The following is a 72,089-nucleotide window of genomic DNA, read 5'->3' on the forward strand; positions in this document are numbered from 1 at the left end:
AATGGAAGGAAGGCTGCTGTGATGCACCAGTGAGACAGGCTGACTGTGAAATCCAGTTCTCACTTACGGCAAATGGTTCAAGATGGTATGATGACTTTACTTTTAATCAAAATTGTTAGTTGGACAGAGACTGCTTGGCCTTCTAACAGCTGGAAATATGTCTGTCAGTTTCTTTTATGAAGCTATGCTAAACTGACATAACAAGTCATCCGAGTCATCGTGTCTCAAGTCAAGTCACGAGTCTTTAACTTCCAAGTTCAAGTCGAGTCTCAAGTAATTTATTTTTTGTCAAGTCAAGATGTGCAAGTCATGAAAACAGACTTGAGTCCAAGTCACCAAGTCTCAAGTCCACATGTCTGGTGTTACTGTTTATAGACTGTAAAGGCAAATTAGACACACAATAATGTGCTGTGTGTCATTCAGTCGAATGCTCCTCCAAGCCAAAAAATCAAGTAATGGGTTAAAGAAATTAGTAAGTAGGCTAATTTTCAGAATGTGTTTAAGGTGACATAGTTGGTATTTAATTGAGAAAGTTCAGAATTCAGATAGAGTAAGCACTCTTCAATTTGGCATTATTATTAACCTTTATTTATACAGGGGGAGTCTCACTGACAGCAATGCTCTCTTTTTCACGAGTGCCATGTTCACATTCACAACTGAAAGCTGACCAGTACAACCCCAGTCTGATCTGCTGGCCACAGCTCCCCTGGAGCAGTTGGGGTTAAGGGCCTTGCTCAAGGGCACCTCATTTCAATAACAGATTAGGTAGGGTTGGTTCACCTGTTCCTCACTGTGCAGGTCGGTAGCAAGCAATGCAACAATTAAACTAAATCCAGACTACTAAATGGAACATGTGCCGAAATTACCAGACGGCCCACATGATGCAGAAAACGCCGGCGTCAACTCATGCTGCACCAGGTATGTAACTTGGCTTGGCAATGAGCAAGGCATCATTAAATCGTTATATTCTTCAACTGAGTTTTGTTAATGGGGGTTCTCCATACAAGGAAGAACGACGCGTGGGGCTATGCGTAACGTTAGCATTTGGTTGACAGGGTCACGGAATTTGACAGTAAAATCACCAAATATTTAAAACGTCAATGAAGAGAGCATATAAATACAGCTTGTACTCTAACGTTATCATGTTTCATAAGCATGCTACAAGGTCGTTTTATAACGTCTGTTTTTGACAGATAGCAACCGAAATGCTAAGCCAAACTGCTAACGTAATAATATGTAAACTGCTAACAACGGGCCTACTTACAGGATTAAATCGTCCTTGTTCATGGTGGAGGGGCTTCAGAGATGCTGCTGTCTCTCTGTTGGGAGATGTCGGTTCACTCGGTTGCACCCTGCAGCACCTAAACTGTCATTTGAACTCCCACCGGCTGCTACACCCATAGAGGCTACACCCCTTTGCTCCAGGGCGCGGCCATCTTCTTCTTCTTCTTCTTCTTCTTTCTATTTCCGGCAGTTTAAACGCAACATGGCGTATTACTGCCCTCCTCAGTTCTATACTTCAACTACTCCCACAATTGGAAAAAAATAAATAAACAAAAATAAATAAATAAATAAACACTATATCCTCTGATACAACTCTGATTCATGCAGAAATGTCAGCACTGCCTCTGTGATCAGCTGGTGGTTCTTATTCTTCAGGCCAAAGAAAGATTTGAGAGAGAAAGAAGAAACTCCTACTACTGTTAACCTCTTATAAAAGATTTCCCTTTCTTTCCTATACCTTCTACATTCTAGGAAAACATGCTTCACAGTTTCAGGCTCTCCACACTCACACCGCCCATCTGGATGTTTTCCCACAATGAACAAGGTACTATTTAATCCACAATGACCAAGCCTCAGTCTACATATCTTGACCCTATCGCTCCTAGACCCATATCCAGCCAAGTTGATTTTGACCTGAGGCTGCAGAGAGAAATAATGCCTCCCCTTTGTCCCCTTTTCCCACTCAGCCTGCCACTCAGCTTCAACTCCTTTCTTGATCTTCTCTCTGAGCTCAACTCTTCCCATTGAAATACTTATTACTTCTTCCTTTTTCAGGCTCTCCTTTGCAAGGGAATCAGCTATCTCATTTCCCTGAATCCCAGCATGCCCTGGAACCCAGCAAAACTCCACTGCACAGCCTGCCTTCTCAATCCTATATAAAACTAATATTATTTCATGAATGAGATCAGGCCGAGCTTTAGACCTACCTGCACTCACAGCCATCAGTGCAGCAGCCGAGTCAGAACATATAATCACCTGGCTTGATCCCACTTCCTCCACCCACCACAATGCCCAGAGAATGGCAAGTAATTCTGTTACAAATACAGAGCTGCCATCAGAGATTCTCTGTCCCTTACCGATCCCTAACTGAGGCACACACCACCCAAATCCTGCCTTCCCACTCTCTGGATCCACAGAGCCATCAGTATAAACCTCCAGAGACCCTGAGGCTAAAATGAATTTCTCAATTTTTCCTACAATCTCGCCCTTGTCTTTCTCCATCAGAAAACTAAATTCAATATCCCGGTCTGGAACTAGCCAAAATGGCACTGACAGCCAGCGAGTGTGCTCCGCAACCCTTACCTGATGTAACCTCAACTTCCTGGCCCACTGATCAACACTTGACAAAAAAGGCTTATACTTATCACTGTCTCCTGCCCCTGAAAGTAAACACCTAGCTGGGAAGGTCAGACTGGTCCCACTTAATTTTGCCCAGTACTGTAGCCCTAACTTTATTCTCCTCAGGCTTAAGGGCATTTCCCCCATTTCCACTAATAATGCTGGAATTGGGGTGGTCTTAAAAGCTCCGCAACAGATTCTCAGAGCCTTGCACTGTAGCACATCCAGCTTTCCTAGATTTGACTTGGCAGCGGAACCGTACACAAAACAGCCATAATCAATTGCTGACCTGATCATCGCCTGATATATCAAGCACATGGTCTCCCTATCCGCCCCCCACCCACTCCCAGCCAAGCTTCTCAGCACATTCACTATTCTTTCACACTTTGCCAGGGTTTTCTCTATGTGAACAGCCCAAGTCATTCTTGCATCGAACCACACTCCCAAAAATTTGAACACCTTCACTTTCTCTAGAGGAGACCCATACATGATCAGCCCACCTCTAGGCAACTTCCTTTTAAACCCAAAAATCATATAGTTAGACTTAGAGGCTGAGATTTTAAAGCCCCACTTGTCTCCCCATTCCTCTACATACTCCAGAGCTCTTTGAACCTGCTTTAAACAGTACTCAACATTCCTCCCTCTTTTCCAAATGGCCCCATCATCTGCAAATAAAGATAACCCAAACCCTCTTCCAATTTGACTGAAAATATCATTAATCATAACATCGAAGAGGACCGGACTAATCACACTTCCTTGTGGGGTGCCATTTTCTATTTTAACAGTTTTTGAGGTTTGCCCCCCCACACGTACTTGAATCGTCCTGTCCAATAAGAAATCCCTTATCCAATTAAACATTCTCCCTCTAACTCCTAAATCATACAATTTCAAAAGCAACCCCTCCTTCCACAAAGAATCATATGCCTTCTCAATATCCAAAAATACACTTACCACTACTTCCTTATTCTCAAATGCCTTTCTAATGTCCTGATCTAGAACTGCTACTGACTCCATTGTAGACCTGCCATTTCTAAACCCATTCTGAAATCCAACATAAAGATCCTTACTTTCTAAAAAGTAAACTAACCTGTTAGTAATCATCCTTTCCATAATTTTACAGAGTACAGATGTCAAAGCTATGGGACGATATGACCCTGGGTCAGACGCTACTTTACCTGGCTTCAAAATAGGAATGATAACGGCATGCTTCCACTCCTCTGGCAAGCAGCCTTCTGACCACACATTATTAAACAGACACAGTATTTCTAAATTTACAAAATCATCAAAATTCTTAAATAATTCATAAGATAACCCATCTCTTCCAGGCGTCGTGTTTGCACCAGCCTGGATAGCATCCCTTAACTCCTTCATTGTAAAGAACAAATTAATTGGATTTTCATTCTCTGAGCTCCTACTCAACTTCCACTCATTTTGAGACAACAGTTCAACCCTCTTTCTCCCTCCCTCCTCCCCCAAACTCCCAGAACTATGCACTGCTTGAAAGGCCTCCACCAGCATGTCTGCTTTCTCTTTATTGGTAACTGCTTCTACCCCACCCTTCTGAATCACTGGAATCGATCTTTTCTTATATACTCCTGACATTCTATGAACAACTGCCCACAAATGCCTTACAGAAGTCTCAGGGCCTAGTGTTTCACAGAACTTCCTCCAACTACTCTTTTTAGCATCTTTAATAACTCTTCTTGCTACTCCCCTTAACCTCTTATATTCTACTGCATGACACAGCCCTGGATATTGTCTCACCTTCCTATATGCTTTATTCCTATTCCTTACAGCTACATCACACTCTTTACTCCACCATGGAACCAACATTCTGGCTCTGGGCTCCTTCTTCATAGGAATTGTGTCCTGCGCTGCCTTATGAATCATCTCACTAAGAGAAGCATTCCACCTGTCTACAGTCCCCTCAGAGTCAATCTCACATACCAACTTTTGGGCCTCCTCCAAGAATTCGCGCGGCCATCTTGACAAAGCCACGTGACCTGGCTAGGAGGAAACTAGCTGGAACTTCAAAATAAAACACTAAAAATAATAAAATTAACTACCGGTAACCTGAGCCGTGTAATCTTGTCATGTCCTCACACGCTCAACCGGAGTCACCCGAGAGGAGGAGCACCAGTGCATCTTGCAACCAGACAGACAGACACACGCACACACACACACACACACACACACACACACACACACACACACACACACACACACACACACACACACACACACACACACACACACACGCACACACACACACACACACACACACACACACACACACACACACACACGCACACACACACACACACACGCACACACACACACACACACACAGAGACTCAGACACAGAGTAGAAATGTATAAAAGAAGACTATGATTAATAATGTGTGTGATATGTTTTTTTTACACAAAAAAGGTGGACATAATGTGCAAAAGCTGGGAGAGCACGATATGAGAGAGACAGACGGTACATCATCAGGTAATTTGTACCCTGTTTCGAAAATGTAAGCAGTACAAAGTACAGATTTGTGTTAAAAATGCAGCAAATAAAAGTAAAAAGTTGACCAAAAAATACTCAGTAAAGTAGGCCTACAGATACAGTAAAATCCTGCTTACGTACATTTAACATTCATACATTGTAACATCATCACCAAAAAGAAGGCTACAAATATTTAATAATCATCAAAAGGCAAACAAAATCATAAATATACAACTTGAATAGATTTTTCATTGCTTATTATCGTTATTTTCCATATTGTGGACTATGTATATTGTGCAGCAGAAATTAGTGGGGACTCCCCACAAATAAGCACTGTTGAGTTACCTAAGAGTTATGCTAAACCTAATGTAGCTTTAACTTATTCAGTGCATAATATACATTTAATTAAAAATGACATTGTTGTATTTGAGATGACAAACCTTTACTGAAAGCGAATTAATAAGAAAAAATGCACAAGCAAGGTTATAGCTACAGCACTTCAATATGAAGTTGACTTTACAGGCAATCAGCCTTTCACTTGTCGATGAAACAAGCAATAGAAACACAAATATTAAATTAATTACAAAGGGAGTGCCATTGGTAGAGCAGCTTATGAAATGTATCTTAATATTGAAATAAAACATGTAGCCTATAGCCACAACCCTCTCCAAAACAAAAGAAATACCATTATGAGACATTGCAAAAATGTAAATAGAGCAATGCTGCTTTCACTTCACATGGGGAAAGATAGTCGAAGTTTCCTATACTTGAAAATAGTACCATCATGGAAATAGCTGTATTCAAGTGCATTTCAAATCAAACCACCAAAATGTATCTTTTTAACACATCGGTCATGTTGTGATTACAGCTCTTAAAATGCGATGTCAGGACACAGCTACTTCCTGGATTTTTGGTTTATGGATGACATTTCATAGTTTGGTTTGGTATAAAACATGAACTCAAATGTATCACCACTAACTGACTGTGTTCATTGTGAAAAAGCTGATCAGGAGTGGCCAAAGTCACAGAAAATCTCATTCTCACAGTTCTTTCCATTATGTGAATGCAGCATCAGTCTTTTCTCCACTTTCCCACATTGCTTCACACATATAAACGCAGTTTCTCCAGACAGAAACCAATCAAGTAGACACCAAGGTTCCTATAGGCTGTCCTTCCATTCCCAATGAACCAATAGATACACAGTATATAGAGTCTGACTCAACGGAAGCAGGCTGCAGGTATAAACTCTGCCATTGCCGCCGACCATTTCAGTCGGAGCGAAGGAAAATCCCTCCGCCGCTGTTAAACACAACAATGCTAGCTAGCAAGCTAGCAACCTACACGCTGAAAATGGCAAGTTTTGACAAAGATGTGGATTGTGCAGGGCTGCTTGGTGCTTTCAGTGGATGGTTGTAAAGACAACAGAGCTATTTCCAGAGCGAGAGTAAGGGGAGCCAGACTCTCTTCTGCCCTGCAGTGTGAAACCAAGTGTGGAGATAGTTTGGCAAACGAGACTAATAGATACAGTATAGAAGGGGCGGCAGTAGCTCAGGATGTATAGCTGTTGCCTAGGGATGGGAAGGTTCCCGGTTCGAGGCCCGCTCCTCCCAGCAGCTGCTCCTGACAAGCTGGTTGGCACCTTGCATGGCTGCTACCGCCGTCTGTGTGTGAGTGTGTGTGTGAATGTGGGGTTTTCATTGTAAAGCACTTTGAGTCGTCGATAGACTAGAAAAGCTCTCTATAAATACAGTCCATCCTGATTGATTGATTATCGGTGTGTCTTTAGTCCAGTATGATCAAAATAAAAAAGATGAATTGAGTCTTTCCCACAATTCAAACCCATTTCTTATAAGTTTCTGTATTACTACTGCTGATGCAATCTTTGAATTTCTTCCTCTTTGCTCTCTCTCTCTCTCTGTCTCTTGCCCTCTTTCTCTCTGTCTTGCTCACTCTCTCTCTCTCTCGCCCTCTCTCTCCCTCTCTCTCTCTTGCCCTCTCTCTCCCTCTCTCCCTCTCTTAAGTCTCTCTCGCTTGCCCTCTCTCTCTCTCTCCCTCTCTCTCTCTCTCTCTAAGGCTGTCGCTGGTACTGTCCCTCTGTGGCGGTGTAGAAGTCGTCCAGGACGCTCTGGATGTAGTCGAAGGTGGGCCGGTCATCGGGTTTGTTCTTCCAGCAGGTCATCATGATGTCGTAGAGCTCGGTGGGGCAACTGTCGGGCTGCGGCATCCGGTAGCCGCGCTGCACCGACGACATCACCTCGCCTTTGGTCATTCCTGGGGTAAACACACACACACCACACACACACACACACACACACACACACACGCACACACACACACACACACACACACCGATGGAGGCGTGAATATGGAAATATATGATACAGAGGGGGAGAAACAGCAACACAAATACACAGATGTAAGGGCATGTTCATAGGGACATGAAAGTCCAGTGTAGCAGTAGTGACATTGCCAAAGTAGGATTTATGCAATGAAAGAACGGTTTCCATGCAGTAGAACATTTAATTGGCCAGTAGATGGCGATAAATGTCTGAGGAATGATTTACAGAATACTATGATCCCAATAAAATAGCTTATTTTGCTTATTGTAAATGTCAAATACCATTAAGCAAATAATCAAAGTGTGGTCAAATACCATTAAGCAAATAATCAAAGTGTGAAGAAAGTCAGAGAGTAGGGAAGCATTTATGGACATACTACTACTACTACTACTAGCCTGCTGCTGCTACTACTACTACTAGTACTTTTACTAAACCTAATCCTAACCCGCTCACAGGTATACCTCCAATTGACTCAAATTATGTTATTATCGGAAGCTTCTAAAGCCATGACATCATTTTCTGGAATTTTCCAAGCCACAGTCACAGCCACAAAGTGCAGTGGCCCTTTGCTTCTCCATACTGGGAACGTGCCGACCACAATCTAACACACTGACTATCCATAAGTACCTCATACAACCATCTACTGTAGGTAATACACTGACTATCCATAAGTACCTCGTACAACCATCTACTGTAGGTAATACACTGACTATCCATAAGTACCTCATACAACCATCTACTGTAGGTAATACACTGACTATCCATAAGTACCTCGTACAACCATCTACTGTAGGTAATACACTGACTATCCATAAGTACCTCATACAACATCTAGTGTAGGTAATACACTGACTATCCATAAGAACCTCATACAACCATCTACTGTAGGTAATACACTGACTATCCATAAGAACCTCATACAACCAACTACTGTAGGTAATACACTGACTATCCATAAGTACCTCGTACAACCATCTACTGTAGGTAACACACTGACTATCCATAAGTACCTCGTACAACCATCTACTGTAGGTAATACACTGACTATCCATAAGTACCTCATACAACCATCTACTGTAGGTAATACACTGACTATCCATAAGTACCTCATACAACCATCTACTGTAGGTAATACACTGACTATCCATAAGAACCTCATACAACCATCTACTGTAGGTAATACACTGACTATCCATAAGAACCTCATACAACCATCTACTGTAGGTAATACACTGACTATCCATAAGTACCTCAAGGTACTTATGGATTAGCCTAGGTAAACCCAGCCCCCACGTGACCTGCTCTCTCAGTTCCCAGTCACTAGCACATAGTGACTGAGAACAGGTCTGAGAGCAGGTCACGTGGGGGATGGGTTTACCCAGGCTACTTATGGATAGTCAGTGTAATACCTACAGTAGATGGTTGTATGATCATACAACATACTGTAGGTAATACACTGACTATCCATAAGTACCTCATACAACCCGCGTCAAATACTGTAAGCAAATAAGATCCCTTAATGTTGACCTGGGTAAGGGATTTTGCCGTAGGTGATAATCTCGTAGAGCAGAACTCCAAAGGACCACATGTCTGACTTGATGGTGAAGGAGCCGTAGTTAATGGCCTCTGGGGCAGTCCACTTAATGGGAAACTTGGCTCCTGGGCACAGGAGGAAACACACACACACACACACACACACACACACACACACACACACACACACACACACACACACACACACATCACATATAATGTGGTCAGTGGTCACAATTAAAGTACACAAATGTTAGTTCAATTAACTAAAGGATACTATTATTGCAAGTAAGTCCATCTACGTAAGTAGCCTACTCCATACTCCCCTGTTCCTACTAATCTATAATCTACTTAACATGTGTTGAAATGTTTGTTTTCTATTTTTGTGCTTTTTTAAATCATTATTACCTCTGCTGCTGCTTCCCCATAAAGATGAATAAAGTTCCATCTTATCTTATCACACACATGGATTCCATACATTGCCAAAGCAGATGATAATTAGTTACATGAATTACATTTACAATAGAGCAATAAGAACCAATTTTCTTTCTTCCTCACCAGTGAGGTTGCTCACTGTGAAATGAATGGGTGCGTGGATCTATGAAGGCCAACCCAAATGATCTGGGTCACTTGAAAAAATGATCTTCCACAATAAGTATTCTGCTCTACAGTGCAAAAAGGGGATTTCTATGTGTCACAAATACCCATGAGGTCAGGCAGAAAGACGGGATCGCGTCAGTTGGAATGGGAAAAACTCTTTAGGAAACAGTTTATATAAGACAAGAATGGGAGGGATTAAAAATACACATGCGTGCGCTCCCACGCACGCACATGCGCGTGTGTGTGTGCACGCGCGCACACACACACACACACACACACACACACACACACACACACACACACACACACACACACACACACACACACACACACACACACACACACACACACACACACACACACACACACACACACACACACACACACACACACCCTTACCCTCTCTGGCAGTGTACTCGTCGTCCTCTATGACCCTCGCCAGGCCAAAATCAGCTATTTTACAGAGCAGGCTCTCTGACACCAGGACATTGGCTGCTCTCAGGTCTCTGTGGATGTAGTTCTTCTTCTCGATGTAGGCCATGCCCTCCGCTATCTGCAGCAGCACAACATGATACAGTACAGTGTATAGTAGCCTACAGAGTAAGCCCAGCACAACATGATACAGTACAGTTTAAAGTAGCCTACAGAGTAACCACAGGCTTCAACATGATACAGTACAGTGTATAGTAGCCTACAGAGTAAGCCCAGCACAACATGATACAGTAGTACAGTTTAAAGTAGCCCACAGAGTAAGCCCAGCACAACATGATACAGTACAGTTTAAAGTAGCCTACAGAGGAAGCCCTTGTGCCATCAAAACATACTAGCGAAGGGAAGGAAAAAGTAATTAAAAAAAACCTGGTGTACAGGAAAAATTATTCACAGCACATTCCTTTTTTGAAAAACCAAACATGATACCGTAGCCTACCTGAATGATATCAATATTGATTAATGCATCTACAGTCTACTATCTGAAACAACACTCATAACACAGTGGATATGTAACATCTATTTTGATGTTTTTACTTATTTTACGTTCTCTTATACAATAGTAATATTGTAGCATTTTTTTTCTCTAATATGTAGCGCTGTGTGGCTAAGTGTCCTTCTTGGACTGCCTTGCATTTGCACTTATCGGCCATGGCCTCTAATGCACTTTAAACTACACTGGCACTTTGAACTGCTACTTTGTACTACCTTGTGGTCTATTCGTATCTCCATTTTTGTTTTTATGGTCTATTTGTGTCTGCACTTTGTTTTCATGTTTTTATCTCGAGCTGTGTGTGAATTTATGACTGTTTTATGTTTTTTTGCTTTGCTGCAACCCAAAGTGCCCTTCTGGGACATATGAATAAACTTGAACTTGAACTTGGAAAAGCTGTAGAGATCTTTTTAAACAAATCTAAGACTTGTAAATATATGTCAAAGACTTGTGTATTACAAGCACCTCTTGAGGATTATTAAACGAGGAGAGGTATAGACGGGGTGTCATTATTTTTTAGGGGGGTTAGGGGGGAACACACAAAGCATGTCATGAAATTAAAGTAAACAAAACGAAAATAAAATATTTTAGTAGCCAAAGTAAATCCTTTTTTGCCTGTATTTTTTCATCATAGCATTGTCACCTGACATGGGAATGAACTGGGGGGAGGCAATGATTTCATTTTCAATTGAACTAGCGAAATACACGTGCAGTGTATCAGGCTGTGCAGCCATTGTTAGCTCACTCACTCATTCACTCACTCACTCACTCACTCACTCACCACTCATCACCACTCACTCACCACTCACTGATTCCAACTCCACTCAGCCATGCTCCTCCACTCAGGTGAGCTCCATCAGTAGCTAAGGAATGGCGCTCTCCGCGGTGCTGAAATCATTTTGGCCACTAATTAGCCATTGTTAATTTAGTTGACGCTAATTACCTTTTTAGGGCACCCGCAGGGGTGCTCTTTACACTTCCTGAAAGATTCAGCGCGATCGCACGTAAAATGGCATAGCTGTGGCCAAACACAATTTGCTCACTCACTCACTCACTCACTCACTCACTCACTCACTCACTCACTCGCTCACTCACTCACTCACTCACTCGCTCACTCACTCACTCAGTCAGTCACTCGCTCGCTCACTCACTCACTCAGTCACTCACTCACTCACTCACACGTTCTGGTGCAAACTGGCTGCCATGCATCACTCACGCTACACAGCGCTGGTGGATGAGTTGAGCTCCACAGGACTTTATGCTGCGAACTAAACAATGATGCGCACAGAAGTTTGCTTTTGGTTTCTGTTCCTCCTTTCACTTCACCAATGGAAAAAGTGACATCGTCTATTTCACAACAGTATGGTCAGCGTGGAAATCACCTGCGCTGAGAAATCGATGAGCTTGGGTAGCTGCAGTTTGCATCCCGCCTCACTCTTCAAGAAGTCTAGTAGGCTCCCTAAATACAAGACGAGACAAAATGGGAAGAAATGTGAATATCTTTGTGGTTGGATGTATGCGAAACCACTGACATTTGCACTCTTTGTCATTGTATGCTTGTTCTGGTGAGCTAGATGGCTTAACGTAGCCTAAAAGTTCTTCACCATTTGCCATAAACTCGGTGATGATGTAGATGGGCTCTGACTTGGTGACGACAGCGTACAGCCGCACCAGCCGGTCATGCTGCAACGTCTTCATGAGATTGGCCTCCTCCATGAAGGCCTCAACTGACATGGTGCCCTGCTTCAGCGTCTTCACCGCAACCTTGGTTGCGTTATTGTAGTAGGCTGAATGAGGGGAGAGAGAGGTCTTGGTTGAGTTATTGTAGTAGGCTGAATGAGGGGACATCAAAGGACAGAGATGGGGAGACAACGAATATTACAGAGAGGTAACTGTCACAGATAGAAGTGAATTAGCATCCAAATTGAATGGAAGTATATGAATAGAGTCCCACCAAAAGGTTCTTCTTATGGCCAAACCATCATAGGCTATAGAAGCTCTTTGAATCTAACTTTTGTGTTTTCTCCAGTCCGTCTTAACTCCATTAACTTAGCCTGGATTTTTTTTTTTTTTTTTTGTCTTCATTTATTTATTGAGTGCCTGTTCATCAACATATTACAGGGAGACATTTTAATGTATTCCAACTCATTTTTGTTTACACCAATACCCCCTTTCCCCCACCCTTTCCAAAACTGAAAAATTGCACACAGTTGTATCTTTTTTCTTTTGTTTCTATAACATAAAATGTCTTAGAGTAGAAATCCTAATATTGTACTCAAGATTAACAATTTAGATTTATTGACAATGATAACATTACCTGTTTATGACAGACTATTTAGCTTCCCTCCAAAATGTATTTTTAATGTTAGTAAGTCACAATGTTGTGCAGGTATTTTCCTCCATATTACAACAGCATTGTGACATACACAGACAGTATGTAACGTGGACATTTTTATTAAGCTATAACTTTTTGAACAAATTCAAAATGTACCTTGGAAAATGGAAACACATGATGGCCGTACTATAGTGAGTAAACGGAAAATAGCAGTCGATTGAGGGAAGCACTATATAAATGTATATTGGTGGGTTTTTTCCACCCCATTCTTCCACAGAGATTGTTGCAACAAAGAACCCAAAGTAAATTTGTTGGCAACATGTGAGAAATACTTTGACAGGTGTACAAGCAGATAGCAGGAAGTTAACAGTGCAGTTGCTGTATAAGCTTCAGTGCCCACTGAGCATCCACCAACTGTCATACACTTCTCTGGGGAACAAGACAGTCTGCTTACTGGTGCAGTGAAAACACGGTGTTCTGTTCACTGCTGAGGCATTTCATTAACAGCAACCCAGAATAATTAGTGTTTTTTGTGATTACGACTAATAATCTAAATAATAATAATAATATAAATCATAAAGTGACAGAGTAGTGTGTTATGTCACATCCCCTGTCATTTTCTTTCTAAAATTCTTGTATCAAATATGTGCAACCACACCCTTCACCCACAGTAAATGACGAATCAAAACTTAACATGAAATAATTCCTAAACAGCATTGAGCAGCGCGCCGCCCAAAGAAAGCTGGACTCATCAGCGTTAGATTTCTTTTTGTCTCTCATCCCTTTCTTATTATTTTCTCTGTATTAAGTTCCAATTTTTCAAACTGTTATCCCTCGCTGTCATGCAGCTTTATAGTGTGGAGACGCAGGAACGAAGAGACAAGTCCACTTCTCTGTTAGACCCAGCACAGTGCGTCGGTCATTTTATTTCTCAACCACAGTGCAATACTACAGCAGGACATGTAGGTACATGTAGGCTACAGCTGCTAACATAGCTAGCTCTAGCCCCACTCATATCCCTCAGAGATCCCTGCAGCTAACCCCAATCTCTGACCTTAAAGGAGCCACCGCGTAACCCATAATGGTGAATGAGTAAATGTCTTTATGTAGTCCACTACAATAGGCAATTATTAGATTTGATTATTGCAGATCTGCAGTGACATCCTCCTATCAATGTATAAATACTGTATGGCAATCAGCATTAAGCACTTAAAACAAATGACAAACAAGGATATGTTATAATTTCCCATAAGGAAAAGAGAAAGAGGGAGGGAGGGAGGAGGACAGAATGGCCATAGGCTAACTGGTGCCACCATCTAAAGCTAATATAGGCTATACTGTAGCTATAGCTAGGAGGAGAGTACAGAACTGCAGGTGTGAGCAGTCCATGCATTTAGATTTTTTTAATATGTTTCATGCGTGCTGATAAAGGACCATGTAAAACACAATCAAACATACACATTAATATGAGTAAGATAGAGTTATAAGGTTTTCACAAGATGGCAAGAAGGAAGAGGGAGCACAGAGAGTACATGTTTTTCCACTCTCTAATGAGAGGATCCAATCATGTCAATCTACAAGACCGTCAACTAGCATTTTCCTCAAATGTCTCCAGGAACGCACCTGCAACAAACAATCAAAACAGCTACAGCTATAGTGAAATGAAAGCATTACTTAATTCCCCGGGGGACCCTCCTCGATCCCCCTCAAGGACTCCTTGGAATCCATGGACCCTACTTTGGGAGCCCGAGCCACTGTTCTAGAGTTCTAACATGTCCCAGCTGAGTTTGTTTACAAATGCAACACGTGACTATCGCCTTTAATCCCTGCTACGTATGTGAACAGCAGGAAAGCGGCTATCTCTGCAAATATTCAAATTGTGCCGTGAAGTGCAATGGATCTTTAGTTTCTCTGTTATCCTTCTCCTCCTATATCCCCCCACACCCTGTGTGGGTGTGTGATTGCCACCTCCAGCTTCCAATGCAAATCTCCCATCAGACACACTCGTATTTCCTCTATAGATGTATCACTGATACCACTGAGAGACAAGTGATCCTACTCGACGAGGAGGACCTCACGTTTGACACACTTTCAGAGGGAAGCAGTCTACTCGGATTAAAAAGAACAACAAAAAGAAGAAGAAAAACCAAATGAAGCTATTTTCTACTTCACATGAGAAGGAAGTCATATCCATTGTGATTTGTGGGGAAACACGAACAGAACTTCTCTCCACCTGCTCAAATCTGGAACGTTTTCAAAATGTAATACAAAATATCAGTGGGGGAAATTGGACAAGATGTGCTCTCCCCACTCAACCATCAGCAGTAACTTAAAATTGCTACATGTCTGTTAACATCAAAGCATCATGGCCAAATGAATTGTGAGACCATGGTCGAGACGATTGGTAGCCTGTCACACCAGTGGTTTTGTTAGTGCTAGTGGTGCTCAAAGTTAAAACCATAATTGTCCTGTTGCAACAAGAAAGCTAGGCCTATGTAGCCTACTTGGCTAGAGGGTGTCTGCATTTTGTTGAAGTGATACCTACTCTGCTTTGCTCATTGTTGGCTGTAGCTAACAACAATAGCAAGCAGCATCCACAATTTCTAAAGTTCATCAGTTTTTATTATTATTATGTTGTTGTTGTTGTTGTTGTTGTTGTTTTTTACTGCAATAAATAAGATGATCAAACCAAACTCCACCAAGTGCTGGAGTGTATGGTCAGTAATTATTAATGGTTAGCACATTATCAGCAGATTGCCAATATTCAGATAAACATTGTCCGCTTCTCTGTGGTGAGACTGAGTCATTTATGTTGACTAACAAGTGATTTATATGATTGATCATCCTAAGAAAACAGCCAAGGCAACTCTCTCAGTCATCCAGGCATCCATCCACTGCGTTAAATATTATTATTTGCACTAGATCATTGATTGCTATATGTAAATATTGCGGTGTTTAGCTCTAACTGTTTTATGCCGTAAAGCAATCCAGCAGATTTGCCTCCAAATCTGACCCGGTGGTACACAATGTAAATATAGTGTAGATGCCAGTAGAGACTGAGATATTCTCAGTGATGGTGCAGTGAAGCTGCTCAGTGGCCAAAAGTAGAAGACAAATCAACCTCCCTGATAAAAAAAAAAGAGTTCAAATATATATATATAATATATTTTTCTCATCTCTGTACTCACCCATCCAGACTTCTCCGAACTGCCCTGCTCCTAGTTTCTTGACCATCTTAATAGAATCTTTGGAAATCTCCCAGGCATCTTTATCCCAAGGTTTCTGAGCTTTGGGCTTGGCACATGGACGCTCCAGTTTGCGGCACAGGCCGTCCGGTTGATCTGGAAAGCATACAGGAACACACATTCTGAGTTTTACATTGATACCAGCAATCATTCCATTGGCGCTAGATGTCAGGAAGGATATTTCATTTTGGATTTGTGTTCCATTACAGTGCCATACTCACGGTGGTAGTGTTTGATCATGCTGCCGATGTCGAGGAAGGTGATTTTAGGGGAGATGTAGTAGCCACCGTTATCCAGAGTCCGGATCTTATAGTGTTTGACTGCATCTGTCCCCTGGGCGTCCATATCTCTGATGGACATGGAGTAACTCCCTGGCGAACAACCATAGACGGAATATCGCATGTGAAAAGTGGAAAAGTGTCCAGAGCCCTGAGCCAATGAGGGCCCATGGCCTTTGGCTGATTGATTGATTGATTGATTTCTAAGTTGTGTGTTTTGACTCCTAGAGGATATCCTGTGCTGTACATGACATTTATAGAATGAAACAGACCTAAAATGTTAGTAATTTAGGCTACATGTCAAAATAACTAATATAATTTCAAAGGACATGCTATGTGATTGTGGGTTGCTGTTGTGCGACCAAACTACTATTTGCGTGTGTATAGGGATCCGTGGTGAGTTCATAAGGAACAGAACAACCCGGTCTCACGGCAGTTCTTGTTGGCAGTCACGTTGTTTTTTGATCTATGGAATGGTGTACATGGACATGAGTTTGTCCATTTTTTGTGACAGTCAGCACGATTATGTATTTCATGTTTTTTCGTGGCACAGCATGACTAGTATTTCAACTGGCATTTAAATGGGCCGGGCGTCGCCTAGAGTGCAGTGGTTGGGGTGGACGGAGGAACAAAACGCGATCATCTCTCCAAAACGGAGAGCCGTGTTTGATCCCAGCGTGTCCAAAGTCTACTTTTGAACCATAAGTCACATTTACTGTTTTTGTTATTTAAGCCATACAGTAACATAACCAAGATGTTTTAGCTGCTTAAAGACAACTGTGACACAAGTGAACATTTTTTAGCTTGTTCATTTCACATTTTCACATTTGTGGTGGAGGCCCATTTAGGTCATGTTCATTAGACGGGGGAAAAAAGGCTAAATCGTATCCATGTACCCGAATATACTAGATTTTCGAGACTGCCAAGACAAATTACCATTGCACAGAAACACTTCAAATGGACGAGGAACACATTTTGGACTCCATCTTGAAAGGAACTGTGCGTGAATGTCTCTCTCTCTCTCTCTCTCTCTCTCTCTGAGATGCTAGTATACTGTATCTCATTTCCATACCTTTTGATGTCTCACTCTCTCTGATAAGATAAGCCCCTGGTTTGTTTGCTGGTGCCAGCAGCTGCCTCTCTGCATCCTTTCTGGTGATGTCCTTGAAAAACCACCTGCAGCACCCAGAATCAGGAAATAATTAGCTCCTTCATAACACTACTTAATCATTAGCTGTAAGGTCATTTGTTGCGACATTTTCATATTGGTAAAATAAAAAAATCATCAAGTTAAAAAGTCATTTGTTCAGATGCAGTCACTCACTCCTCTGTTTCAATGGTGTCGGCCTGGGCGACGTAATTGGACGGGATGAATCCCTCTTTTTTGCTCGTCAGCGACTTGGCCTTCCACCACTCGCCGTGTCTGGGGAACATCACTTTATTTGTTAACACAATTATTTTGTTTTTTCTTTGATTTAATTTGCTTTGATTTACTCTACTTGCACATCTGGGGGACTCAGATCGAAGAGGCTCAGACACTCACTCCTCTAAAATCTTCAGTTTTTCTCCCTTCTTGAATCCCAAGTCGTCGGGATGCATGGCTTCATAGGGGTAAATGCCGACCACAATCTTACCAGCCCCACTTTCTGCAGGAGACAGAAAAAAAAGATTATTGACATGTCAGTAAGAACAATGTGAATACATTTACCAATACACAGGATGTGATGCTGAGTGATGCTGACTGTGGGTATCAATAGCTCAACATCTGGAATAACTCCTCTATACCCATAACAAACTCACTACTGACCACATACTGTAGGCTACCTCATTCATTACCAATGGTGGAAGTAACCAATTACATTGAGTAGCACTTTTGTGTACTTATATGCCTACTCAAGAGTTTTTAAGGTCATTTTACTTTTTGAAAGAAAGAAAGAAAGAAAGAAAGAAAGAAAGAAAGAAAGAAAGAAAGAAAGAAAGAAAGAAAGAAAGAAAGAAAGAAAGATCCCATACCTTCCATCCTTTGAAACACCTGACCAGGCAACAGGTTACTCTACACAGGCAAATCAATAGTTTTATATCAGAAACAGCAAATCGTGTGCAAAAATAATTACATAGAAATGTGGCTTCATCTTTAGTTTAGGTACAGTATTTAATCAAATGTCAATTTATCTGAAAGTATATTCATTTAGCCTAACTGACATCATCATTATCATTACATATCCACCCAACAGAATTTCCATCAGACTTTCATCATTCATTTCCCAGGCTATTGAAATCATCTGTGTGAGAGACATGGGGAAGTGCTGTTTATTAGGAAATGTCTGTATTTCCAGGAATCAAGTGGAGAGGCGTCCTCACACGAGAGGCGTCATGTCACTTTCATTGTTGTCCTTGCCTTTGTGCAGGTTCAGGCTGAAACACTCTTTTGAATGCATGTGAATTAAGCAAAAACTCTAAAAATGCATTTCCCTATTCTGATTCACTTTTTTCCTGATTGGTTCATTTTGTGTGATGTTGGACGACAGTAAGATCAGCAGCATGCCACTTTGTTGAAAGAGCAAAAAGATCCATCTTGGATCATCTGACAGCCCGGGCGTCTGACTACTTACTATGTTGTTTTTTGTATTGGAGGTGGGGTCTCTGACATAGAGGGTTTGCTCGGTACGTACAGGCTGCTGGCTGGTCTTCCCTTCCACACCTCCTCCGCTCAGACCTTCGCTCAGCTTGGACTTCATGCAGCCCATCCTGCCTGTCTGCCTGCCTGGGGAAGTGAGAAGGAAGCACAGTGAGTCGTAGTGTTGCACATTTGGCTGATGTACAGCTTTGAAAATACTGCAAAACCAAAGTGTGCCATTAGGTTGTGCACTTTAGTTTTTCAGGAGAGGAAATACATCCTATCCTACTCAAATTTGAACTAACCTTAAAGCGCATGGTGCAGGTTGAAATGTTTAATGCATATACATTTTGGGCTCATGGTTCATATGGGGAAAGAAATACACACACACAAACAAACAAAATATTTTTTTACGGGGCCCCAGGGCAGAAATATGTCATAAAGATGACATTCTAAATAGGCGTTCTCCACCTGGCTGTGACATCATTTGTTGCGGGTTCTGCTGCTTGGCCCAGCTGGCCTGACATCACAGGTAGCAGTTCCATTTCAGGCACGCATGGCCAGCTGCTTTATAAAAACAAATTGTAGTCTCCGCTCCCAGACAATTGGAGAAGCAGATAGAGACTGAGAACTGAGTCTAGTTTAACTATGTGGGATATTATTATTATTATTAATATTATTATTATTATTATTATTATTATTATTATTATTATTATTATTATTATTATCATTATCATTATCTTTATTATTATTATTATTATTATTATTATTAGAATTGTGAGAGCAAAATTATTTACCATTACAGAATCCCAATGCTTAGGCTACCCCTCCCACATATTACTGCAATGTGGCCCAGCCTGCACCATTTAAGGCATACATGGGCAAACTACGGCCCGCGGGCCGGATGCGGCCCGCGGGCGCCACCTGTGCGGCCCGCGATGGAATTGCAATTTTTTTTTTTTTTTTTTTTTTACACAGTGCACCTGAACGCAACATGCAAGATACCCGCTGAATAAGTGTCCAAATGTTCATGTCATTCTGGCCAATACTCGACTTCTGTTATAGTATTTCAGTCTGGAATATGGAATATCTTTCAATAATCTTTATGACTAAAAGGCTACATTGAATTAGAAATTAAAATTATTAACTCATTGGTTTTGGATTTATTTAGCTTCAAGACTGCATTTTTGTTCGTGTGACCCTCAACACAGGCTTTGATCATCCCGGGCCACTTACTGATACTTATGCTTAAATTAACCCACTCATATTCTGATTTATTTCAAGAAAAACATTTTGGCTAGTGGAAATTCTAATTGGCTGGTAACTTTAAAATCTAGCAGCCATATTGGCAGGTGGTCAAAAAAGTTAATTTCAAGCCCTGAGAGCAGGTGGTGACATAGGAGTGAGTGAGAAAAGGATGAAATATTGGTGGTTAAGACTGAATAATGACATCACAACTGTTAATTTAAAATGAGTTATTCCTCTAAACGTGGCTTCAAATGCACCAAATTTTTCACGCTGGCGCCGTTCGGCCCTCAGCAAAACCTGGTAGCAAGGACATTTTTTGTGGCCCTCTCTATCATCAAAGTTACCCATCCATGGGTTACGGCATGACAATATTTGTTCGGCCCCCGGCAACAATCTGGGTTTCTCATGTGGCCCCCCATGAAAAATAATTGCCCACCCCTGATTTAAGGTGTAGATGCTGACAATTCGAGAGATGTTGGCAGTGGTGTACATGTTATTTTCTAAACCCAAGCACCCATATTAGGGTTAAACATATACACAAGCCTACCAGTCAAAGGTTTGGACACACACATTTTGTCTTTATTTTTACATCCAGGCTGAAAGCTGTGCTGTCTAGAACAGGGTCTGCCTGTCTGCCTGTCTGTCTGTCTGTCTGTCTGTCTGTCTGTCTGTCTGTCTGTCTGCCTGTCTGTCTGCCTGTCTGTCTGCCTGCCTGTCTGCCTGCCTGCCTGTCTGCCTGCCTGTCTGTCTGTCTGTCTGTCTGTCTGTGTGCCTGCCTGTCTGTCTGTCTGCCTGCCTGCCTGTCTGTCTCTCTGTGTGCCTGCCTGTCTGTCTGCCTGTCTGTCTGCCTGTCTGTCTGTCTGTCTGTCTGTCTGCCTGTCTGTCCCCACAAAAGTAGGCCAATCACAGCTCACGGCGCTACGAGCAAGACGTCATGAAACAGATCACTGGGCATCAAAAAGCACTGAAGTTAAAGGAGCAACATGCTATTTTCAGCCCACTAGAAATGTTAATATCTGTGCACATAACCATGCAAAAATGATTAAAAAAGCTCAATATCTTAGTTTAATGCAAGGGGACGCGCTGTCCCCAGTGAGAGAGCCTGACATCGTGAATAGCGCTCCCCCTGACATGCGTAAACAACGAGCCAACTATACATAACCCCGCATCCACATTGCATCCAACAATGCCGTGGTAGGCATGCCGTTATTAGACTCTGTGCCTTATTATTTTTCCACATTTTCAAATAAGAAAAGCATCAAAACTATGAAATAACACAAATGAATTATGCAGTGACCAAAACAGGTGTTAAACACATCAAAACTATATAACGACCTTATATTTTAGTTTCTTTAAAGTATAGCCACCCTTGATGGAAAGCCGAAGGCTTTGTAGAGAAATTCACACATTTTAACTTCACTATTTATTTTGTCTATTCATTCCCCCACCATTCCGCCTTTATACGTCATACTGTAGCTGTTATCTACCAACCAGCAGGAAGCTGACACACACTGAATGACACTTACACACGTGCACCTACACACACACACACACACACACACACACACACACACACACACACACACACACACACACACACGCTTGATAGACTCACACACACACACACACACACACACAGATTGTCTCACACTTTTATCTCGATCTCTCTCGGTCTCACAGACACACTGGCCAGTGACCGCTCACTATGTTAGACACGTCATAGACACTTCCTGTGTTACAACAGGTCAGAGGTCACATTGCACTGGCATAGTCAGGGGGCAATACTGTATAAAGTAGGAAAGCACAACCACGTCATGTTAGCTCACATCTCCCTGTCACTTATATAGTAGGATTTCAGGACGATGAGGGACAAAACTATTTACCACACATGCACATGTGCACACTTGTAGAATGAGTATAGTCATACATGCATCATTTTCAGCACATCTATGACTTCTCAAATGTGTGAACAGTAAAGCACTGACACATTTTATGGTGAAAAGTAATAAGGGATGTCTATATGTGAGTTGTATAATAATAATATATACAGTAGACTAAGTTTGTATTCCTGGTCATTCTCAACGCTGGCCACCAAAGATTCATATTATTATTCTCATGAATAACACTGACAGAAGGAAGAAGGACCCACAACCAATTATTTTGTTATTGTTCTGATTTGTTCCAGTGAGAGATAGAATAGTCAAAATAGATTTTTATCAGAAGTCACCTCCGGCAGAAGCTATTGTGTTGGCTTCCTCGAGGAAACTTGACACATTTACAGTTTCCTCAAACTTTGGACCCACTAGAGAATTTTTAACCACTTTGCCTTCTGGGAAAAAGTCAACTTTATTGACCAATTGCAGACAGTTGAGTATCTACTTCCTCCTTGTATTGTCTATTTTTGTTCTCTTAGTGTTGTGCCACTGCCCAGAATCCAGTGTGTTCCCTGCTGCTTCCTGGATCAGTGCACATTGCCATCAACTGTAAAGATTATGGTAAGAGACCAGCTGTAAACTTGGCTGTGATATTTAATTTAATTTTATTCAGTGCTCGTGGTGGGTGATCATGAAAATGCATTGGACCATTTATTCAAATCCATAGAGAATGGCTTCAGTGATAAGAGATGTGCGGAGTCATCATATACAAGTGGGTTTCTACCCAAACAGAGCAGTGTTGCCCTCTTCCTACTATTTGTTGGAAGTCATCGTCGTTGGTCATGCGGCCATCTTCTTGCATGTTTTTAGTGGGGGGTTCATATTGGAGGAAACCCCAGGTGAGCACAGGGAGAATTATGCAAACTCGACACAGAAAGGCCCTTTTCACGAGATAGCCCACCTGGGCACCAGGCACCGAAGACATGGGGGGAACCTCTGCGCCATAGCATCCCAGGTGGGAATCGAACCCAGGACCTTCTTGCTGTGAGGCGACAGCCCTACCACTGCCCCACCGTGCTCCATGGTCACATTGCTTAGCTATGTTTAAACATCGGTTATGTTTAGGCAACTAGCTAAAACAATGTTGGTTATGTTTACGCAACTAAAACAACTTGGTTAAGGTTAGGCAACTAAAGAAACAACTTGGTTAACGTTAGCCGGTTGGGTTACAGAACCGTTTACGAACCGCAAAATAAAAATAAAAATAAAAATGAGATGACCTAAATTGGCTGTTTGGAGTGATTTTCACAATAATAAATGCTGAAGAATAAGCGCACAGTATCTTTTCTATAATTTAATCTAGTGATAAACTGCATGTCTTTTTTTTGGGGCCCCGGCAACAATCTGGATTTCTCATTTGGCCCTGCAGATAAAAGAATTGCCCACCACTCTTATAGTCGCTGATGGCAAAGCATACAGTCAGAGAGCAGCTGAAGAAGAGAACTTGCTCTCAGCGTGCATTGCCCACTCTCTAATTAAAGAGGTTTCTGAATTGAACTGAAAGTAGCATGTTCCAGGCTGCGTGTGTGTGATGTTTGGTGATAAAGTGACTGGACAAAGTGAAAGAGTGAGGGAATGAAAGAGGAAAAAGTCAAGGATGATGCGACGTGAGCAGCAGTTGTCGTTTTTGTTTCTGGGACAGTTGTGCGGCTCGTTCTGAGGTCATATATTTAACTTGACAGTCAGGAAACTGCTGACCGAGGGTCTGGAAGATATGCAACCACACGCACACACACACTTCCTCCTCTCTCGCCAAAGAGAGGAGCTTCGAGCATGTTTCCCCAATGCTCATATTAATACAGACACTCATCTAATTAGCAGTCAAACTCTCTGCACAATACGAATCCAACTCGGTCACAAAATCTAACTACATTCACCGTTATTGAACTTTATTGTAGGAGAAACCCTTTAGATGAATCATTTTCAAGGGGTTTCTTGAAATACAAATACATCTACAATAAACAAACGAAACCAAAAGGAAATTACTGGTCCAGATATACATGTACAAATACAGCACCCACATACTCACAACCCTAACACCCGCAACCCACAAACAGCTGGTGTCGTGCTAAATACACAAGGTTGTACACCTTGTTTCCACTCACTGATTGATACAGTTGATTTGAAAATAGGTGAGTAAAGTCTCTGCCTCATTTCAAAGAGGTGGGTAAACGCAGTTTACTGTACACCCCTGCCCACAAACCATTTATAAAGAATGAAACACAATTAGAAACAAGAACAAGGTGTTTTCAGATGAGCAAATAGTGATGTCCTGAAAATGTGGAGGGAAGAGATAGATCAGAGAGAGGCATGGTTGTTCCATCAGTTGGGGTTTTGAATTTAAAGGCCCAACACCCAATTTTCTTAGAAACTTTGGGAACAAAGAAAGGGGATATTGAGCATGTAAGTGTGTATATGGAACTGGGTATTAGATAAGAAGGATCCCCAGCAATAAACGCCATAGTACATTTAAAAATGGCATGTTTCACATGAAACTGGTGATTTATTCCAATAAGCAAAATGTCATCTCAATGACCACATCGTAGGCCTACTTAACATTTCATAAAATCACCAACAGTATCTTACCATGAAACTGTCTTTAAGTTTTAAAGAGAAATCGTAAGACATCTACATGCATCTGTAATACAGTTAACTCTTTGATCAGATTACTTTTCCCACCCGTTCCAATGGATATTCAGTTACCTATTTTCCCCAGATTATTACTGTAATTCTACTATAACTGTTACAATCGTTTCAAATCCCAATCCGGATCAATGGCTGCATGGTCTAGGCTTGCAGACTCCATGGAATGTCAACAAATTCTCACCACACACACACACACAACACAACAAACACACCCAATTCCCATTGCGCTGATATTTCACAAGGAACTATTGCACATCAGTGCAACTCACATTTCTCATGCATTTTTGTTTACCTGTCTTATATCCTCAGTTTGGACAACAGTTGATCCACTGTAGCGAAGGCTTGTAGTCCTCAGCTTTCCACTGTGTTTTTCATCAGAGTGACTGACAGGCTGACTGACTGACTGACTGACTGGAGGGACTGACTTACTTTCGTGGCCAACTGGTCGACATGGACTGTTACACTCAGCCCGAATGAGGAACTTCGGGCGGGGATTTTTCTTTCTTTCTGAAACTTCCTGGTACTGTACAATTGTCCAATGATTATTTGCATAGCATCACACACAGACACACACACACTGTATACATACACACGCTAGCCAGGGATATGCATGGCACGGCAGCCAGTAGAAGTGGGAGTTTTAGAGCTTTTAGTAGTCATATGTCATGGGTCGGATTTGACAGAGAACAAAAGAAAGAAAGAAATCAAGAAGGAAAGAAAGATTGAGGAAGTCTCTCCATACATTTTGGTGCCACATTGTCTTACATTTTTCATCAAATAATTCATTTTTGATATTGAAATCTTGATCTTGAGACCTATAAGTCCCATTCAAGATATTCCATTAAATATCAGCGACACATTTTCATGTGTTAATCACATAGACTGTATACTGTATATAGGTCAATCATAGTCAAGTAATCAAGTACTACACTTTCATAGTTACCACCAGTACCAGTTTCAATACGTGCTACAGTTGTCAAGTGAAATATATTCTCCCACAGTGCCACCTCTTGGATGAGTTGCAGAACTACAATAAAAACAAAACTGTATTTGTCATTTAGCTGTCATCAATTATTTATTCTACATTAATCAGCACGAGGAATAGAAAAATGGTCATAGAGGATCAGACAAACACCGACACATTTTGCAAAGTCATGCACCTGTCATATTTCTACATGCTGAATTATGAACAGTTGGGGTTTAAACAGTGTGTTGTTGAAGCAGACGTTGAAATTCACTACAGTCACACACGGAAGCGGACTTTTTGAAAACCGAATATTATAAAAATTAGCTATATTCCCCTCATTGCAATTCCCCTTATAGGAAGACATTTCAATTAGAAGACACGAAGAATGAGACACAGAAAAAGCGGCAATATCCAATGATTATACTCGGTGAAAACAATGAGACACATATTATCGTATTAAAAGTGTGTTTTGGCATGCATGGTGTTCGACGGGAAGTTCAGTCCAGTTCAGTCTCGATGGCAGAAAGACAGAGAGAAACCTCACATAAACATGGTACAGTTAGTGGAAGAAATCCATCTTTAGCTCCACTCAGTATTGCGTTTCTACTTACAATCCGTGATTACGATTCATTAGAAAGGTTAAAAAAGAAAAAGAAAAAAAAGTATAGAAATTTTAAAAGAAAATGCAGCTTTATCCTTATTTTTTCCTCTTTTTTTTATACCATGTTAGAGAACTGACAAAACTCTCCACATTTGTCACTCATACATGCTGGAAAATAGATTTCCCGGGGAAGCTGTGCCGTGGGATATTTTCAGTGGTCCAAAACAAAACTGTAAAACAGACAATATCAAACCATCAGCAGTGCTTCTTTACCTAGCCTTCTACTGTATGGGCCGGTTTCAAATATACAAACTATAGTGGAGCATTTCTCTCGCCAAACACGTCAACAGCCTCAACACACCACTTTATAGATACAGAACAAATGTATGTTTTGATTTTTTTTTTGCCCAGTATTTAAATATTCTAACTGCTTTTCCGCCAAGGTTCACTAAGGTTCCGTAGTCCTATACTCTCTCTACATTATTGTCAATCTAAAGGAAAAACAAGATTGACTGGCAATATAATCTCGCAAAATCTAGATTGCTCCGTCTCTACCAGCATCACTACCTCTACAAACATGCTACTCCCAATGTGGCCCGTTAAAACATTGGTACATTGCATTGCAGTGGTCTTATGACTGTCTCAGACTAGCACAAAACTGAATACCTGACACAAGCTCTCTGGTAGGTGTTATTCTCAACCATTTTTACAGTTGTCCCCGTTTGGCCGGCCTGTGTGGTTATTAGTAAATAAGACTACAAGTAAAAACTTCACTTCCCTTTCAAAGGGCAACAGAAATGTGTCTTTTTTTTTTCTTCCCCCGACTCTGAAGTACACACCAGTCTGTTTATTCTAGTGCATAGCAGAGCCACGGACAGACGTCAGAGCGCCGGGTGTTTGGCAGCACAACAGGGCACGGTGCCCCTACAGTGGATCCGGGGTTCGGTGCCTTGTTCATGGGCACCTTGGTGGCGGGCTGCGGATCAAACTGGCAACCGCCCGCCCGCTCGCAGGAGCGTGGGGCGGGTTAGCTGTTCCTCTGCTCCGCCTCCCTCTGGGCCGTGGTTGAGCTCTGGCTGTCCTCAGCGTCGTCGCCATCTGCGGACAACAGAAGAAGATATGGGAAGTGTGACTTATGCACTAAATATTAAAGCATCATTAAGCGCAAATTATGCTCGAGCGCTGACTGCGCCGAGGGGGTCGCCGCAGCTGGGCGTCCTATCGGCGCAGCTCGGCGTAGGGGGCGTGCAGCTCCTCGAAAATGTGACTCTGCGGCGTCAACTCCTTGTTGTGAGGAACAAGTGCTTGTCCCTCATCTAGCAAAGCCTTCTGCAGGCTCACCGGAATGAGTTTTGAAATGGAGGGACAATAAAATGTCCCCCCACCGACATGATTGCAAGTTCTTGGTAAACGACACAATAACATTTTGGACGTGTACCGCAGCCAACGCGCCGAGTTAACGTTAGAGTATGCACAGTCTCGCTGTCGCCGCTAGTCGGCGGCAAGGCTCCAAGTCGAGGGTGTGCAGAACCATGCCGGGCGCTTTACGCCGTTTTTCTATTTGGGGAAACTGCGCCCCCACAGCTACAGATGCTAACGTTAATAAATGCTACACTTCCCTGTTTGTACGTTCAGATATCAGCCTTATTTGACACTTTCTGCTAGTGCTTGTTTCTACTTTGCTTAGCTTTCTGCAGTGTTTATAACCGATTCGCTGGGGGAAAATGCTCCAAATATCCCCAAATGTTATCTTGACTTGTTTTAGAGTGAGAAAGGTCGCTAATCATGCCGCTAATCAAGTCAGCAAGCGAAACACATTTCACTTATACATACTTCACAATAAAAGTGTCCCGTTAGTTTGTCAGTGGAAAACTTTTAATTTGAAGAAGCTGTGCAGGAAATGGAGTTGACACTGTCAAGCCGCTCTGAGACGCAGCCACCAAAAATACATAGTGCAGGAACAGGCCTTTGGAGGGCGGTGTGGGAATGACAGAGCCCCGATTCTCCCTATTAGAAGTCACTGTACCATCAAAATGATAAAAAAAAAGCGGTTATATTAAGGTTAAAAAAAAAGTTACATGATGGGGCTTTAAGATGGAAAAACTAAGTCCTGGTCCTCCTAGCCAGGCTCTTGCAGGTGTAGTTGAGGTGGTTGGTTTAGTTATGAGAGGAGCACTGCCTTTTTGAACCAAATATTCAAGACCTCAGTCAACTCTGTAACTCCCTCTGGAAAGCAAACTACTGTACACACCAACAGCCACTGTTTGAATTGGTGGATAACACATCTTTCTGTGGTGTGACAAACTCAAAACACAATTATTTTTGGTTTCATGGGACTTTAACTTCTCGCCTCCTGATCTAGCTTGGGACCAGTCAGTACTTTACCTCCCCCTCCAGCGTTGATGTGTAGCTGGGACAGGGACAGGGTGAGGGGCAGCTCGCGCCCCTCGGGGTCGCTGGGGCTCTGCAGGATGTCGTGCATGGCGTTCCTTCGTCCTGTTCTGCCAGAGGCGATGAAGTCTGCGTACGTGGCCTCGACGTCAGCCATCGCTCGCGCATCGTTCACACAGCAGCGCCTACCAGGAGAGGAGAGAGTCTGTCAGCCGCTTCGAATAAATACACACCGTTCTACAGGTTCTCCTAAGCCAGTTGTTAGCTTGTGTCTAAATATGTTTGATAGTTATGATTCTCAAGATTGCATTTCTACTATTGAAGCCAGCAGTGCAGTGGCAACTAAAAATAAGGGAAAAGTGTCAGCCATCACTACAGTATAGGTCAAACAACCACCATTATGTTTTGAGAAAAAGCATTAATTCATGAAGCATTCATTAAATTACCCTATCGTCATATAACTCCATATGGTTTATTATGATATTAATAAAATGATGGTAAACTGTGGCTAAACTGGACAACATCCCTAGTTACAAGAAGATTTGATTGTTAAATGTGGATTGAATCTGCTAGAGAACTCCAAAAGTCTTCTGGTCCTTGTCCAGTTTTAACATTTCCAGACAACAGTAACAGCAGCTAAAGTGAGGAGGAACTGAATTGATGGTCAATAGTGGTTTGGGTCCGTTGAACCATTTGAATCAGTTGAATCCCACCGATACAGTGGAGCTGCTCAGTGGCCAAGTGGAGAAGACTGCTGCTGAACAGTAACACCAACAACTTCAAAGCTTTGGAACAAAACTGCGTTGTCTCAAAGCTCTGAATTGTATTATGTTGAGTCAAAACAGTTTGTTTTGAGGAGTCCAGAGACTGTATGATGAGTTTTTAATTCCTATAAGCTAAAGATGACCAACAGAGTTTCCGGGCACTCGGTTAAAATATTTGTGCTACCGAGCAAATGACACCATATGACTGGAGAAGCTTTGGATCGTTTGATTAAAGTTAGAGAATACATTTCACACCGATGCTGACATATGCATTCGTATTACTCGACCTCCTAGCTAGTCTAGCTATCTTACTCGTAGCGGCTATCTTATCAGCTCTAGTACTAATAGAGAGCCAAAGTCACGCCCACTTCCGGTTTAGGCATATGCACCAAAGCCATTCGTCTGCCATTCTTTTTTTCCATCATCTACATTTTGTAAAATGCTTATGATTTTTTTTGTATTGGTCATACCAAGCAATTCAGCTATATTTTGAGTCACAAGAGACCATAGAACATTTCACTCGGACCAAAATTTAAAAACAAAAAAAATTCTAATATATATGTATATATATATATATATATTTTTTTTTTAATCTGCTTTTTTTGTTTGTGATTCTAAATATAGCTGAATCGTTTGGTTTGACCAAGTAAATTTTTTTTATAAGCCTTTTATGAAATAGATGGAAAAAAAGAATCTTGGATGAATGGCTCTGGTGCATATGCCCCAAACCAGAAGTGGGTGTGACTTTTGCTCTCTATTGTGGTGTGCTTATGGATGAATGGATAGCTATTGTTACCTGAAATCCATGCAATTTAGGCTGTCAATCAAATGAAGGGATGGAGCTTCCTCTCTAAGCTCTCTCTCTCCCCCTCGCTGCACTGAGATTGGGATGTAAATATTGTAGCCTTGTAGACATAATAAAATAATGCCTTAGCAGCTAATGTATTTAAAATTCAGCATAGTCATTGTAGTCGAACAACATACCCACTAGTCATCTTTAAATGTATCTTACAGCATTTTCACAATGTAGGATCAAGCTTGTTTTGAAGTAACCTGTGCAAATTTGACATAGACTGCTAGTCCACACACACACACACACACACACACACACACACACACACACACACACACACACACACACACACACACACAAAATGGATCCTAGTTTAGAGGACACAGGAATAACCAATTACTCCATGACATTTGACCCATAAGATTTCCCTAATGAGGTCAACTATTGTATAAGCACAGAGCAGCCCAGGGCTGGGGTGGGACCCATGGGTGGGACACCTGGGTAGTCCAATATTAGAATATTTGTTTCAGTGTGAAAAGAGCTTGAATCCTCAATTTTGTTCTACTCAAACATGCATTTATAATTGATCATACTGTCACACTTTTTTTTAATGAATAGTCATTGGCTGAATTTTAGGAGTGAGGGGAAAAATGCCCACTTGTAATTATCAGTCTTGAAGGCCACATGGCGTTCAGTTTAATTGTCATTTTAATTATGATGATAAAAAATGTAATTATAAATTATTTGTCTAATTTTTACCCCCACAAATGTTATGACCAATGGATTACTGAACCATCCCGTCCTTGTATAATTCCGAATACATTCTCCTCAAAAGTCAAAGGTAGCCTCCCCCTGATGTAGGCCCATACAAGCCAAGCATCATAGCCTAGCCTACAGACCATTATAGCTTAATTCATGGTGCGGTATGTTTTTATGTTGGCCACGTCCCGTTCCAGCATCATTATGTCATCGCCTTACCTTTAGTGACAGCTCTTCCAGTAGGCTAGTGCAACCCGAAGCTATGCTAAGCTACATTTCCAAGGGAGTGACTTCACCTACAAAGCGGCTCGACGGGCCCAGCATCACGGCAAGCGATCCAAACAGCCAAACCGAACAGATCCCTACACGGACCCAGATTACATCAACACCCGCGGACAAGCCTCAGCGTTTGGGCATAATTTAAAGAATATCACCGCGGACACACGTCGATAGATAGATAGGAAGGATGCTTTTAAAAGCCCCAGTCTCTTTTCCATTAACGTCGCATCTTCCTCCTCCGCGACCAATGAGCGGCCAGCGAGCCCGCATCTGAGCGTTGATTGGAAAGGAGACACAAAAGGATGCGAGGAGAGCGCTCTGAGCAGCACCAGCGCTAGAGGGATGCTGCCTTGAAGGACACCTCGGAAACCATAAAATATGAGCTGTTGGAGCGTTGAAGTGTCTGTTTTTGATAGAGAGAAATAACTATAACAAATAAATAAAATAGAAAAATTTAACCCACATTTTATTTTAATTACTTTATTAGAAAGGAAGCCTTTACTTAAATAACATTTAGCACATTTCAGGTGGAAGCACGAGCTACCATGAAGTTACAGCCACACAATGATGTAGGTAGTGAACATAGTACAACATAAAGCACAAGTAAACAGAATTGAAATAACACAAATAATACACGAGTTAAAAACCATGCAAATAAAACATAAATAAAATAATTAAAACCAGCAATTGAGCATGACTATTAGCCCAAATTTGTATATGATTTAAAAAGTAAAAGCTAAATGTGCAATAAGATTGAACCTACTGCCCCATACCAACATACATACAATTCTAAATATTTTTTTAATTCCCTACTTATCTCTACCCTGCTCGAGCTACCATCCCCTCAGAAGTCCATAACACAACACAGCATAATAATATAATAATATTGAAATGCATTTGAACATAATTTAAATCTGCAAGCAGCATTGAACGGTCCATTTTGCCACACCCATGTGCAAGACTCACAAAATATTACGATTTTCACCACTTCGGAGGCATCTGCAAAGTTCCGCAACTTTCCGAGCACGTTTAGCCCCTCAAAAATGCATTTGAATGGATAGAATAAAAAAATAATAATAATAAATAATCCTTTGGAAAACAAGGCCTTCGCACCACTTGTGCGCTCTGGCCCTAATAATGAGTCACATTCTCCATCTCAGCAACTTTGGTAATAGAAAATTCCCACTTACCACTTTGTTGGGCTGTTAGGGTTAGGGTCATGTGTGCTCAATTCTTAATTTAGATTTTTACCTACAGCACTTGAAGGCAGCAATAATAATAAAGTGCATCCTTCTTCATGTGAATATATACTGTATATATTGTATTTCTTATACCATCCATCCACAGCAGAGCATTCTGTTTCCCATATAAGTGTTTCTTTGCAGACTTGAATGGCCTCTGAAATATCAGTTTTAAATGATCATAACTTCTTACAACTTTTCTTAGTTTGATACTATACTTACTGTACTATGATGGATGCTATGAATTTACTTCTTCTTCTGAAATGCTCTATTCTCAGAGTAAGAAGTAAACTGCGTTATGGTGGGTTCAGTCACCACTATATCCCTGTTAAATTGCAATATGGTAGATTTTAAGGGAAGAAAAGCAGAATTTATTTTCTGAAAATATATAGTGAGTTTTGTCTGTATTAGTGGTTATCTATCTGCCATAATGATCATGGACTGGAGGCCATAGTTCATTTACCACTACATCACTGTCTGACTATATATAGCCTCCCTACTGTATCTATGAAAACCTATGTAAATTAGATTATAGCATGAACCAAGATGCTCTGTGAAACATATATGTTAGAGTGGTCTTCTATCATGTGAAATTACTGTTTATCATTGGGAATGACTCTGATAATGATGTATGGTTGGCCTACTGCCAATTTACTGTGCAGTATTCTTTCAAACCATAAGATGGTGCTGCTGTGACCAAGAATGAATGCAGCTGCCTGGGCCAAATAATCATTATGGTTAATCATTAAAGTCTATGGGCCGGCAAATTTGAAAGTCTACTCTTACACTTACTATTAACACAGCTTCAATAAACAAATATCGTACTCCTGGGTATAAGATTAGACTATAAAAAGTATACAAGTACAACAACTCACACTTAATTTCATCTTAATCTCATGTGCTCCATATTTCAATTAGCAGAAGATCAAATATAAGCAAGAATCACAATGCCGCTCACTCTCTGCACAGTATAGGTACTTCAAATAAATCCCTATTTTAATGTAAAATCTTGAAACTTTTTACATTTTACACAAGCATGAATCAGTACCTGAATCCATCCCTTAATTATTGATGAAGATGAATAACTGCATATTACCCTATGTTTTTAAGACTTTCCAGCATGGGATAAAAAAAATGTGAGGGGACCTCAGTGGACTAAAAACTTTTCTTCTGAGACATTAGAAGGTTCACTCCACTGATTTTCAATCAGCTTTGTATCAAATTCAGTAGTACAGTATATCCGAAAGCTGCACAGTTTTGCAGGCATTCATTTAGTTTGACAGTTATTGAGAGTTGATTTGAGTTACAGTAAGTTGTGGACCAGTGCATGAATGACATGACTTGTCCACAACAACTTAGTTAATAACAACAACAGCAGAGCAACAACAACAACAACAACAACAAACGTTAAATGAGACTTACAGTTGAAATGTATACTTTGAACCTGCTGGGACGCAAACATGGCTCTCCATTGTGAAAGGCAAGTGTTTACACCCTCCATCCACCCCGTCCACAAGACCCTTAATGGCCACCACGATAATTCTCTATAACTCTATAACTCTATAGCTTTGATATACACGTATGTAAAAACAGAAGTAAAGATATACTGGTTCGTGGAAAAGCAGAAGTTAACTGACAATGACGTCAGTTCCACTTTTCCGCAAAGAAAAAAAATGATTGTGAAAGGCAAGTGTTTACACCCTCCATCCACCCCGTCCACAAGACCCTTAATGGCCACCACGATAATTCTCTATAACTCTATAACTCTATAGCTTTGATATACATGTATGTAAAAACAGAAGTAAAGATATACTGCTTCGTGGAAAAGCAGAAGTTAACTGACAATGACGTCAGTTCCACTTTTCCGCAAAGAAAAAAAATGCGGAGAGCCGGAAAGCGGAAGTTAACTGACGTCATTGTGAAAAGGCCCTTTACCCGATGACGTCACTTAACTTCTGCTTTCCTGCCTTTTTTCTTATGTGTGTGTGTGTGTGTGTGTGTGTGTGTGTGTGTGGGGGTTACCAAGAACACTCTCAATCCATTTTTACACATTCCTTTTCCAGCATCTCTCTGAGCCAATAACAGGCTGTTTCTGTTTCTGTGCCAAGCTCATTAGACCCCTCTGTTCTGATTGGCTAACCATTTCAAGAGTAAAACGTGAGACTCTGCAGCCCAGCAGCGAAGCAATTAGGTCCGGGATGAGTCGCCCTACTCTGCCTCTGATTGGGTTGGGTTTAGGCATGAGGAGTGATGATTTGGGCATGAGGATGATGATTGGTTAAGATTAGGGTAGAGTCTGCGCAGATGGGCGGGATGACAGCCCGCGGGACATGCCCCCTCAGCCGTCCCGCCATCTGACAGAGCGGTGGTCACATAGGATAACAAAATGTATACAACCGTAAACTATTAGTCATCAATATCATATAATTGAGACTGAATATGAATTACTCATCTTTTGAAGTAGCAACTGGACAACTGGATGGATGGTTCGTGGCAGTTTCGAGTGGATCGGTAGAACTTGCAGTCTACAGTATCTTCAATAAACATTACAGTCATCACTTTCCAGCTGACAAAGAATCTCTGTGCCCGGAGCCATCTTCCTTTCTCTTTGATTGTTCAGTGAAGGTCAGCCTTCAGAGCTATAGGAATATCTTAGAAGCTGCTTCTATACAGGGAAGGACATGCGGCATAAACCTCAGTGGAGGCAATGCCATGCCTTATCCATTATAGCAAATGTTGTTAGCTCTATCCTGAAGCTGTAGGCGATGCTTTTAAGCAGATAGGAGTTTTAGTTATGCAAACATTTCTTGAAGGCGGAGCTGCTCTGGAGACAGAAATTATCTCATCGGCTGAGTTAAACCTTGATGGATGGGCCAAAGAACCACAGTTTCCCATCCTCATACTACTAATACTAACTACTACTACAGGTAGCCCACTAATAATAACATATCTTTCACTGAATTGAGACACGTTCAATAATTGTATTCATGCTAAATTTGTTGAACGCATCCTATATAGCTCAAAACAAATCAAAAAGTGATCAGGTGCTAGAGAGAGACATGGTGGAAGGAAAAGCATAAGGCAGTGATACATCAGATCAGAGACCATAGATCAGCTATAAGGAATTAAATCAAATCTATTTACTACCTTGATTCCAACCTCCTCAACAGTTTAATGGACAGATAGATAAATGGATGGCTGGAGGATGGGGACAATTGTGGCGTCGCTAGGCTTTTTCTTTCGGGGCTTAAGACCAGAATATGAATATATTTCCAATTAGCCTAGAATATTTTTGATCAGTAGTCGTAAGTGAAGTTTTACATTGTTCAAGATTTCTGTCGCCTCTCCCCATCCATTGTGAGCACACAGAGATCTGCCCGCACAGAGTTAGTAGCCAGAGCAGGCCTGTTATTTCACGTGAGCCAGCTTTGGAGCCCGGCTTTGGGTGTGTGAGTCGAGCTGAGGGTATCGCAGGACCCACTTGGCCAGCATGGTGGCGTGACACCACTTCCTGGTTGAAAACGGCGCTGTGTTTTCTGGTTATGTTTAGGGCAAGTAAAACAGCTTGGTTAAGGTTAGGGTTACGGTTTGGCTTATAGGCTTAAAAAACTGACCATGTTGGACACGACGTGGCCCCATGCAGGACATGAACCCGGCCCTTCTGAAAGGTAAATAATCTACACGTCCACCCATCCAACCCGTTCACCCTACCACTTATTTGAAGGTTGCACTCCCGTGGTGTCGATTTCTGATGTTGAGAACGGGTTGACATTACATGGGTTGTATTTTTGATTTGAGTATAGAAATGATAGCACATTACTTTTCGTAGGTTCAGCCTGTTCATCTACACCTGTGCATGTTCATGTTTTACACCAGATTGATGCATTTTGCTGACCCTATATATGCTTCTGTGACTTCCTGTGGGCTGAGTCCCAGATGTTCTGAAATCCTAACAACGGCCCTGTATTGCATGAGGTGGTCTAATCCTTAGCCTTTCACTCTCTAATCTCTTCTTCAAGGTCACTAATGAATGAGCAGAGGCAGAAAGAAAAGAGAGAGAGAGCTATGCAGACAGTGAGAGAGAAGGTGGCAGCAGGCAAGCAGGCAGGCAGATATAGTAGAATCTACTGAGTAGAGATAGATAGATAGATAGATAGATAGATAGATAGATAGATAGAAATGGCAAATGCATTGATAAACTAGCATCTAATTACTGATTTAATCTGCCACCTCCCCTCTCTGTCTCTCCCTCTCTCTCTCTCTGGGAAAACCTCAATGTCTGCGAGGTTGGCAGATCAGCTGAGGATTACCTGTGTGTGTGTGTGTGTGTGTGTGTGTGTGTGTGTGTGTGTGTGTGTGTGTGCATGTGTGTGCGGGCGTGCGTGCGCACGTGTGTGTGTGTGTGTGTGTGTTTGTGTGTGTGTGTGGGGGTGTGGGGGGGTGTATGGGTGTGTGTTGGACGTTGGAGCATCCGGCTCGCATGATGTCACCCAGTGCCCGTGGGTGTGTGTGTGTGTGTGTGTGTGTGAGAGAGTGAGTGAGTGAGTGAGTGAGTGTGTGTGTGTGTGTGTGTGTGTGTGTGTGTGTGTGTGCGTATGCGTGCGTGTGCGTGTGTGTGTGTGTGTGTGTGGGGGGGGGGGGTGTATGGGTGTGTGTTGGACGTTGGAGGATCCAGCTCACATGATGTCATCCAGTGCCCGTGGGTGGGTGTGTTCTGTTTTCGTCGTCAGTCTCAAACCCAGACAAAGCACTACATGTATGCAGAGAACAACTTAGCCTTTACTCACTGCACTGCTCCATACCACCCACTTCTGTACTTGTGGGTTGATTGATTTTTATTATTTTATGCTTTTGTGTTAACATAGATTTAAATAAGCATTGTGCCCCCCCCTTCCTTCCCCAGCCTCCTGCAGCATCACATATACACATCTGCTCAGTATAGCCGCAGTCTCCTGTTGATGGTCTCTGAGCTGCTCCACTGGAGCAGTCAAGTGCCTTGCTTAAGGGGACTCCAGTTTTTAGATTAGATCAGATGAAACTTTAATGTTCCCGGTGGAGATGTCAAGTCATTGCAACAGCAGAGGATAGGCAATGGATAAGAATAGCACAAATGGAGAGCACTGGAGATAATGCAAGGAATAGTTTCACTCACTAACCATGTTGAGGATAATATGTCAAATGTGTGAATATACACTGACAGATTCACAGGGTAACATGCCGTGTGAGCTACACATAACAGCAACTCATGGGTGTGCAAAATGTGTGTTGGTGGCTCTCCACAAATATTAACTTTACAGAATGGATGCGTGTCACCAGCTGTTCACATTATCACATATCCAGAAGGAAGAGCACGCTGTATGCAAATGTGTCCAGGTGTGCAACTGCACATTGTTAGTGATTTTCCATGATTCAATTTATATTTAGAAGCAGCATAAGAACAGAGATGAGTCTGCGTCTATACAGCGATATTTAAGATGTGGTATCATCAAAGTGCCACTGCTTCTCCTGTTAAAGTACGCCATTTTGGATGTGATCTGTAGATAATCTGAACGTTTCTGAAAGACATTTCATTTGTGCAGTGAAGCAAGCAGTGCATGCAAGAACAATGTGTGCAGGATTTAGTTTGCCATTGACTGTGGCATTTGGAAATAGCTTACAGTTGACTGAACAAAGGAATGTTATAAAGAGACACAGGGGAACAGGGAGAGAGAATGGAGAGAAATAGAGAGAGAGAGAATAGAGAGGGTAGAGATAGAGAGAGAGAGATAGAGAGAGAGAGAGAGAGAGAGAGAGCTAAACCAGTTCAGCTGGGCTTATTAATCGTTTTTTATATCCCTCGAGTCTGCATAATATGTGTGTGTGGTGTACATATACACACATGCATGAGCACATACAGGTACATACACGTGTGTGTTTGTGTTTTAGTTTATGCATGCAAATTAAATTCTATAATGGAGAGATGGATCCCAAACAGCCCAGGAAGAGATGGTGGAACTTTGTGGCGACATGATGGATGCTTGATTATGTCTAAATAAATATATAAGTTAAACATCATTTATACATTAAGCCAATCGCCAGAATAAAATGTTGGCATGTTCTGCAATCCACGGATACAGTATGGACAATTTCAACGTACATTTGAAACAAAACATCGACCAAAATGTGGCACTTAACATTTCTGCAAACCTACAATGATCTCATCGTAAATTTTAAACACAACAACAGTTCATTTGAAAACCTCGCTGCTGTTCCAATGTTTAACGCAAATAAAATAACTTTAACAACTTGGTTATGTTTAGTAATTTAGGTGCCTCTCCCGTGTCCCTTTCAGCATTACTGTTTGCTCCTCTGCCCCTTAGTAAGCATAGACACACGAATAACCCGATGGTGACTGGCTCACTGAAGATTTGGTCACAGTTTAGGATTCATTTTAAACAGAAACAGGCCCTGCCCTCTATACCCATCACAGCCAACCCTCTCTTCCCTGCCTCCCTTTGGGATACAACTTATAAGACTTGGTCGAGGAAAGGGCTGACTTGTGTTAAAGATTTATTTAAAGATGGCATCTTTGCTTCCTTCCAGAGGTTAAAGAGGGATTATGACATTCCAGAAACACATTTTTTTAAATATCTTCAGGTCCGTAGCTTTGTCAAAAAACACTTTCCCTGCTTCCCATCTTCTCCACCTGATAGCTGGATAGAAGAGTGTATATGTTTCAATCCACTAGGCAGAGGCCTTATATCCAGATTATACAGTATGATTCAAATGGTAGCTTCGCCCACCCTTGATCATCTGAAAGAGTTATGGGAGCAAGATTTCACAAATGAGATCTCAGACTTTACTTGGCAGTCAGCGATAGGGATGATTCACTCAACATCCATTTGCATCCGACATGGATTATTGCAATTCAAAGTGTTACACAGACTTCATTTATCGAAAAGTAGGCTTGCCAGGATGTACCCCGGCTTTGACCCGACATGTTCTAGGTGTAAACGGGCCCCAGCGACTCTATATCACATGTTCTGGTCGTGCTCGTCTCTGGTTCCTTTTTGGTCCTCCATCTTTGAAACATTTTCTTACATCTGCGGGAAGGTCATTCATCCAGACCCTGCCATTGGCATTTTTGGAGTAGCACCTGATGGAGTTACAGTCTCTGGTGCTCAAGCCGAGGCTTTAGCTTTTTCATCGCTTCTGGCCCGACGACTAATTTTAATGAGCTGGAAATCAGCTGCCCCTCCATCTCATGCATGTTGGGTCAGAGATGTTATGGCACACCTTAAATTGGAGAAACTGAAATACACTATACGTGGTTCGACTCAGAAATATCTTAGAGTGTGGGGTCCGTTTCTAGATTACTTTGATAAAAATTACCTCTCTCCTCCCAATACTGCCTAACTGACTTTCAGAGATTCAAGTGTTGGCTTTTGCCACGAGTGATTGCCAGAACATATATCCTCAGCACTTAGCGTATCCCCTGCAAAGTGTATTGTAATTGTTTGTAGCATTTATTTATTTTCATTATTATTAATTTTGAGTCTTGGGTGTCTGTGTCTCTTTTATTATTATTATGTTCTGTCCTATTTTGGTGCTACATGTCTTGCTTTTTCTTATGTCTCTGTTTATATGTAGTATGTTTGAAATGAAAAACTCAATAAACAAATTTGAATAATGTTTAGTAATTTAGGCTTAAATAACAAAAACATAACATTTGACTTACGATTGAAACGCTGTGACCATGACTGGGAATTGAGCACGGCCCTCGGGTGTGAAAGGTGTGAAAGTCAAGTGTTTACGCCCTCCATCCACAACGGCCTTACTGGCCACCGCGCTATTTCCAATAGCAGACTCTATGATGTGTATAACGGTGATATATACATCTAGAAACAGGATACTGTATGCACTGTATTTTTGGTTCAGAAACGTGATGTTCTACATAGGCTATCCGCGGATTGCAGGAACGTACAACGTACGTTGTAGTGACCAGGCAGGCGGTTTATATCATCAGTATAAAGCCGATGGACAGCACGGAGGTGCAGTGAGTAAGGAGGCCCACCTTCAACCAGAGGAGCTGAGTTGGAGACTGTTGGCAAGTGTCACCCTGCTGAAGTGTCCTTGAGGAAGGCATTAAATCCCTAGCAGCTCCAGGGCTATTGGCTGACCTCTGACCTCTCGGGAACATACCTGTGACAGCTTTTTTCAGCATTCCTATGTGCGCACATTTGAGGCATTGCTCTTTTTTAATGACATTATGAAAATGCAATGGTCGTAGCTGTACCAAAGGAGATTACAGAAAAGGTTGCCTCTCTATCAGTTGGAATGCTGCCTTCAAGTGCAGTCGGAAATATCATAATTTTGAGTTGAATGCGAATGACTCAACAAAGGATGGTGGGTCTGAATTTTTGATAACACCTCATTTTGCCAATTTCTGTGTAAATAATTAGTTTTTTTGCATGTTTCTAGTCATTCTTTGGTTCATTTTTGTTTTTTAATAAATGAATAAAAGTATGAATTACACACTTGATGCACATCTCTTTAATTCTGCTGCTGCAATACAAAGTAGCTCTGCGCTATTTAAGTAAGCAGTAAAACAATCACCACCAAAATAACTTCTCAGTGCAGTTTGTTCTGAGAAAAAAAAAACATTTGGTGCCTATTTCTGTATGAGGGGTCATTAATGCCACATACAAAGATTAACAGGAGGAGCATCAGGACAATTGTCATTCGACAATGTTGCCATTGTTTTGAATGGATTTAATGCTTATGCTGCAGCAACATAGCAGCAGCTGGTTATTATGTAGTAATACAGGATTTTCCTTATGTCTGAGATTACGTTGAGGCGCATAACAACCACCATCAGAAAAACATGAACCCTAACAAGTAACAATGCTGTCACTATTAACTCATTGAGTGCCAGCCACTTTTGGAGAACGGATGCTCCCAGTGCCAGAGTTTCAGAGCGTTTTCAGTGATTTCTCGAGGCCCACAGAATATTGTGTGATATTACTATGTAAACACTGAACACGCACAAAGAACGATGAGACTCTATTCTATCATCTGCAAAAAAAAGTTTATTGATCCCATTTTCCGTTCTTTAGTTATGAGCCGGAGAAGATAGCTTGATTCATCCAAAAACAGCAATTTTTTTCTAGAAGCTGAGATAATTGGCCTTTTGTGAAATTAAACATTTCAAGCACATCACTGACTCTGAAGCTAATCTTTTCTAATGTAGTCACACCTCAAAAATAATTTCCTTCAATAAAACAGTGAAGGCCAGGGAATTCTGTTTGGCAGAATAATATTTTTTAGCTACAACCAGCAGCGCTGGCCCCTGCGTGCGCTGCTGGTTGCAGCTTCTTGCTGGTCTTGATTTGCTGCTGGTGGGCATCGGATATTCTGGCTTGCGTTTGTCAATCCTGTCCTGCTGCCTGGGTCTGTCTGGGTGTTGCGCGCTGCTCTGCGTGCCCCCCCCCCCCCCCCCGCCCCGCCCCGCCCCGCCCCGCCCCGCCTCGCCTCAACTGCACACTCCTCCTCCTGTCTGTGGTGGCTCTCTGCTGAGTTTGCTGTGCGCACAGTGAAGGGACATCGACATCCTGCTTTTTTACAGCGTTCCGCGTGTGTTTGTCACCGGCAACGATGCTTCCAGTTGAGAATAATAACAACTCCACGGTGTGGATGTGCGGATGTGCTGTCCGGCTCAATTGTGGGAGCAGATTGGCTGCTGCAGGCACAGCTGCAGTAACGTGCTTCAGCATATCGATGCATACGGATGCGATGCGATTTCCGTTTCCATAACGACTTCTTCTTTGTTTTTTCCTTGCCTTTCTGTTATGTGGAGAGCACTGTCGCCACCTAAGGGTTCTGTAAAATAGGTTAGACACATCCAATAGCTATAATATTTGTACATCAGAGGCAGAAGGCTTTGATCGACGCCCCACCGTCAAAAAACGCAATTGACGAACATGTCCGTCCTTGGCACTCTACGTTACTATTTGAAATGACGAACATGTCCGTCCTTGGCACTCAATGAGTTAAGAAGTAAATTTTCTTAATTTCCCGCTTTTTAACAATAAACACAACTCGGTCACCTGAATTAATCATATATTCCACAATCATGTGCACATGATGGCACATTTGCATGCTTTAAGTTTGATGATTTAGGACTTATTTATAACTACCAGAAGAGTTGGCATGCAGCATCCCCTCTCTTTCCCCAGACTTCACTGGCTGATTAACAAAATACCTTTGTGCTGCACTCTGGAGCACCCGTGGGTCCCTCCACTCTGGAGCTCTCCATGGTGCTGAACATGTCATGAGTCATTTTGGCCACTAACTAGCCATTTTTACCAATTTATTCGGCCCTAATTACCGAATTCAAAAATCCGGCTCCGTTAGGTCACTCGCAGGGGTGCTTTTACACTTGCTGAAAGATTCTGAGCGATCGCAAATAAAATGGCATAGGTGGCCGAACACAATTCTGCTCACACACACGCACGGGCACTCGCGCATGCACACACACACACACACACACACACACACACACACACACACACACACACACACACACACACACACACACACACACACACTTTGCATTCTTATTGTAGGATGTATTTCTTTACCTTTAGTAGTCTACTTGGAGCCGCAGAGAATGTCGGCTCCAGAGTCGGAGTCAGTTAAAAAGACAAACCCCTGTTGCTACTCTCTTGTTGCTAACAAACGAGGTATGCCAAAATATCTCCAACAAAGCCATGTGCGTTACGGGCGACGTGATTTAGTTTTGTGAAGGTGAGGTCAGATTATTAAAAAATACACATGGAGCCAGGTAGAGTTTGGGAGAAGACTATCCACTGGAAGTGGAAATGGTGTGGTGTTGCTGCTTTCCAGGCTGTGGATATAAATACAGCGGTTGGTCACCATATCGCTTTTGGGGGATATTTTGGCAATCCACATTTGGACTTGTTAGCAGCAGCAAGAGGCAACGGCAGTTATCTGTTTCTACCGACAGTTGAAGGCTAAGGGCTAAGAACCTATCGTCTCATAAAAGACAGTTACTGTGTAGAGCCCTATGTGAAGTTTGACTTGGACAGACAAAAAAGGTCTCTGTGTGCACAGCTGCGCTCTGGAACTCTTCCTCTAGCGCTAGAGACTGGCAGGTTTAATGTTACCCCTGAGGACAGACTCTCCGTTTGCTATAGCCCCTTTTACACAGCTTGTGAAAGCCACGATCGTTGCGGCATCATTACGCCTCGCCTTCTGTTTAAAAGTCACAAGGACGGAACGGTGAATCATTTTGTTATGCCTTTCGTTCCGGCAATGGAGGTAATATCAGCCCTGGCTGAATGAATGTCTAAAAGTCAATTGTGCCACGCAGCAGCCGAGCTGCGGGCGAGGTCGCACAGTGGCCGAGCTGCGTATGCAAGCTGCAGGGCCAGCTCGGCGAGCTGCAGGGCGGGCGAGGCCGCAGCAAGCCCAATCGAGCGCGCCTAGTATCTCAAAACTACTGTAGTCTGTGGTGATGATTTATTGATGTTAAAATGACACAATGTAGGGTAACACTTAAAAAGATACATGATTCAGATAATTTGGCCACAGCAAAAATGCTCCTCCTCTTCCAGCTGCTGTTTCTCTGTGGCATGAATCACCCCCCATACAGCAAACCCTCTCATCACCAGTGGGTGTCGCTGCTGACACTGGTACCCACGTTGTCTGTCTGTCTGTCTGTCTGTCTGTCTGTCTGTCTGTCAGTCCGTCTGGCAGGGATGGGGGTATGTTGTATTGTGAACTAGAGGAGGGAGAGACGAGAGAGAGAGAGAGAGAGAGAGAGAGAGAGAGAGAGGGGGGGAAAGGAGATGTGTGTGTAGAGGGTGAGTGAGAGAGAGAGAGAGAGTGTGTGCACCTCTGCCGCTTCCTCTGCCTTCTCCTGTGCGCAGTGCTCCGGCCGGGCCGCTCCTTCCTAGCTCGTTCCCACCCTACAGCTGTCTGTCTCCTCTGGATGCTGCTGGCTCCCGCACCTGTTTTTTCCTTCTTTTTTACCCCCCCACCATGCAGGAGGACACAATATTCTGGAGGTGGAGTGACTGACTTCCTGTTTTACATGGTCTGATTCGGGAAATTCGCACGGTCGGAAAGGAGGGGAGTCCAGAGGAAGAAGCTCTCCATCCCCCGGGGGAATTGATTTTACAGTAAGCAGGCGCAATGTCATTCCATTTGGCTCTGTTATGCTTGCATTACTCTGTCCTCTCTCCCTCTCTGTCTCTCTCTGTCTGTGCAAATGTAGCCGCTATAAAAACTGACAGCATTTTGACAGCCCTATCGCGAATTTGGCTGTCTGTCAGCCGCTGCCAGATGTTTTATTTGGTTTATTTCGCTTTATTCAAAGGAGCTGGCTGTGGGTTGTGATTGTGATGTGTATTATGATGCGCTAAAAGGGCTGTGGTGCGCTTGCCTTGATTGTGGGACGGAAAATGGACCCCCCCCCTTCCCCCTAATTTCAGCTTGATTCGCCATCCATCCGAAGGCCGGGCGGGACGGATGTATGGACTATGGAGATGAGGTTGGATGGGGGAAGGGGCGGGGGGGAGGGGGGGGGGGTGGAGTGGGTTGATGCGAAAACCCTATTACTTTTACAGATTGACCTACATCTCAGCGATATTTATAAGATTATGGTGGCCGACAGCGGCTCGTCGCGAGGGGCTGCACCGTCTTTGTGCTCTCTTTGCCGGGCGACGCGCGGTCAGACGAGTGGACGCTGTCGGTGCGATCAAAATAGTAGCTAAAAGCCAGCTCTCTCAGCTCCAGCAATGAATGAAGAGCACCTTGGTGTCTGTCTGCCAGTGCACTGAACTGGTCCATGTGTTGATCATACTCTGTTTTGATCAGCTTGAGGCTATATTCTCCCCGTGCAGACTGATTAACCTCGTTCTGATTGCTATATACGATTGCTGTGTGTTTTGTGTTGCAGGAGAGTGTGCATCAATGTTGCTGTTTGCTCATGTTAATTGTCTTTGGATTTTTCTGCTCTGTGACCTGGCAGAAATTGGGGCCTGCTCACGCCTGCTGCCCTATCTCCAGTCACTGTGGGGGTTGCATGGTAGTTAATGACTGACACCTCATATAAAGTCAATTCTCAGCTTTTTTCTTCAGGGCCACAGATCGCTCACAATATGGAGTAGCTACCCGGCCTACTGTAATAATGTGATGGACATGGGGCGAGGCCTCTGATAGGTTTAGTTCTGACAGCAAAGACTAGACCTATATCAGGCCACATTATTGTCTATCTTCTCCGCTGTGTTTCCTCCTCAGAGCAGCTTCTGCTAGTCCTTGGAGGAAAAACACTACAAAGGGCTTGGATGACATGGCAGGGTCAGCGTGAGTGGCTCATCCTTGTTAGTGGTGGTGATGTGTTGTGTTCACATTGAACAAGGCGGATATAGTGGAGATAGTCGAGGCATTATTTTCTCTCTGTCTTTTGACCTTTGTCTCCTGTGGGCGAGCCCGTACAATCTGCCTTTAGGCCACAGGAGAATCCCATAGCTCCCAATTAACACCAGACCCAATAGAAATGAAGACAGGGCAGTCGTCAAATGGTAGAAATTGATCACTGGCATGATTCAGAGCTGTTGTTATGGAGGCCCGACAGAGGAACATCACATCAGCACGCAAGGACTGAATTAGTCTCCTATAGTAATTGTGTCAGAGTGCTGCTGGTCCTGGGTCAGACAATTCACTTTTTACATGTGAAAAACTACCAGCACCACTGATCCAAAGGAGATATCAAAGCTTTTTATGTTTTTTGGCATATAAGCCTTTGTTTGGGTAGCAGCAGGTTCAACTCTTTAGTCTTCTACTACACAGTGCATACTAACACTTTGGTGGCACACGCGTCAAGTGTTTAGCGGCTACTAGTACGAGCTGGATTCACAACATCTCCGAGGCGATGTGGAGCGCTAAGCAGCGAACACGCAGGTGAAGGCGCTGCCACTGTTCTGGTCACACAACATTTAGTTGATCAAAGAGCTTATCTTTCCCGAACGTCGGCGCCGCGCCCCTGTAGCACGCTGTACGCCATAGCGCTCACTGCAAGCCGGAGGTATAGGCCTACAGAGGATGTTCACTCGCCTCACTCTGGGGTATAACAGAGTATCCCCATCTCTCAGGCTAATTACTACTGATCCATGCTGGATGGTGGGGGGGATGGGTGGGGGGTGGGGGGACCCTATAGCCGCGTCCCAGGTGTGAAGGCTGGAAAGCGATGCGCTCCCTCCACACAGCTCGGCGGTAAAAAGAGTGCGTTATCATCCTCCCTCCGACAGCTCGCCTCTTCTTCTGCTGTGGCCTCACCAGGCTTCATTAAGTTTTGATATTAGGAAGACGATGCATGTGATGTGGACAAACTTTTAATAACCTCTCACGGGAGACAGATGCCAGGCATAAATTGCCGCTTTTGGCAGAACTCAAAATGAAAGGGTTTTCTTTTCTTTTGATTCGCCACAACAACAAATATGGCAGTCATGTTTTTTGAGGGTATCTTTCAGCCTGAGCTAGTCTAACATTGTCCTCACTTTGAATGGGAAAGTAATGACATGTCAATCAGAGTCACCTGGCTATAATATGGAGTTCACATTAGGGCACATAATAGATGTAGTAGTTTATTGAGAAATCTTGATGATAATCATAATATTACTAGTATTAATAATACATTTTCTTAACAAAGTTAAAATATTGTCATTATCAGTGTACACAATTTATAAATGAGAACCAACCACATGTAAAACAGGGTAGGAAGCCATCAAAAAAAAAAAGTGAATTAGATTTTTTACTTCTCATTCATATTCTTATCGTATTTTTACAATACAGCCACTGTGAGGCAAAAGCTGTGGAAGCTGAGAAGCTGAGAAGCTGTGGCTCTTTTGAGAGCAGGAAACCACGTGGTTCTGTGGTTCTTGACCGGTCCGTCTGACGCTTTAAACGCTTTGTGTCGAAACCATTTCACTACCTCTTTGAATCGGCCATCTGTTGTCCTAACCTGATCATCTGTGTTGATAAGCTTGTTCAGATAGAGAAAGAGTGAGAGAGGGAGGGAGAGAGACAAAGAGAGAGAGAGAGAGAGATTCTGTGTTGCCAGGTCGTTATATTCCAATCATGGCAGCGTCTGATTCATATCACAGCCTGCCTGGGCCCTCCTCTCTCCTCTCAGCGAGGAGTAGATGGGGGGAGATAGGCCTGGTCAACAACCTATTTTATTCCTTGAACCGCTCGGAGCAGACAACACGGTAGGGGAGGAGAGGAGAAGGCCAAGCCGCTGACATCACCGGACATGTTTGTATGCATGGCAATACTGTCGTGTCGGCCACACTCAGGTTAAGGTCTTCTTCAGGTGAAACTGTTTACACCTTTGATAACCTGTGATTGAGTCTCCCTGTTGTCACGAATGCACCCGTTAACGTAATATTCCAGTACACCACCTGGGCCCTACAGTACACATTCAACACAGCGTGAAAATGTTCATCCGCCATGTTTTTTTTGTGTTGACATGCGAATGTCCCCATAACTGAGTCAGTTTTACTCAAGTCAAGTCAGTCTCAAGTCTCGAGGCACAAGTCCTCAAGTCAAGTCCCGAGTCTAAATGTCCATGTCAATAAGTCCATGTCATTCATCTCAAGTCTAAATGTAGAACAGCAAGTCAAGTCAGAACAAATCAAGAGTCCATTATCAGATATATAGGGTTTGATTTCTGTAATCAGTTCATGAATTCAATCATCTTTTGTCAAGACTTTAGAAACCTTTTCAAGGCAAAGTACAAGTCAAAGGAAGTCCGAAATCACCAGAACTCAAGTCAAGTCCCAAGTCTTCTCTTCATGGATCAATCAAGTCTCCAGCAATTAAAACTGTGACTTGAGTCTGACTTGACTCAAGTGACTCGAGTCCCCACCTCTGGTATATCTAGTCTAGTATGTATAGCACATCTATTTTTATTTATTTACCTACAACATTGTAGATGCCGACTGTGCAGGCCCAAAATGGAGGTGACAAAATGACCAACAAGCATTCTGCCTCCCTGAAACCAGCACTCTTGCATCTCACCTGTTCAATAATGGATGACGGTAAATAACAGACGCACTTTGCGCCCCTTTCTTAGGCACTGGAGTGGGTTCTCTCTCCTCCACCCTAAGAGGACAGAGGAGGAGAGTGGTAGTTGTGGAGAGGGTAATGGTTGTTTGCCGCCATGTCATTTTGTCACTTGAGTTTTGTTCATTCCGCACGCCGTGTCGAGTGCGCACTTTGCGGCCGAAAAATGCCCCTCGCTAAACATCATCCCGCAGCCATATTTACCACGACTTCCATTCGCTCGTCCATTAAATGGCCACTCGACTGAAAATGCAACCAAATATGTCCCGCGGCACCTCTGAGTGCCCAATTGCATTATTTTAGTCACCATAAAATGGATGTTTTCTTTTGGTCATATTCACGAGTTTCATGATGAGACAGTGGGTGCTTCCATGACACCCTCCCTCCCTGTTTCCAGCTGCCGGTTGCCTGTTTCCGCCCAGGACCGTTCATAGTGAAAGAGACTGAAAATAATCATAATAATTGTTGTGACGTTGTACCTACCTATGTCTTGTAATGGAGCCCCCCAGCATAATTATTTCACTTTTATTTTATTTTTTTGCAATTTTGGCTAAAATAAGCCCATATAGTACCAGTGAATTGACATTCACCTCGTTTTTGTAAAATATCACCGCTATGCAACCACACAATGCTACTATTTTTAGCCATTTTGGATAAAATAAGCCATATGTTCTAGGGCTGTCAATCTCCCTCTATAATCAAATTCGAATTTCAGTGCTTTATACATTTTAATATTCGAATTATATTCGAATATTTTAATTAATTTTTAATTTAATTAAAAAAAAAAAAAAAAAAAAAATTTGGTCTGAGTGAATTGTTGTCTTCTCATGTTATGTTCTGATTCTAAATATAGCTGAATCTTTGGGTTTGACCAAGTAAAACTTTTTCTAAGCATTTTACCAAATGTAGATGGAAAAGTGAATGGTGGATGTTCCTTGTACAATGTACATATACATTCATTGCATTAGAAAATAGGTCAGATAACCAGAGCTTAGTTAATATTAATCAGTGATGTATTGGTGCTGTCTGAAATGCTAAAATAAAATAATTGATAATAAAAAAAGACACAGCCTTTGTTTGAGCTCCTTATCAATAAACAAATAAGTAAACTTTGCCAAAACAACAATGAGCCATGAACAAAAAAAAATCAGTCACGTATTGCACTTAAGAGCTACAGGTTTACATTCAATATAGCAGCTTCAACAGTCAACTTCAGTTAACAATGAATGAACATACATTTTAAGAGCTACAGGTAGGTTTACATCAGTATAGCAGCTTCAACAGTCAACTTCGGTTAACACTCTTTTCTTCAAGTATGTTGTCAGAACTTGTCACTGTTCTAGTGTTCTAAAAAAAAAAAAAAAAAAAAAAATTGTTTTTAAAAAATAATAATAATCGAATTTCGTTCATAATTATTAAATTCGAATAATATTCGAATATCAAAATTCGTTTCAACAGCCCTAATATGTTCCCACTCTTTGACAGCGGCGCGCACCTCCTTGCTAGTGGAAATTTTTTTAAACAGGAAGTCGACAACCGGCTACCGCTGAGAATCATGGGAAATGTAAGTCCAGGAAAAAGGTGAATAGAAGGACTGACATTCAACATGATACTGATGATGTCATGGCAGTGGGTGGGGTTTGGCTGAACAGAACAGGGTCTGTCCTCTCTATCAAAAGGTATAAAAACTATAAAACTATATATCGTCATTAGCAGGTAAAAACCTCATATCTCCAGTTTTGGGGATTTTCTTGTTTAAAAAAAAAAAACTCTCGTAACGGGACAAGCCCGTCTTTTATTGTCACACGAACACCACAACACATGCATGCGGCCACAACACACTCATGCTGACGGTGGCCAGTGAAAAGTGTCCTCTGCATTTAACCCATCCAGGCATGTCCTTTCCTCCGGGGGGCAGGCCAGGAGCAGTGGTCGCTTTCTCGTACAGCGCCCGGGGACCAACTTCGGATGTTGTCGTCACTGGTCGGATGGCGATGACGATCTGATCTTCTGCATGTTTTTTAGTGGGGGGGTTACATACGGAGGAACCCCCTGGGGGAGCACGGGGAGAACATGCAAACTCCACACAGAGAGAAAGGCCCTTACGACGAGATAACCCACCTGGGCAGTAGGCACTGAGGATATGGGGGGGAACACACCCACAGCGCCCACAGTGTCCCAGGCGAGAATCGACTTTTTTTTACTTAAAATGAAGGAACACGGGGTTCCTCTATGGCCACTGGACCTATGAAACCCTTTGAAAACATCACTGGATAAACAACAATGCATGGCTGTCAAGCTGAAAACAAGGCCTAAAAAGTTGGACATTTTGGAGGTTTTCACCTGACAACAGCAATACATTTACGCCATCTCCAAACAGTAGAGAGGTAGACAGACAGAAGACGACAAGATGCTGATATGCAATGCAAATAATACTTTTCTTCCTCAAATTATCAAAACCTAAGAATCTAAATTATTTGTAATCCCATTATAGACAAAATCCGGATGATCATTTTACTCGTTCAGCCCTCAAATGCATGGAACCTGCCGAGCCAAAAGAACACTCACTGCAATCTAATCACCGAATAAATTAATAACAAACGACACAAAAATACATCTGTCGTCAAGGCCTCAGCCCGAGTCCAGACCCAGGTGGAGGTGGTGGTCATTTCGGCGAGTGCCACGCGGACGGACCCACCATCTTCTCTGTGTCTGGCCATGCTCCAGCCCGCGTGCTTCCTCCTCCTGCACCGACGAGGAGACAATAATACTCTTCCTAATCCACCTCTCACTGCGCCGCTCGCCCAATCAATGCCCTGTGGAGTGGGACGTTGCCAAGTCGCGGTTGCCAAGTTGTGGTTGCCGCAGCAACAGGGACTCCGGGTTTGCCGCGATGCCGGCCAGGTGCGGTCTGTCTGCCGGTTTCGGCTCTAACGACACACGACCCCGTTGTTAGGGATAACGAACGAGACGCCGCGCTGTCGTGGTGGTGGTCATCTCTGTGTGAGAGGAGAGGTCAGGGGCTGTCGTGGTGGTGGTGGTCATCTTTGTGTGAGAGGAGAGGTCAGGGAGGACTAATTCCCAATTAGCTCTGACTGCGGGGAAGTGTGTATGAGGTGTATGATAGGGTGTGTGTGTGTGGTGTTGGGAGGGGAGTGTGTGTGTGTTTGCGTGTGAAGTGCTCTATTTGACATCATACAACAGTATATAAAACAGGCTGGCCTTCACAGTCACACCTCCTTTGCACATGTGCTGCAAATGTACTGATTAGGGATGTTCATCAATTATCGAAAATCCATAATTGATCGTTAAGGATTGGAATCGATCCTGTGGCATTTGGATCGATTTTGTTATTATAATTTTTTTTTTTTTTTTTTTTTTTTTGGACTAGGTTTGGGTGGAATTCGTTCCTCCTCGCCCCACTCCATTGCACAGCCGACTAACGTGAGGTGGAGCTTCATATAGTCTCTAGTTTTCTGGCTGGGCACGGGCCTTTGTGCCAACAAAACTGTTTTAAACATGGGGAATTCACACCGGCATGCGCCGGGGACAGCAGTGTTGGAGAGGAGACACATTGAAATAAAGAGTTCATTGAGGAGAACACGTTGTCTTTCGTATTTTCTGCCATAGGCATAGGCATTCATTTTGTAAAAAAAAAAAAAAAAAAAAAAAATCTAAGTATTAATATGATCGATAATTGATCGTTAATTTTGACCGATTATCGATTTTGGAAAATTTTCAAAATGAACATCCCTAGTACTGATTATAACATTTCATTGGCTATTGAAAAAGGGGCATTTTAATTCTAGTCTATTCTAGTCTATATTTTATTTAGACCTTTATAACAGTCAAGTCTCACTACATCATGCATATACATACTGCATTATACTGTATAGCCTACACACATCATATACATACATAGTACTACAGTACATACATATTAGGTCATATACCAGCCCATCCTCACAAGAAACATTTTATTAAAACGACCATTGTTGTCGTTTACGACCTCTTCACACACATGTTGTTTTGGGAGTCAGTGGAATAGACCTATTGTGTCGTTTCGGTATGAGGATGTGTTGTCATATACATACTTATATGCATCATTTACTACATCATACATTAGATCACTTTTTAGGGTTAGTGTCATCAGGCATTACAAGACATCATAAGCACATTAAGCCTCCGTTACGAGTGCATTATATTCAGAGTGTGATACGTTGTAATACATGCAATATGCCAAAACAACTACTGTAGTAATTTACACAATCCAGCAATACTACAGTAGATTCACTGTTACACGTGCCCTAATGCATTATAACATAGGAATAGTGAATGTATGCTCATACAACACATATTATGTTGCTGCATCAAGTGTTTTATTTAGAGGTAGGTAAGGTAGGATATGAAATGAATGTAAGGTGAGGGACCTCTAATACAGTGATGATGATCATGCTGAATAGCAGGGCCATCTTCCAAATGTTAAAAAAAGTAGAGTCCGCACACACTGTGTAAAGACCTGCTCCCAGTAGATTTATTGCCTGATCTTCTCAACTTCCGAATGTTCGCTTGCAGGCTCTTTTGGGCGATCCGTGTCTCGGTTGTCTTAAGGTTTGTAAATCCTCATTTCCACAGCTTCCTTCCTGTCAGGTCCACCTCCCCTCATGTCAGGTCCACCTCCCCTCCTGTCAGGTCCACCTCCCCCTCCTGTCAGGTCCACCTCCCCTCCTGTCAGGTCCACCTCCCCTCCTGTCAGGTCCACCTCCCCTCCTGTCAGGTCCACCTCCCCTCCTGTCAGGTCCACCTCCCCACCTCCCCTCCACCTCCCCTCCTGTCAGGTCCACCTCCCCTCCACCTCCCCTCCTGTCAGGTCCACCTCCCCTCCTGTCAGGTCCACCTCCCCTCCTGTCAGGTCCACCTCCCCTCCTGTCAGGTCCACCTCCCCTCCTGTCAGGTCCACCTCCCCTCCACCTCCCCTCCTGTCAGGTCCACCTCCCCTCCTGTCAGGTCCACCTCCCCTCCACCTCCCCTCCTGTCAGGTCCACCTCCCCTCCTGTCAGGTCCACCTCCCCTCCTGTCAGGTCCACCTCCCCTCCTGTCAGGTCCACCTCCCCTCCTGTCAGGTCCACCTCCCCTCCTGTCAGGTCCACCTCCCCTCCAGTCAGGTCCACCTCCCCTCCTGTCAGGTCCACCTCCCCTCCTGTCAGGTCCACCTCCCCTCCTGTCAGGTCCACCTCCCCTCCTGTCAGGTCCACCTCCCCTCCTGTCAGGTCCACCTCCCCTCCTCCCCTCCTGTCAGGTACACCTCCCCTCCTGTCAGGTCCACCTCCCCTCCTGTCAGGTCCACCTCCCCTCCTGTCAGGTCCACCTCCCCTCCTGTCAGGTCCACCTCCCCTCCTGTCAGGTCCACCTCCCCTCCTGTCAGGTCCACCTCCCCTCCTGTCAGGTCCACCTCCCCTCCGTGACTCCGGTGGATTTAGCTGGTCAAATGAATATGGCATCATAAGCTTTTACCCAGAATCCCCTGCTCAGTCTGTTTCAAACAGCAGCTGGTCCGTCCTGATAGTTTGTAGGTGTGTGACTTTGTGAGCCCTCGTCTCTTTGCTAGTGTGTGTGTGTGTGTGTGTGTGTGTGTGTGCGTGTGTGCGTGCGTGCGTGCGTGTGCGTGCGTGCGTGTGTGTGTGTGTGTGAGTGGGCGTTGGGAAATTGGCTTCAGCCTGACAGCTGCTCTTAGTGAACCCGTTATGTGTAAGTGGGTCTTACGTAACACAAATGAGCTGTTTAGCCATGTTTCTCCTGTGAGAAGGCCATGACGTCCTGCAGAGCTTTCTGAGCTGTGAAGTTGAAAATGACAGACTGTGCTGGTCGAACACAGAACACCCGCTCATCACTTATCACCTCGCTAAGAGCAATTCTCGCTTGGCTTTCTCTCTTTTCGCCTGTCTTGTCTGGCTAAGGACAAATTCATGTGGATTTATTTTTGCGGTGGTGGAGGGGGTGGGACTGAAAGATAAAAGAGAGAGAGAATGATTATTTGCATCTGAGTAAGAAATGAACTTTTCAAATTATATTTTCTTGCCCCTTGACCTGATTTTACTCAGTCACTCCCATTGCATCGATTTGCGCCACCTTGTCACGCACTGTACCTTGTGCGTCACACTTGCACATGGTTGGGTGAGGCACAGGGGGGTGAGGGGGGTTGGGTTGAGTCAAAGGTCAGTGACGCCATGGGGTTGGGGTTAGGCACTAGGGTTGCACGATATGCCAAAAAAAAATCATATTGCATTTGTACCGCAGATATTGCGATTGCGACATGCGATGCGATTTTAGTGGGAGTGGCAATTTTACCATTTCTTTTTCACACAAAATAAAAATGTGATGTGATTTTTACTGGTGTCTGCAGACAAGCATGTTCCCGTACGTCTGGAGAATATCATTTGTAGGCCGGGACATCTCTGTAGCACCACAATACTTCATTTAATGTTATGTTGTGACAGATTTTACCCTTATCAAATACTTGCAGGCTCCTGCGATTTGGATATTGCACGTAGCCATATTGCGATTTCGATTGCGATTCGATTAATTGTGCAGCCCTATTAGGCACTGGTAGCAACTTGGTTGGGTTTAGGGTTTGGATATGGGTCAAGGTTAGGCATGGAAGCTCCACGAGCTCCACGCCCTGCAGAGGAGCATATTCCTCCTCCCTCCGGTGGAAGAAAGGCTTAAGGGGCCGCTAGTGCACGGTGTCAGGCTGCCCGGTGCCTCAGCCCCAGGGCGTCCCCCCGGTGCAGGTGCAGCCGTGTGTGTCCTAAGCCAACCAGCCCGGATACCATGGACGCAAACATGACACGCAAAGGTTCCGTGCGCAATGCGTCAAACACATGATGCACAAAGTCTGTGATTTTGGCGGCGCAAATTGGGAAGTGGGAGTGAAAACTGGTTGGATTTTTAGGGCCATTTTGGTCCTTTTTCGGGGGGATTCTGAAGAAATGTGCATTGCATATTGCCAAGTTAAACACTCAATTTGTACCGATGTCATTGTTCCCCCCCCCCCCCCCCCCCCGCTGCTGTGAACTGGCAGCAGGCCTTACTGATGAAAAGTGCCATCCCCTACATGATTAGACTTTTAAACAACTAAGTAAACTGTTGTATGTTTGTTGTTTTCCCCTTTTATACTTGTAATGATGTACTTACAATTCAATCTATGATTGCCATTTGTACATCTGTTTTTTCAGTCCTCAATAATAATAAAAACCGTTTACTACTACTACTACTATGATGATATAATTTGGTCCAGTCCAACTTCCACCACTCTATTGTTGAGTTTTCACCATATTGGCTGTTTGATTTTGTGTTGATGCAGTGGTTTGTGTGGTGTCGGCATTTTCTTCTACTGCTGCTCCAGGCTGCTTCAGGTTGTGTTCTGACCCAGAACCGCTCTGTGTTACTCGCCTAAAAGGCACAATCACCCGCTCATCGGCCACCACGAATCACCTACGGTGGCCTGCAGGGGACAGGAGGAGTCGCATTCACGCATGATTAAACGGCAACAACTAAAATCTGGGCAGTGTAATTATCGGGGGGCGTTTGTGCCCCTTGGTTTTTAACTTCACAGGCATTTTAGGAACTTTAGAGGGCAAATTCTGCCTCGAGCATCCGTTAACTTCTCACCCTGATTTGCATGCTTGCAAGTTCTTTTTTGTTATTGATTTTTCGCCCATTTTCTCCGCAATTGTACTTGGCCACTTCCCCCTGCTGTCCCGGTCATTGCTCCAGCACCCCTGCTGATCTAGGGACAGCCGTAGACTAGCACACGCTTCCTCTGGTACATGTGCAGTCACCGGCAGCTTTTTTCACCTGACAGTGAGGAGTTTCACTGGCAGGATGTAACACGCGGGAGGATCATGCTATTCCCCCCAGTTCCCCTCCCGCCTAAAAAAAAGGCCCTGAACAGGCACCCCGACCGACCAGAGGAGGCGCTAGTGCAGCGACCAGGACTCATACCCCACCGGCTTCCCACCTGCGGACACGACCAATTGTGTCTGTAGGAGCGTCTGACCAAGCCGGAAGTAGGTCCCATGGTGGTAGGCAAGTGCGTTTACCTCTATAGATTACCCAGATGCCCTTGCTTGCACATTTTCTGTGTGTGTGTGTGTGTGTGTGTGTGTGTGTGTGTGTGTGTGTGTGTTTGTTTACACATGTGTGTGCGTACACGTGCGGAAGAGGAAGTGGCGTCTGGTCAGTGGAGTTCAGCCATTGTCTGGTCCTAATGCCTCCTCTATTCACTGTGCTCACATCCACACTGTGCTAATCTCCTCTTTATCTCACAGGCTCGCTCAGCACTTCGCTCGCTGTCCCAATCAAACAGGGCGGCACACCAACACAAGCACATCTAGCTGACTGCCACACCACTAGCCACACCAACACAAGCACATCTAGCTGACTGCCACACCACTAGCCACACCAACACAAGCACATCTAGCTGACTGCCACACCACTAGCCACACCAACACAAGCACATCTAGCTGACTGCCACACCACTAGCCACACCAACACAAGCACATCTAGCTGACTGCCACACCACTAGCCACACCAACACAAGCACATCTAGCTGACTGCCACACCACTAGCCACACCAACACAAGCACATCTAGCTGACTGCCACACCACTAGCCACACCAACACAAGCACATCTAGCTGACTGCCACACCACTAGCCACACCAACACAAGCACATCTAGCTGACTGCCACACCACTAGCCACACCAACACAAGCACATCTAGCTGACTGCCACACCACTAGCCACACCAACACAAGCACATCTAGCTGACTGCCACACCACTAGCCACACCAACACAAGCACATCTAGCTGACTGCCACACCACTAGCCACACCAACACAAGCACATCTAGCTGACTGCCACACCACTAGCCACACCAACACAATCACATCTAGCTGACTGCCACACCACTAGCCACACCAACACAAGCACATCTAGCTGACTGCCACACCACTAGCCACACCAACACAAGCACATCTAGCTGACTGCCACACCACTAGTCACACCAACACAAGCACATCTAGCTGACTGCCACACCACTAGCCACACCAACACAAGCACATCTAGCTGACTGCCACACCACTAGTCACACCAACACAAGCACATCTAGCTGACTGCCACACCACTAGCCACACCAACACAAGCACATCTAGCTGACTGCCACACCACTAGCCACACCAACACAAGCACATCTAGCTGACTGCCACACCACTAGCCACACCAACACAAGCACATCTAGCTGACTGCCACACCACTAGTCACACCAACACAAGCACATCTAGCTGACTGCCACACCACTAGCCACACCAACACAAGCACATCTAGCTGACTGCCACACCACTAGCCACACCAACACAAGCACATCTAGCTGACTGCCACACCACTAGTCACACCAACACAAGCACATCTAGCTGACTGCCACACCACTAGCCACACCAACACAAGTACATGTAGCTGACTGCCACACCACTAGCCACACCAACACAAGTACATGTAGCTGACTGCCACACCACTAGCCATCGCTGGCATCAGTGAGCGTGATTTAGCACTAGCCTGGCTGAAAAAATCTTCCTATAGGGATGGGTATTGTTTCGTATTTTTCTGATACCTGTGCTAAAACGATACTTTTAAAACTGTACCGGTGCCTATAAAGGTTGCCTGAACTGATACTTGAGTGGATTTAAAATGGATTTTGAAATTTAAAGAGGACTTCAAGTCGCGCGCGGGTTTTGGTACCCAACCTGTCCAGGAATAAGCCGGTAGGCTATAGAGCATAACAGTCACCTGACACCTCCGTTCCGGAAGAGTATGTCCCTGTTCATATTCTGCAATGAGATTTTGATTATAGCCATAATGTCGTAACCACCCAAGGTAGACTTACCACGGGTCTTCCAGTGGTGAAACGATGTTCCTGTAGAAGCCACAAATCTGTAAGATATCATCCTTGTTTATTTTAAAAACTTTTTTTGATTTCATGGAGAAGTACTATACTACCCACAATTCGACAATGTAATATCACCATTTTTGATTGGTGCAGCTCGCTGTATGGTCATCTGTGATTGGTGGCCTGCAGTCATTTCTCATCTAACTATATCATTAGCCATTCAGCTAATAGTCATAATAGTCAGTAAAACGGCCACTCAGACCGCTGGTCCCGCCTACTGCCGCTCTCCCATTGGCTGAACCACTCTGTCGGTCAATCACCCGCTAATCTGATTGGCCGGAAATGCCGTAATTGATTATGGGATGAGTAGTTTCTTCACTCTTATGATATAATATGTACACAGTCTTGTACCCAGCCCTTTCCCCCCCTGTTTTTCGATGTTTCTTCAACTCTGAATCAAATATTTTATGGTCACGATTCGGGTTGTCTTGGTTCCAGGCTTAAAACTCTTTAGATAAGGGTTTTTCGAAACGTGATTCAGACAAATGAATGGGGAAATAGTCACTGGGGAACCCGAGGTGACATCACGATGTCACGTAACTGTTGAGCTCTATAGTTGTGGCTAGTAATGTGCAGTCATATGATAGCCTATTGTGTCTGTTTGTGTACATTTGCGGGTGTGTGTCCATTAACCTCAACAGCTGAGTCAACCTCTAACCACAAGGATGACATCATGACTTTGAAAACACGAGGGCCGATTCTGCCTTAATGAGGTAAAAGCCATCTGATTTGTCGGTTCATCAAACAGCCCATGCAATTACCAATCGGGGCAAATTGCTTCCCCCACTATATTGTCCTCTCTCACAATGACCTACAAAGAGTAAAGTGTACTCTACGTAGTAAAAGGTACTGGTGAGTAATGCTGTGATGCCAGAGATATCCTTGTAATTTGTCTGTGAATCTATCATGTAAAACATAGCATTAAATCAACTCATTCAGTGTAAAGTTCTTGTCACATTATCAGATATTTAGAGACAAGTGAGTAGTGCGAGTAAAGGGGACATGTGACGTCACCCCTCCCAGCCGCCATCGCCCCTCAAGTAGCTTCTTACCCATGGGACCGCTGCCGATTGTGCACTGGTCTGGATTATTGGGATTAATTGAAAGGAATGTCAAAATCAACCAACCTAGCTAGGATTATAGTGTGGAGGAGGCTAGTCTACAGAAACTCAGACTTTTACAGAATGCAGTTAACACAGTTTTTTTTAAGATAGTGAGCTATATCAAACTGATGTTAGTTAGGGTCTTTTAAGGTGAACCAATGCTTTTCTAAAAGGATAAAAAAAAAATGATATTGGGGATTTTTGGTCTTATAATTAATTATCAGTGACTGGAGGTCATAGTTTAGCCTACCTACATCTTTATTTACCAGCACATCACACCTAAGTCTTGGTCCTTGTGCATTTTGGAAACTCATTAGAATGGTTTTGTTGTTATTGTAGAATAGAGATTGAAGCGCAGCACAGAGAGAATGTTTTCATCTGGGAGGCGGAAAGATAGAGGTATTTTAATCAGCTTTGATCTGGGGAAGAAAAAAGGGGCATTTACACTTGGGAAATGGAACAAGATGAAAATGGAATGAAATCAAAGATGCTTGTACTTTTTTGTATTATTGGTGCAGATCATCTATCGGATACTCTGTCAGCTATGCCCAATGCTTTCTCTGGCTTTTCATTTGCCAGACCTTTTAGGCAAAATGGCTCCAGTAGGCACTGCACTTGTTGATTGAAAACGCAACACAAAAGTCTTCATACAGAGAGGCCAGAAGACACAATGAGCTTCTGAACAAAGCTCAAAGAAGACGTCTTCTCTTAGACCTTTCTACCTTCATCTAATGACGATTTGTCACGTTCAGCTGAGCACCTTGCAGATGACTAAGCATTGTGTCTGACGGAGACATGAGGAGACTTCACACTTTATTAGCTGAGGGTCAAATCCCTTGGAGATCTTCACTCAGCTGACTAACATGTGTTCCAATAGTCATGCTAGGGCTGGGCTTCCTTAGAAGTGCTCCTAGACTGTTGTTGTTGTAGTGAATTAAGGCTGCGTTCTTTGTCAACTTGCTTTAAAGGACTCACTTTTTGACAATGGCCCATTGATCTCCTTGCCAACCTGATCTCACAGGAACATGTGAAAATGACTACAACCCCTGAACACCGCATTCTGTCTTGGTGTCACCACGGAATGTGTTCAAATGACGTGCTGGGACCACCACCTGGACCGCCTGGGGGTTCAACATGTTCTCATCCCACTGCATTGATTTCCGCCGCTTTGTCGCGTCCCTTTGGCGATGTTGACGTGCACGGTACCCATGTGGACCGTATTTGGACTCACACTGTTGGGGTGAGACACCCTGATGCACTGGGGTTGGGGTTAGGCGAAGGTCAGTTACGCCTTGGGGTTGAGGTTAGGCACAGTTCGCCACTTTTTTTTTTTAAATCCTGTAAAATGAGTGGAATGCGTGTTGTAACTGAAGATGATCTCCTTTCTTTGCTACTTAAGTCGCCCCCTCGGCCTACATATGAGGATCAAGTCCCCCGCCGCTCCAGACATGTGGGTTACTTAGGCCTGGGCCTTTTTGGGCTAAAGCATCACGAGGAGAGGAGGCAAGGAAGAGGGAGGAGAAGATAGGAGCGTAGCAAAGGAGAGAAGAGGAGAAGAGAGGAGGAGGAGAGGATAACACAGGACAGGAAAGTGAAGTGACAGAGGAGAGAAGAGGAGGAGGAGGAGAGGATAACACAGGACAGGAAAGTGAAGTGACAGAGGAGAGAAGAGGAGGAGGAGGAGAGGAGGAGGAGGAGAGGATAACACAGGACAGGAAAGTGAAGGGACAGAGGAGAGAAGAGGAGGAGGAGGAGAGGATAACACAGGACAGGAAAGTGAAGTGACAGAGGAGAGAAGAGGAGGAGGAGGAGAGGAGGAGGAGGAGAGGATAACACAGGACAGGAAAGTGAAGGGACAGAGGAGAGAAGAGGAGAAGAGAGGAGGAGGAGGAGAGGATAACACAGGACAGGAAAGAGAAGGGACAGAGGAGAGAAGAGGAGAAGAGAGGAGGAGGAGGAGAGGATAACACAGGACAGGAAAGAGAAGGGACAGAGGAGAGAAGAGGAGAAGAGAGGAGGAGGAGGAGAGGATAACACAGGACAGGAAAGAGAAGGGACAGAGGAGAGAAGAGGAGAAGAGAGGAGGAGGAGGAGGAGGAGAGGATAACACAGGACAGGAAAGTGAAGGGACAGAGGAGAGAAGAGGAGAAGAGAGGAGGAGGAGGAGGAGGAGAGGATAACACAGGACAGGAAAGTGAACGGACAGAGGAGAGAAGAGGAGAGGAGAGGAGGAGGAGAGGATAACACAGGGCAGGAAAGTGAAGGGACAGAGGAGAGAAGAGGAGAGGAGAGGAGGAGGAGGAGAGGATAACACAGGACAGGAAAGTGAAGGGACAGAGGAGAGAAGAGGAGAAGAGAGGAGGAGGAGGAGGAGGAGGAGAGGATAACACAGGACAGGAAAGTGAAGGGACAGAGGAGAGAAGAGGAGGAGGAGGAGGAGGAGGAGGAGGAGGAGAGGATAACACAGGGCAGGAAAGTGAAGGGACAGAGGAGAGAAGAGGAGAAGAGAGGAGGAGGAGGAGGAGGAGGAGAGGATAACACAGGACAGGAAAGTGAAGGGACAGAGGAGAGAAGAGGAGAAGAGAGGAGGAGGAGGAGGAGGAGGAGAGGATAACACAGGACAGGAAAGTGAAGGGACAGAGGAGAGAAGAGGAGGAGGAGGAGGAGGAGGAGGAGGAGGAGGAGGAGAGGATAACACAGGGCAGGAAAGTGAAGGGACAGAGGAGAGAAGAGGAGAAGAGAGGAGGAGGAGGAGGAGGAGGAGAGGATAACACAGGACAGGAAAGTGAAGGGACAGAGGAGAGAAGAGGAGAAGAGAGGAGGAGGAGAGGAGGAGGAGGAGAGGATAACACAGGACAGGAAAGTGAAGGGACAGAGGAGAGAAGAGGAGAAGAGAGGAGGAGGAGGAGGAGGAGAGGATAACACAGGACAGGAAAGAGAAGGGACAGAGGAGAGAAGAGGAGAAGAGAGGAGGAGGAGGAGGAGGAGAGGATAACACAGGACAGGAAAGAGAAGGGACAGAGGAGAGGAGAGGAGAAGAGAGGAGGAGGAGGAGGAGGAGGAGGAGAGGATAACACAGGACAGGAAAGAGAAGGGACAGAGGAGAGGAGAGGAGAAGAGAGGAGGAGAGGAGGAGGAGGAGAGGATAACACAGGACAGGAAAGTGAAGGGACAGAGGAGAGAAGAGGAGAAGAGAGGAGGAGGAGGAGAGGATAACACAGGACAGGAAAGAGAAGGGACAGAGGAGAGGAGAGGAGAAGAGAGGAGGAGGAGGAGAGGATAACACAGGACAGGAAAGTGAAGGGACAGAGGAGAGGAGAGGAGAAGAGAGGAGGAGGAGAGGAGGAGGAGAGGATAACACAGGACAGGAAAGTGAAGGGACAGAGGAGAGAAGAGGAGAAGAGAGGAGGAGGAGAGGAGGAGGAGAGGATAACACAGGACAGGAAAGTGAAGGGACAGAGGAGAGAAGAGGAGAAGAGAGGAGGAGGAGAGGAGGAGGAGAGGATAACACAGGACAGGAAAGTGAAGGGACAGAGGAGAGAAGAGGAGAAGAGAGGAGGAGGAGAGGAGGAGGAGAGGATAACACAGGACAGGAAAGTGAAGGGACAGAGGAGAGAAGAGGAGAAGAGAGGAGGAGGAGAGGAGGAGGAGAGGATAACACAGGACAGGAAAGTGAACGGACAGAGGAGAGAAGAGAGGAGGAGGAGAGGAGGAGGAGGAGAGGATAACACAGGACAGGAAAGTGAAGGGACAGAGGAGAGAAGAGGAGAAGAGAGGAGGAGGAGGAGGAGGAGGAGGAGAGGAGAACACAGGACAGGAAAGTGAAGGGACAGAGGAGAGAAGAGGAGAAGAGAGGAGGAGGAGAGGAGGAGGAGGAGAGGAGAACACAGGACAGGAAAGTGAAGGGACAGAGGAGAGAAGAGGAGAAGAGAGGAGGAGGAGGAGGAGGAGAGGATAACACAGGACAGGAAAGTGAAGGGACAGAGGGAGAGAAGAGGAGAAGAGAGGAGGAGGAGAGGAGGAGGAGGAGAGGATAACACAGGACAGGAAAGTGAAGGGACAGAGGAGAGAAGAGGAGAAGAGAGGAGGAGGAGGAGGAGGAGGAGGAGAGGAGAACACAGGACAGGAAAGTGAAGGGACAGAGGAGAGAAGAGGAGAAGAGAGGAGGAGGAGAGGAGGAGGAGGAGAGGAGAACACAGGACAGGAAAGTGAAGGGACAGAGGAGAGAAGAGGAGAAGAGAGGAGGAGGAGGAGGAGGAGAGGATAACACAGGACAGGAAAGTGAAGGGACAGAGGAGAGAAGAGGAGAAGAGAGGAGGAGGAGGAGGAGGAGGAGAGGATAACACAGGACAGGAAAGAGAAGGGACAGAGGAGAGAAGAGGAGAAGAGAGGAGGAGGAGAGGAGGAGGAGAGGATAACACAGGACAGGAAAGAGAAGGGACAGAGGAGAGAAGAGGAGAAGAGAGGAGGAGAGGAGGAGAGGATAACACAGGACAGGAAAGTGAAGGGACAGAGGAGAGAAGAGGAGAAGAGAGGAGGAGGAGGAGGAGGAGGAGGAGGAGGATAACACAGGACAGGAAAGTGAAGGGACAGAGGAGAGAAGAGGAGAAGAGAGGAGGAGAGGAGGAGAGGAGGAGGAGGAGAGGAGGAGAGGAGGAGGAGGAGAGGAGGAGAGGAGGAGGAGGAGAGGAGGAGGAGGATAACACAGGACAGGAAAGTGAAGGGACAGAGGAGAGAAGAGGAGAAGAGAGGAGGAGGAGGAGGAGGAGGAGGAGGAGGAGGATAACACAGGACAGGAAAGTGAAGGGACAGAGGAGAGAAGAGGAGAAGAGAGGAGGAGGAGGAGGAGGAGGAGGAGGAGGATAACACAGGACAGGAAAGTGAAGGGACAGAGGAGAGAAGAGGAGAAGAGAGGAGGAGAGGAGGAGAGGAGGAGGAGGAGAGGAGGAGAGGAGGAGGAGGAGAGGAGGAGAGGAGGAGGAGGAGAGGAGGAGGAGGATAACACAGGACAGGAAAGTGAAGGGACAGAGGAGAGTATAGAGGAGGAAACAAGTGCGGAAGCGGGCGAGGCAGCTTCATGTGCGCGGCGTGCGTTCTTCACCAGTGACTGTAGGAGCCACTGACACATGAAATATGAGAGACAGCAGCACTCTCTCCACTATTTATAGCACTGCAAGAGAGAGAGAGACAGGCCACGCCACACACTCCAGGGCACGCTTTGGCATCATTTTTTCATTCGCCAAAGAGCAATAGCACCCACTTTTAAGAATGCACATATGTCACGCTCATGGCATCGGACAGCCCGATATGTATTCGCCAACACGTACGACTCGTAAGTGAGAGGGTGTGGAAATAACTAATTAAACACCCCGCATCCGCTGGTCGCGCGCTTATCATTTTCTAGCTAGCAGTGCTAAACAGATGCTCGGGGTGCTGGTCATGGCTTTGTGTTGTTGCTTTGTTACCAATAATTACATACATTACTACTGTCACGCCAAAGAACCACCCGAGCATCACATGAAAAGAACAGGAATGATCCCGTAAAGCGCAAATTATGCCTGACGTATCCGCGAGGGTCCATGCAGCCAACTTACGTGACACCAGCACAGCAGACACGTGCCTTCGCGAGGGTCCCGTGCGGCGAGTTTTCGCCAAATGTAACTAGTAGAACTACCGTAGTAGACTAGTAGAAGTTTTTCAGCCCAACAAACTTTATGTTTTAGCACTCCTATCGGTTATTAAAAAAAGAAAGTATACAGACTACTCCAGAAAATCCTGGGTCTTTTCATCTTACACAGTTCATTGTTCCTGGAGGTGAACATCGGCACAATGTAGATAAATTGGTGAGACACAGCTCCCCTCTCCAGCTTCTGGCTTTCAGAGACAAGGCTGAATGTTCACAGATAGAGACCCAAGTTTTCTAGGGAGTCAGAAAGAGAGGGAGAGGAGAAAAGACATCTTGTATCAGGAGACATCTCAGCACACTGAAATGAATATCATTGTGGAAAATGGAGAGAGTGTGCAGACTGCAATGATAGTGACAGACCTAGTTACTTCAAAACTGTATCGTCATCGCTTTTGAAGCATTATACTTATAAAATATATGCTTATGCTGTGGGCACAGTGTGTCTCTATGCAAATATGAAACCATTCTTTTTTTATCAGTGATGATTTGTGATTGATCCTTTTGTTAGTAGATGTTCTCAACACGTCCTCATACCAAAATGACAGAAGTCGATTTCCAACGACTCCCAAAAACGACATGAGCGAATCGGTGCGTTAATTTGAAACACATCACGTCAGTTAATCTGGAAAAAGATTGGTTAAGTTTAGGCAACTAAAACAACTTGGTTAACGTTAGGCAATTAACATAATTAAGGTTAGGGTTATGGTTTGTGTTGTGGTTAAAAGGAAGTTACGGGTCCACCAAACCCACCCCTTCACCCTTGATTGTCAGCGAACTATTTAAACATCAGACTGCCGTTACGTTCCCAACTAAGCTAAGCTATGCACTGAAAGCATGCACTTATGTTGCGTTCACATCCTCCTTGGAAGCTCATACTTACAACTTGTGAACTCGTAATTAATTACGACATGACACCATTTCATTGCTCTTGGTCGGAAAGAGCAACAAACATGGACGCCAAAAGTAAGGCTGTTTTCTCATGGCTGGTGTTTAGTTACCAAAAGCAACTAGTAGGTCATTATGATAGCTGTATAGGCCATAATGTGCAACTACTCAAAATAAATGATAGCTAATATGAACTGAATAGCCAAATATATAACGTTTTACAGTCAATTGGTGACATGGATTCCATACCTTCCGCCACTGTTGTAGTCCCGAAACCTCACGCAACGTCACAACTCGGAAACTCGGGTATCATAGAAATTTCCCAATTCCTCACTTGTACAGTGAATACGACATTGGAGGGCCGTTCATGTGTTCGCAACTCGTAAATACGATATATCCGAGGAGCACATGAACGCAGCCTTATTCACACGACTGCAAGAGGTCGCATTCGTCAACATCGGCCGACTTAACCACCTTGAAAATGGACCAATGTTGACGTTTTTCTCGTGAAGACGGCCTGGATTCTCATGCTGTCCTAAGTTGATAGCTGCCCTATCCATCGTCTGCAGTGCTATTTGATGCTGATTTGATCATGCACAGAATCTTCCTTTAGGCGAAGCTGAGGGGAGCGTCGGTGTTCCGCTTTGATGCTGCTGTGCTTTCCATAAGAGGTTTCTTCAGTGATGTCATTTGTTCAGAGGAAAAGTCAGGCTGATGCATTATGTATGGCGCTACAGTAGCTAGCCAGCATGCTACATGTAGCAGTGCTCTGGGGTGGTAATGGTTGATGCTTGCAGTGCTGAGAATAGACTCTGGAATGGGAAATGACGCAGAAGGTTGAGATGCAGATGTTCAGCCTTGTCAGAAAGCGTATGGAGCTAAATACCAAGCTATGTATCACTGTGCTGCTAATGGAGATCACTGATCTGCAATGAGTAGGATGGCTTAAATGGAACAAATATACCGGGCTGCGATAAGGCAGTGAAGATGGCTAATTTCTGCAGACATCTATGACCAACTGAAGTCCTTCATCATGTTTTTTTCTTTCATATCCCACTGTATCCTTGCTGGGAGCAAAATTAGTCATCTCCAATGGCTCCTGACATTGCCCATATATCACATTTCTGTTCATTGAATTAATTATGAACGAATGTTTTTTTTTGTATTGGCAAAGCTTTAGTAGCCATAGTGATAGCATTCAGCTGTTATACTCATTGTAAGTCGCTCTGGGTAAGAGTGTCAGTCAGCTAAGCGTGTAAAATGTATGAAACCTTCCATTGGTTACCGAAATGTACTACAGCCTCTGTCCGATTGCTATCTAGGTCAACCTCTCTGCAAACTCAGGGAATTGAACCAGCGACCTAATATAATGGTTATAGGAGAACAAGCAACCCAACCAGGTTTAACCCTAATCCTAAGTGATGTACATGTGCCCTCAAAGCACCACAGTTTGACCAATGCATTGCAGTTCCCACCACGTGCCTTAACTTCTAAGCTTCTCAATCGTCTCAATTTGCTTGTTTGCAAACGGCTCTGGTGACAACGCAGCTCCTCCTGAGTCTTGCCACTGAGTGGGCTGAATTCCTCCGTGGGTGGAGGAGGTCAGCCCAAACCAAACAAGTTTTAATTTGTCTCTTCACAGTGTTTATCACCGCCGCTGTAACCTCTGTAATTATACCATGTGGCGAAGCCGCTCGCTCCGCTGCATCCGACGTAGCTCGCCCAGAGGAGCCGTGGAAACCATGTATAATTCATGATGCTGATCATATTTTTAGCCGCTCTTGTTTGTTGTTTGGAGGCAGAGATGTATCGTTAAACAAGGGCTACTTTATAATGAAGATGAGGATGTACTCACTGAGTGAAGAGCTTATTTTCCTCCTCGTTTGGATCTAAGAGTGTCCGCTGGGAGCTCGTGTCTTAAAGGGGCGGTACTTTGGCTTTTTCCTGTTTCCTCCTCAAGTTTCTTCGCTGTTTTCAAAGGTAAGGGAATCAACTCCATCTCTGTCCTGGGTCAATGTCATTCCCTTAGCTAACTTTATTTCTACAGTATATTCAAAGTAGTGCAGGCATTTTTGCAGTCAGTGCCCTTACGTGCCTGTTGAAATTAAAAGTCTCAAAAAGTGTTTTAAAAAGAGTTTCTAGTTGGGTTTTGTCCTTTAAAAACAGCTATTGTTTTACTTTGCATTTCAACGGCTGGGTGCAGCAGTTGCAGGCAAGTTCACTGGGGGATGTCAAAAGGCATTGTGGGAAATGTCAGGTGTCAGGTAAATAGATGAGGCAGGTTGAGGGAAAGTGGGCACAACAAGAAGGTACATTACAAAATAACTGCTGGGATGCAGTAAAGTAGTAGCAGCAGTGCAGTAGTAGCTTGTATTAGTGCTTTACAGTCACAGACAGAAATTACACAAATAGTATATCAAAACAACAAGGCAATACATTTTCAAGAATTATGAAGTATTGAGGAATACATATACAATGAATCGACAATGTGGGCTAAACAGTTTAGTCAGACCAGTTCTAGTGCAGTGTATAAGAGGTAAATGTTCCTTTAAGCACCTTATTGTCCATATTTCCCTGTTAATGTTGCTTGATATGCTAAATCCTGGAATAATATCTGCTCTGATTTTAAATTGTATATACTGTAGGAGCAAGGTCTGGCTACATAATATGATGTGAGCACACATATAGATGCCATTAAAGGCATAGGAAACCTGTGTGACTGAGCGAGCACTAACCATGTTCTTTCAGTACATGCAAACACTTCACACCACTATTTTCACACCATTTCTCACAGTCTGTGAGAAACTGGCAGCACACTGCAGTAATTCGTTGAAACTGGTAAACGTGGCAAACTCTCTCTCTCTCTCTCTCTCTGTCTCTCTCTCTCTCTCTGTCTCTCTCAAATTCAAATAAGCTTTAGTGGCATTGCAGGAAAGAAACCAATGATGCCAAAGTAATACAGTCCATCAATGGATCCACATTTTCACATTAAAATAATTAAAATCGCTCTCATTCTCTCCCTCCATATGTGTCCATCAATAACAGGGCATTAGCAGTGACCTGCACTGTGTGGAGGTCAGCTGTGTTGCTTGCTTGGCCAAAAGAGCATGGCTGGGGGTCTCTCTGTATCTCTCTCCCCCTCTCTCTCTTTGGCCCGGGGTTCTCCTATAGCGTTTCCTGTTGTCGTTCCATCACCCAGCCAGCAGGGGTCTCCCATGGCAACGCAAAACACTCCCAGCCAATCACAGCGAGCCACTGGTCCATAATCAGTTTCTTAAACTAGGGGTTGGGGGCCAAAATGGGTTGCAGGCTACAGACAGAAGGGCCAGTGTGTTTTTATGAATACATGAGAATTTACGGTAGTTAATTTTTTTTATGAATTATGAATTATATTGTTCATATGATGAATTTTGGAGAATGTATCTGTGTGTGTGTGTGTGTGTGCGTGCGTGCGTTCACGCGCGCGCGTGCGTGCGTGCGTATGTGCTTTTGGGTGTGTATCCATCATCACTGACTAGATTTGCTCTGTTCAGAAGACTGACAAACTCACTGTTTTGCGTCAGTCCACTCTTGATGATACTAAAAGTATTCTGTAATGGGATTTGTCATTTGTACTAAACAAACACTGTTGTGTTCATACAGCAGCAGCCACCTACAGTATTAATAGCAAAGAGCTCCATCAGCCCTCAAATCAATCAATGAGTGGTAATTATACACAGTCAGATGTTCTTCACAGTTACAACCAAGTGTCATTAGAGGAATGCTAGTAATGTGTCAGTTATGATTTTGCCTGTTTTTATAACATCTTTTGGGGACTTTAAAAAAAAATCTTATTAGGAAAAAAATGCTTCTGAGGATAAGAAATATGATATGCATTACATCCAGAGGTCGCGTGGGTCTTATATTTTTATCTTTGTAATAGCACCTAAATTCATCAGTACGCCTCAGTGGTAGCCTGGGTAAACCCATCCCCCACGTGACCTGCTCTCAGACCTGTTCTCAGTCACTAGTCACAATGTGACTGGGAACTGAGAGAGCAGGTCACGTGGGGGCTGGGTTTATCTAGGCTACCTCAGTGGGTCCTCTCTCCATCCTAGGATCAACACTTCACATCCTGAGGAAAAGCCACAGAGATACATTATGTGTTGATATAACAGCTGTTATGAAGGATTGATAGATCATTCATTACTAAGGCAGCCTCTAACGCGTATTGACCAGTGTCACGTCTTCCCTTCCAATCGTGCCAATTGGGAGTCCTTGAATACCAGCAAACAATGAAAGTCATTGAAAAGTCCTTGGATTTGACGTCCAAGGGAGTGTGGGAACCCGAGAATGTGTTCACAAATATAACAGCATGGAGAGGCGGTGTGCGTGTATGTATGTATGTATGTGTGTGTGTGTGTGTGTGTGTGTGTGTGTGTGTGTGTGTGTGTGTGTGCGTGTGCGTGTGCGTGTGCGTGTGCGCGTGCGCGTGCGCTTGTGTGCGTGTGTGTGTGTGTGTGCTTGTGTGCATGTGTGTGTGTGTGTGTGTGTGAGGGAGAGAAGGAGAGAGAGAGAGATTAGAGAAAGTGGAGAAGGAGCTACTGAAGCAGAGAGGGAATTGACTCGGGAGTCGGGACTTATTTATTTGCATGTAAAATAATGATAAAACACAACAAGGAAACAAATAGAAAATTGCTCAGGTGAGATGTTAAAAAACGTCTCATGGGGGCTTACAGTATGAAAGAAAGAACAAGAAACAAAGACACACAAAGAACAAGATGACAAAACACACACCACTGAATTGGATCTCAGAAAGTAATAACAACAAATCGCAAGTCAACCTGACGTCAACACACATATCTTTAACCAAATCTGCTTTCTTAAATTGAATTGGATTTCATGTCTTAACAATTAATGTTCTATAGACCGTTTCACTGGAATTATGCTGCTAGGGAACAGTTTAGACCCACTTTATTTCCTGCCAGCTATTGTATTAGCAAACACTGCAACAGGAAATAAACTAGGGTCAATTTAGAATTTGTTGTCAAGTTGAAACTGTCTATTTTGCCCCTTTTTGTATTCTGCTCAGTTATTTATAGTTTCGGAACTTCCTTTATGTTCAGTAAAGAGTGTTTCACATAACTGCTTCATCAGATTCGCTATCTATCTATACAGTCGATTAGGGGTGCTCCGATCCGGCTAAGCCACGATCCGATCCGATTCCGATTCCTGGGGTCACGATCCGATTCCAGAATCGATTCTCGATTCCAACGATTCTCGATTCCAGAATCGAGAATCGATTCTCAATTATGTAGTTTTATATTGCAATAACACACAAAGGTAAATATAAGACAAAAAATGACAAATGTATTAATGCTGAACTTCAAATTCAACTTCTGTATTACAGTCAGGGCCTAAATTCATTTTGCAAACTAGGGGGGAATTCCCCCCTTATGTTCTTCAGATAAGATGGATTTATAGGCTGGCGGGGATCTGTAGACTTTGAGAAGGATTTATAGATTTTGGGGGGAATACATTAACCAGAGTTCTTAAGTGCAAGAGGTGGTGGCACCGTGGCAGTACAGTACACAAATGACATGAACATTTGGACACTTATTCAGCCGGTATCTTGC

At 43.8% G+C, this 72,089-nt stretch overlaps 3 protein-coding genes across 4 annotated transcripts in view; all 3 read right to left on the reverse strand.

Annotated features, from left to right (window-relative positions):
* Nucleotides 1–1,411, reverse strand: part of urod (uroporphyrinogen decarboxylase) — a 13,788-nt gene extending 12,377 nt beyond the window's left edge. For both annotated transcript variants that reach the window (XM_083659248.1, XM_083659249.1), the window contains exon 1: nt 1,265–1,411. In XM_083659248.1, the coding sequence (XP_083515374.1) occupies nt 1,265–1,287 (23 nt within the window). In that variant the 5' untranslated portion in view covers nt 1,288–1,411. The remainder of the gene's footprint in view (nt 1–1,264) is intronic.
* A 3,669-nt stretch (nt 1,412–5,080) lies between these two features.
* lyn (LYN proto-oncogene, Src family tyrosine kinase) lies at nt 5,081–19,175 on the reverse strand (the record flags this gene model as incomplete). The annotated part of the gene is made up of 12 exons (XM_083659247.1): nt 5,081–7,387; nt 8,983–9,114; nt 9,988–10,141; nt 11,953–12,029; nt 12,175–12,357; nt 16,094–16,246; nt 16,372–16,521; nt 17,501–17,604; nt 17,753–17,851; nt 17,972–18,074; nt 18,442–18,481; nt 19,041–19,175. 12 exons carry the CDS (start codon nt 19,173–19,175, stop codon nt 7,185–7,187), a joined length of 1,533 nt encoding a protein of 510 aa, XP_083515373.1. The 3' UTR covers nt 5,081–7,184.
* An 8,293-nt stretch (nt 19,176–27,468) lies between these two features.
* On the reverse strand, nt 27,469–28,989 carry pkia (cAMP-dependent protein kinase inhibitor alpha; the record flags this gene model as incomplete). The annotated part of the gene is made up of 2 exons (XM_083659250.1): nt 27,469–27,539; nt 28,827–28,989. 2 exons carry the CDS (start codon nt 28,987–28,989, stop codon nt 27,469–27,471), a joined length of 234 nt encoding a protein of 77 aa, XP_083515376.1.
* Between the last annotated feature and the right edge of the window lie 43,100 nt (nt 28,990–72,089).

The sequence above is a fragment of the Poromitra crassiceps genome (assembly GCF_964638095.1).
Source record: "Poromitra crassiceps genome assembly, chromosome: 23".
In the NCBI taxonomy this organism is placed as follows: domain Eukaryota; kingdom Metazoa; phylum Chordata; class Actinopteri; order Beryciformes; family Melamphaidae; genus Poromitra; species Poromitra crassiceps.